This window comes from Oncorhynchus masou, chromosome 3 (assembly GCF_036934945.1).
Source record: "Oncorhynchus masou masou isolate Uvic2021 chromosome 3, UVic_Omas_1.1, whole genome shotgun sequence".
Classification (NCBI taxonomy): Eukaryota; Metazoa; Chordata; class Actinopteri; order Salmoniformes; family Salmonidae; genus Oncorhynchus; species Oncorhynchus masou.
Genome location: NC_088214.1, coordinates 16,295,479 through 16,356,426, shown reverse-complemented (window position 1 = coordinate 16,356,426; position 60,948 = coordinate 16,295,479). Strand labels below are relative to the sequence as shown.

General features: G+C 44.5%; 1 protein-coding gene and 1 non-coding gene across 2 annotated transcripts; one reads left to right on the top strand and one right to left on the bottom strand.

Annotated features, from left to right (window-relative positions):
- Positions 1-15,398: 15,398 nt before the first annotated feature.
- LOC135511108 (SH2 domain-containing protein 1A-like) lies at positions 15,399-18,527 on the bottom strand. The gene is made up of 4 exons (XM_064932649.1): positions 18,208-18,527; positions 17,422-17,482; positions 15,842-15,986; positions 15,399-15,760 (listed from the first exon to the last, which is right to left on the bottom strand). Exons 1-4 carry the CDS (start codon positions 18,411-18,413, stop codon positions 15,738-15,740), a joined length of 435 nt encoding a protein of 144 aa, XP_064788721.1. The 5' UTR covers positions 18,414-18,527; the 3' UTR covers positions 15,399-15,737.
- A 7,022-nt stretch (positions 18,528-25,549) lies between these two features.
- trnaa-ugc (transfer RNA alanine (anticodon UGC)) lies at positions 25,550-25,624 on the top strand. Its single transcript has one exon. It is a non-coding gene; the product is annotated as a tRNA-Ala (tRNA).
- The last annotated feature ends 35,324 nt before the right edge of the window (positions 25,625-60,948 follow it).

Below are 60,948 nucleotides of genomic sequence, written 5' to 3'. Positions count from 1 at the left end.
GAGGTATAAGTTGACTATGCAAACAATTTGGGATTTCAACACATGAATGTTTCTTATAAAAAGAAGAAGTGATGCAGTCAGTCTCTCCCCAACTCTTAGCCAAGAGAGACTGGCAGGCATAGCATTTATATCAGCCCTCTGATTACAATTAAGAGCAAAACGTGCCGCTCTGTTCTGGGCCAGCTGCATTATAACTAGGTCTTTCCTTGCAGCACTGGACCACACGACTGGACAATAATCAAGGTTAGACAAAACTAGAGCTTTGCAGAACTTGCTTTTTGGAGTGTGCTGTCAAAAAAGCAGAGCATCTCTTTATTACGGCTAGACCGCTCCCCATCTTTGCAATTAGGTGCTGGCTTAAGGCTTAAAAGGATAAACATTCAACATTGGCCATCCTGTCAATCAAACATGACTTTTGCCGCTTTCAAATCAACTGGAATCTCAGAATTAGGAAATCTCAGACTTCAGTGACTTCAAGACAACTGGGAACTCGGAAAAAATACAATTTGAACGGTCATCCAACTTGTAATTCCAAGTCAGGCACTCTGGCCTCTTTCTAGAGCTCCGACCTGAAGATCACTGACATCATGATTCAACCTTGTTTTTCTCCGACTTCCTAGCTGTCTTGAAAGCACCATAAATCCAGAGAATGACAGACTTTGATGACAAAGTTTGATGACAAAATTTGCCCACGAAGGGCCGCCGCACCACCTTTGTTCAAGTGAGCAAAGCACAACAAGGTGAGTCCAAAAATGTATGGTACGCTGCTGCATAAATGATGTATTATGCCAGGGAGATAAGTATATTGTAGTTAATAAAGAAATATTAAGTGTATGTTATGTAGTAAGCCGTTTGCAGCCCATGTGCCTCACACTTTCCCCTCATAACTTAGCTTACTCTTCTGACCTGGTGGTGCACATGTAGCCTATAGCCTGTTTTAGAGAAATGCCATCATTGAATATTGTAAGAGCTTTCATTGTCTGCTTATATGTCCCCTTTATGTATTCTACAGTTCTGACTTGGTGTACAGGGAGAATACTGTAAGAACAGCCAATGTTCTGAATTCTGTCGCTGAATTCTGTCGCTATTTCAAAAGAGGTGAACAAATAATTATATTGACTACGTCCGTCCTAGCTCGCTCATTATTGTCTTAATCGAAATTACGAATTGCCTCTTATTTGTTCGTTGTCCCCTTATGCCATAGTTTGTACATCTCAATTGTCAGTAGAAACCACATTGGTTTAAATTAAGCAAGTCAGCATATCAGCATATCAGGTATGTTTTTTTAAAAGGCAGTAAATGAGGCTGAATGAACTGTTTCGCTTCCAGACAAAGCTCCGCTGATAGCCAGGTGTATCAGTGTGAAATGTAGGGGAAGGGTTGTAGAGAATCAAAGGACCATGAATATAATAAGAAACATTAGGTGCTGGCTTAAGGCCTGTAGCGATGTCAGGTTAGAATAAGAATAAGGTGGATGTCCAGGTTAAGAGGAGTTTAATGGAAGAAGATACATTCCACATTCACACACACATCGCACACACATCTGACCACTCATGGTTCAGATAACTGAGAATTAGGTCCAGTGTCATGACTGTCCTGTGAGGCTCCAAATAGATAAGGTTTGCAATTAATGACTTCAACCAGACCCCCTCTCACCCGCAGAGGGTGAGGAGGAAGGGAACTGGTGGAGGTTAACAACTCATGTCCTGTTGTAAAACAAGGACAGAATATTCAGCTCTCCCTCTCCAATGTTCACCAGAGGAATGTATTTTGTTTCAACAGACCTCTTCCAGCTGAAACTCTAACGCTCTCTAAAGTGAATTCTGGAACAATATTTCTAACATAGAATGTGGGGAATGCTCAGAGGTGATCTATAGAACACTAATGTCATTTAGTTTGTTATTTTGTGATGTCATTAAAAATGTTGAAATGAAATATGAACAATTATTAACGTGCTTTTGTGAGGGACATGATTTTAGGAACCATACGAGATAATTGTTTCACATAAACGTTGCACAGTGACAAGCTACGCCTCCTGAGTGAGGTCCGAGTGCGTGTCAGCCTCACGGAACCATCCTTTTGAACAAACTATATATATATATATATATATAAAATGATGGGTTAAGAACTAACATATTAGACCAGAGAGCTGTAGAGCTGCAGCTTTACGTTTAAAATCTCAACACGAGGTAGAGACTCGATAAACTCACCTCCCGGAAAATCACTGGTACGGCTGATTAGCTGTCCTAAGTAAAGTATCTTTGAAAGTGAATTTAAGTGGGACCATTCTACTATTCTATTCAAACCATTGTATTACGCTACTCTCAACACCCCACTGGGAACCATCGACACGGCTGGCTAGCCTATCTTCAAAAAAGCATCTTCCAGAGCGAATTGAAGGTGAATAAGCTCTGTAGTTCTGTTCGGGACTACATGACAAGTCACTGGATACCGGACAACTGCAGAGAACAACAGTATTTTTTTTTTATTTTTTAAAATTTTATTTCACCTTTATTTAACCAGGTAGGCTAGTTGAGAACAAGTTCTCATTTGCAACTGCGACCTGGCCAAGATAAAGCATAGCAGTGTGAACAGACAACACAGAGTTACACATGGAGTAAACAATTAACAAGTCGATAACACAGTAGAAAAAAAAGAGTCTATATACAATGTGTGCAAAAGGCATGAGGAGGTAGGTGAATAATTACAATTTTGCAGATTAACACTGGAGTGATAAATGATCAGATGGTCATGTACAGGTAGAGATATTGGTGTGCAAAAAATCTGAAAAGTAAATAAATATAAACAGTATGGGGATGAGGTAGGTAAAATTGGGTGGGCTATTTACCGATAGACTATGTACAGCTGCAGCGATCGGTTAGCTGCTCAGATAGCAGATGTTTGAAGTTGGTGAGGGAGATAAAAGTCTCCAACTTCAGTGATTTTTGCAATCCGTTCCAGTCAGCAGAGAACTGGAACGAAAGGCGGCCAAATGAGGTGTTGGCTTTAGGGATGATCAGTGAGATACACCTGCTGGAGCGCGTGCTACGGGTGGGTGTTGCCATCGTGACCAGTGAACTGAGATAAGACGGAGCTTTACCTAGCATGGACTTGTAGATGACCTGGAGCCAGTGGGTCTGGCGACGAATATGTAGAGAGGGCCAGCCGACTAGAGCATACAGGTCGCAGTGGTGGGTGGTATAAGGTGCTTTAGTAACAAAACGAATGGCACTGTGATAAACTGCATCCAGTTAGCTGACTAGAGTGTTGGAAGCTATTTTGTAGATGACATCGCCGAAGTCGAGGATCGGTAGGATAGTCAGTTTTACTTGGGTAAGTTTGGCGGCGTGAGTGAAGGAGGCTTTGTTGCGGAATAGAAAGCTGACTCCAGATTTGATTTTAGATTGGAGATGTTTGACATGAGACTGGAAGGAGAGTTTACAGTCTAGCCAGACACCAAGGTACTTATAGATGTCCACATATTCTAGGTCGGAACCATCCAGGGTGGTGATGCTAGTTGGGTGTGCGGTGCAGGCAGCGAACGGTTGAAAAGCATGCATTTGGTTTTACTAGCGTTTAAGAGCAGTTGGAGGCCATGGAAGGAGTGCTGTATGGCATTGAAGCTCGTTTGGAGGTTAGATAGCACAGTGTCCAAGGACGGGCCGGAAGTATACAGATTGGTGTCGTCTGCGTAGAGGTGGATTAGGGAATCGCCCGCAGCAAGAGCAACATCATTGATATATACAGAGAAAAGAGTCGGCCGAAGAATTGAACCCTGTGGCACCCCCATAGAGACTGCCAGAGGACCGGACAGCATGCCCTCCGATTTGATACACTGAACTCTGTCTGCAAAGTAGTTGGTGAACCAGGCAAGGCAGTCATCAGAAAAACCGAGGCTACTGAGTCTGCCGATAAGAATATGGTGATTGACTGAGTCGAAAGCCTTGGCAAGGTCGATGAAGACGGCTGCACAGTACTCTCTTTTATCGATGGCGGTTATGATATCGTTTAGGACCTTGAGCGTGGCTGAGGTGCACCCGTGACCAGCTCGGAAACCAGATTGCACAGCGGAGAAGGTACGGTGGGATTCGAGATGGTCAGTGACCTCTTTGTTGACTTGGCTTTCGAAGACCTTGGATTGGCAGGGCAGGATGGATATAGGTCTGTAACAGTTTGGGTCCAGGGTGTCTCCCCCTTTGAAGAGGGGGATGACTGCGGCAGCTTTCCAATCCTTGGGGATCTCAGACGATATGAAAGAGCGGTTGAACAGGCTGGTAATAGGGGTTGCGACAATGGTGGCGGATAGTTTCAGAAATTGAGGGTCCAGATTGTCAAGCCCAGCTGATTTGTACGGGTCCAGGTTTTGCAGCTCTTTCAGAAGTAGAAGACTTGTTGGAACCATTTTTGGACAATCAGAGCCTTACAAGCATGCAATGAAAAAGCCCAACCCCCTCTCCAAGGAGGCCCGGCTCCAAGAGAGATACACGGCAAGCGGGCGGCAGTTCGTTTGCAAAGTATAGGATTACTATAATTGAGAGTATTTTCTAAATGTACCAATGTTAATGTCTCTGTCCCTCTCTCGCCCTCTCCATGTCTTTTGTAACAAGCAGCAATATAGTTATCAGTCTGCTAGGGACCTGTTTTAAATGCATTATTTTAATTTAATATTGTACCTTTATTTTACTAGGCAAGTCATTTAAGAACAAATTCTTATTTTCAATGACGGCCTAGGAACAGTGGGTTAACTGCCTGTTCAGGGGCAGAACGACAGATTTGTACCTTGTCAGCTCGGGGATTCGAACTTGCAACCATTCGGTTACTAGTACAATGCTCTAACCACTTGGCAACCCTGCCGCCCCAAGTGTGTATGCATAACGGAAATGCTGGGAGTCAAGAAGCAAGGGCAGGGGGTGAGTTTAATAATACAATAAACATAGAATGATACAAAACGAGAGTAGCGTCTGGACATGAAACACTTAACTTATACTGCCTGGGGAATGAACCAAAGGGAGTGACAGATATAGGGGAGGTAATCAGTTAAGTGATGGAGTCCAGGTGAGTCTCATAATGAGGCACAGGTTTTTGCAGAAGCAAGGAGGTTACAGCTGTTCAGAATGATGATATGATACGAGGTTATGATTATTAAGTTGACTGTTTATAGATGTGATAGGTAAAGATAGGTAAAGAAGGTAAAGACCTTCAGAGTTTAATTCGGGAGAAGGTAACTCTTTAAAGGAACGTTCCCGTGGTGCCCCAGATCATAATTAGGTAATTGTTACATGATTAATTTAATCAGGTAACAATTAAACATATTTAGGTAATTAAATAAATAACCATATTCAGATTAAAGTCAAGTCACGACACCAGTGAAAGCTGACATTAACTATGGTTCTGAAAGGAAAGAGGAGAAAGAAAAGTTAGGCTATAACACTGCTATAATATGAATGACATTGCTGTATAAGCTAGCACAGGTAAGTATATAACAGCAAGGGCTATACACTACAGCAGACATAAGGCCTAGTCACATGGCAATAGCAGTGGTGTTCAATACTTACTTAAAAATACTGCTAATGTAATTTTTGGGGGTACTTTACCCCCATACTTTACTATTTATATTTTTCACAACTTTTACTTTTACTCCACTGATTTCCTAAATAAAATAATGTACTTTTTACCCCATACATTCTCCCTGCCATCCAAAAGTGCTCGTTCAATTTTTTATGCTTAGCAGGGCAGGAACAAGGTCCAATTCATGCACTTATCAAGATAACATCCCTGGTCATCCCTACTGGCTCTGATCTGGCAGACTCACTAAAGCAAATGCTTTGTTTGTTGGAGTGTGCCCCTGGCTATCCGTACATCTTAAAAACAAGGAAATGGTGCCGCCTGGTTTTCTTAATATAAGACATTTGAAATGATTTATACTTTTACTCTTGATATAGTATATTTTAGCAATTACATGTATTTTAGATACTTAAGTATATTTAAAACCAAACACTTTTAGACTTTTATTCAAATATGTTGACTTTCACTTTTACTTGAGTCATGTTCTTTAAGGGGTCTTTACTTTTACTCAAATATGACCATTGGGTACTTTTTCCACCACTGGGAAATAGACTAAACAGCCTTTTGGACTTCAACACATTAAACTCAGGCAAATGTGGTCAAATTAACATCAAAGTAATGCGGAAATGTATAGATAATATAATTATAATGAGCATACGTGATATATATAGAATAGAAAATAGCCTATCACCATAAATGAGCAATGCTAATAAATGACTAATCGCTAACAGTCATGCTAAATGGCTTATGCATTCCAATACAAATACAATCAGTAGTGCTAACGCTGGCGGGAGGGCAGGCTAGCTAACAAGCTCAACACACGGTAATTATACATAATACCCAACAAAACTTAGATCCAAATAATATGACACAGATCTCAAGGCACTTTGGTTCAGATGCCCGCACAATTAAACATCAGACATACAGGGATTCAGTCCACTGGAGGAAAAGTTCAGCAGGAGGGAAAAACTGTAGCAGTGCTCATCAGGATGGGGAAAGCACTTTTAAACCACACAGCGTGCTGGGGCCATAGACTAACTGAAACTGAAGTTCGAGGAATCAAGGCCAAGTATTTGGTGTGACCTTGACTAATAAGACACTAACAAAAGTTGGGGTCCTCTGAATGGGAGATTAAACTGCCAGACTAGATCTAACCAGAAGGGGAGGCTAGAATCAGCTGACTTGTAGTTGGCAGTTTTAACATAATGGTAAGGTGTTGGGACAGCTTTATGTAGGCCCTAACAGTTTATGGGCTCCGTTTATCACTGTTATAGTGCAATTCATGTATTGTTTGGTGTTGTGTAGTGGCTTTGCTGACATGCAACAATATTTTTTTGTTTGTTTATACGACTTATCAATTATGTAGTACAATAGAGAAATCATGCACAAAGTAGCCTACACAATCGCAAAGCACATGAAATATATTAATGTGCGCTCCGCACACAGCCTAGTTTCAGCTGAATATAATCTGCAGGCAGCAAGAGTGTGCAGCTCTCAAATGGTTTTAGCATGGAGCAGCTCCCAAAAGAATGACATCGGTAGCCGGTATGGTAGGAAAGACGATTCAACGCATGATATCTAACGGTAAATGCTAACGAAGGCAACAATAGGTATGCAAACCAGGTATTTAAAAAGTTTAGTCTGAGTGTTGGTTAGTAGGCCATTTGTGATGCGCAAGGACTGGCCCGGGTGTACAGAGGACCACCCATTGGGGAGCCAGGTCCTGACAGGCCCACCCAATCAGATTGATGTGGTTTAAGCATTGTTGTGGACTTATACCATCACATTTTTGTATTTTTTCTATTTATAAAAAAGTGATTTTGAGAGCAAACATCCGCAAAATCTATAAGAAAACCCGTTAAAAAAAAAACAGGAAAACAGGATTTTTCACACAGGTTGCCTTTCCTTTGAGGGGCTGGCCATTTTGATTTTTTTTTGCAAAATTAAAAAAGTATACCCACTTCTCCAAGAACCACTACACCACTGCATAGGGCAGATGGAAAGACAGAAATCACACACAGCATGAAGGTAAAGCAGTTTCCCAACCAGGGGTAAGCGTACCCCGAGGGTTCCAAAAATGCATAACAAAAATATTGGGAAAAATATATCTATTTTTAATTATATTTAATAACATTTTAATAGGCAGGAAACATTCACTGAGGTCACTAGTGTGAATTCTGTAGTTATTTTATATTTATAGGCCTACTTTTTGACTTTACTAGCCTCTGCCCACCCGCTCATCGGCTCAATGTTTGATCCTCTGCTTGCGCCAAGTGCAAGTTTTCCATTGCTTCGCAAACTACAGTGCCTGCTGCTGTTTTCCTCACATAAACTATGAATGATAAGACAGTAGCTGATGCACTGTACCATTGTCAAATACCATGGTGGGCCGTAGGATCTATGACATGGGCATGGATATTGTGAATCAATTGGTGAAAGAATTATAATAATTGGACAAACCAACTGATGTCAGTAGGGAAGCCCAGTTGATTGTGTTTGTTCGATACAGAGACATTTCGGAAATGAATGAGCACATTTTGTTCTGCAAGAAGCGAACGGGGGGACTAATCCTGTGTTCATGTGTGCATGGATCGTGCTGCATCAATGCCTGGGAGAGTGAAATGATTACTTGCCCACATAAAGAAGATAAATCCCACTTTATCATTCACAGAGAGACATTGGCCAGCAAGATAATGAGTCCTGAGTTACATCATGTTTTGAATGACGCAGTGAAAATGATTAACTTCATCATGTCCAGGCCTTTGAATCACTGACTGTTTGAAAGGCTGTGGGTAGACAGTGGGACTGAGCACCAGCAGCTGCTGCTTCACACCGACATCCAGAGAGAAAGTAAGTGAAGAAAGGGATTTTCTGTCTGAGCACTCACACCCCCTTGTGGTTGTATTCGAGAACAGACTGAGGAGCACGCCTTGCCTATCGTGCTGATGTGTGCAGCAAACTGAACAACCTGAATCTAACTCTGCAAGGTAAAGACACACATTCTAAACATGTACGACAAAGTGTGTGGATTTATGAAGAAGATCAAACTCTGGGAGAGGAAATGTGAAGATGGGGAAGGAAGTTGTTTCCAGCAGCTTGACACCTAACGTTTTACAGTGCTCCGATGGTGCAAATAGTAATCAAATCGAATCAAAATCAAATCAAAGTTTATTTGTCACGTGTGCCAAGTACACCTTATAGTGAAATGCTTACTTACAAGCCCTAACCAACAGAGCATTTTTTAAGTAAAAATTGGTATTAGATAAACAATAGATGAGAAAATAAATAAAATGTTAAAAAATGAAAATGAAAATAACAGTAGCGAGGCTATATACAGGTGGTACCGGTACAGAGGCAATGTACATGTAAGTATAGTTAAAGTGACATTGCGTAGATGACAAGCAGAAAGTAGCAGCAGCGTAAAATAGTGTTTGGCGAAGGGGGGTGTCTTAGACCATTTTTAGGGCCTTCCTCTGACACCGCCTGGTGTAGAGGTCCTGGATGGCAGGCAGCTTAGCCCCAGTGATGTACTGGGCCGTACGCAATACCCTCTGTAGTGCCTTGCGGTCGGAGGCTAAGCACTTGCCGTACCAGGCAGTGATGCAACCAGTCAGGATGCTCTCAAAGTTGCAGCTGTAGAACCTTTTGAGGATCTAAGGACCCATGCCAAATCTTTTCAGTCTCCTGAGAGGGAATAGGTTTTGTCATCTCCTCTTCACGACCGTCTTGGTGTGTTTGGACCATTCTAGTGTGTTGGTGATGTGGACACCAAGGAACTTGAGGCTCTCAACCTGCTCCACTACATCCACATCGATGAGAATGGGGGCGTGCTCGGTCCTCCTTTTCCTTTGGTCCACAATCATCTCCTTTGTCTTGATTAGGTTGAGGGATAGGTTGTTATTCTAGCATCACCCGGCCAGGTCTGACCTTCCTAAAGGCTGTTTCATCGTTGTTGGTGATCAGGCCTACCACTGTCGTGTCGTCTGCAAACTTAATGATGGTGTAGGAGTCGTGCCTGGCCATGCAGTCGTGGGTGAACAGGGAGTACAGGAGGGGACTGAGCACGTACCCCTGAGGGGCTCCCGTCAGGCAGTCCAGGATGAAGTTGCAGAGGTAGGTGTTTATTCCCAGGATCCTTAGCTTAGTGATGAGCTTTGAGGGCACTATGGTGTTGAACGCTGAGCTATAGTCAATGAATAGCATTCTCACATAGGCGTTCCTTTTGTCCAGGTGGGAAAGGACAGTGTTGAGTGCAATAGAGATTGCATTATCTGTGGATCTGTTTGAGTGGTATGCAAATTGGAGTGGGTCTAGGGTTTCTGGGGTAATGGTGTTAATGTGAGCCATGACCAGCCTTTCAAAGCACTTCATGGCTACGGACATGAGTGCCATGGGTCTGTAGTAATTTAGGCAGGTTACCTTAGTGATCTTGGGCACAGGGACTATGGTGGTCTGCTTGAAGCATGTTGGCATTACAGACTCAATCAGGGACATGTTGAAAATGTCAGTGAAGACACGTGCCAGTTGGTCAGCACATGCCGGAGCACACGTCCTGGTAATCCATCTGGCCCAGCGGCCTTGTGAATGTTGACCTGTTTTAATGTCTTACTCACGACGGCTACGGAGAGCGTTATCACAGTCGCCCGGAACACCTGATGCTCTCATGCATGCCTCAATGTTGCTTACCTCAAAGCGAGCAGTGAAGTGATTTAGCTCATCTGATAGGCTCGTGTCACTGGGCAGCTTGCGGCTGTCTTTTGTAGTCTGTAATAGTTTGCAAGCCCTGCCACATCCGACGAGTGTCGGAGCCGGTGTAGTACGATTCAATCTTTGTCCTGTATTGGTGTTTTGCCTGTTTGAATGTTTGTCGAAGGACATAGCAGGATTTCTTATACGCTTGCAGGTTAGAGTCTTGAACCTTGAAAGAGGCACCTTTAGCTCAGTGTGAATGTTGCCTATAATCCATGGCTTCTGGTTGGGGTATGTACGTACAGTCACTGTGGGGATGACGTCTTCGATGCACTTATTGATAAAGCCAGTGACTAATGGGGGTACTCCTCAATGCCATCGGAAGAATACCGGAACATATTCCAGTCTGTGCTAGCAAAACTGTCCTGTCGTTTAGCATCTGCTTCATCTAACCACTTTTTTATAGGCCGGGTCACGAGTCCTCCCTGCTTTAATTTTCGCTTGTAAGCAGGAATCAGGAGGATAGAATTATGGTCAGATTTGCCAAATGGAGGGCGAGGGAGAGCTTTGTACGCGTCTCTGTGTGTGGAGTAAAGGTGATTTAGAATTGTTTTCCCTCTGGTTGCGTATTTAACATGCTGATAGAAATTAGGTAAAACTGATTTAAGTTTCCCTGCTTTAAAGTCCCCGGCCACTAGGTGAGCGGTTTCCTGTTTGCTTATTTTCTTATACAGCTGACTCAGTGCGATCTTAGTGCCATTAGTCTGTGGTGGTAAATAAACAGCCATGAAATTCTTTTATGAAAACTCTCTTGGCAAATAGTGTGGTCTCCAGTGTATCATGATACTTCAGGCGAGCAAAATCTAGAGACATCCTTAGATTTTGTGCACCAGCTGTTGTTCACAAATATACATAGACCCCCCCTCCTTGTCTTACCGGAGTGTGCTGTTCTGTCTAGCCGGTGCAGCGTATATCCCGCCAGCTGAATGTTTTCCATGTCGTCATTCAGCCACAATTCAGTGAAACATAAGATGTTAGTTTTTGATGTCGTAATCGTACCTTGTCTAATTTATTGTGCAATGATTATACGTTGGCAGTAATATTGATGGTAAAGGCATATTTCCCACTCGCCGTCGGCGGATCCTTATGCGGCACCCCGCCCTGTGTCCTCTATACCTGTGTCTCTTTCTGTTTTGGATTTTGTCGGGTGTAGATTTTGTCCTGTGCGTCCAGCTTGTTGAAGAAAAAACTCTGTCTAATCCGAGGTGAGTGATCATTGTCCTGATATACAGAAGCTCTTTTTTTGCTGTAAGATATGGTGGCAGAAACATTATATAATAATTAAGTTACAAATAACCCAAGAAAAAACACATAATTGCACAATTGGTTTGGCGCCCGTAAAACAGCTGGCATTTCTTCAGGCTCCATGATATTTACATTTATCACATTTATCCAAACTCAACAGTGAGTTCAACTCCTACTTCCCTGCCATTGAAAACAAGTCTGCCAAACTTGACTGGGTGCGTAAACAACATTTTTGCAAATGTACACCTAATCTAGGAATCACACCGGTCGCACGCACATGAGGGGGAGCTTCAGGCAGGTCAACGTGTTTTAGTGGTACAGTACCCAAAGAAGGCTGGGAACCACTGTGTTAAAGGATAAGCAGTCAATTCACTCTGACGTAATAAACCAGTAGGTCCCAATCATAAGAATAAAAAAAACACAACCATTAAGATTTTCCCAATCGAAATGTACAACTATTACCTCCTATTGCAAATCGCATTTCATGTTTAGCACACAAAGTAACCTGTGATCTAAAGTTGGAACTGACAGCATTTGAAGACATGAAACAAACAGACAATCATAATATCAGCCCAAAATATAAAATTCCCAGTTTATGCTACAAAACCAGCTTTATAAGAGGTTTAAAAAAAAAGGTTATATTTGACTCAACGTTCCATGATGTACACGAAGGCATTGTGGCAGAATAGATGGATGCAGTTCAATGCATGATTAATATTTCTTGGTAGTTCCAAAAATATTGCTACCAGGTAGTAAATCACAGCTGGCCTGGTACATTGTTTGTTGCCTCCATTCGGGATGCACTGTTTCAGTTTCAGTTTCAATGACTCAATATTCTGGACAAAAACGGATGAATGTAACTAATGCTGGCAATGTCGATACAATGAAACTAGAAGGTCAATGATTACACGTCAGTCATAATGTGGCTAATAGGCTAGTGTATATATTTATGTAGTAAGCTAAAAACATGGAGCCTAAAATTAGCTAGATAGCTGCTAGGAGGATGTCATGTCATGTCATTGGAGGAGTGGGTGAGTGACTGATGTTTTCCCCTCATATCGTTTTTCAGTGGCTATACACAGCTAGAGATGCAGGTGTCATTTGGTTAGCTAGCAAGAACTTGAACAACTGTTATCCAGTTAACATATCTCTTGCGTTCGCAAATTCACTCTGGCTATCTACTCCGATTTCAGAGCGTGTGCAACGGAGCAGAACAACTGAGGAATTTACAAACGCTCAACACCCGCTGAATATGACCGGTGTCAGTAAAGTTATGCAAAAAATGTAATAGTTAGTGAAGAATGCTCTAGATAACATGTAAACAGCCTAATCAGCTCTGCTACGGCAAGTAAAATGGTCAGAGATACGTGTTCTCTCATTTGTATCTGAAAGTAGCTAGCTAGCAAGCTAGACAACTTTAGCCAGTTAGCTTGGGTGCTTCATTGGGACAAGCATGCATTTTCAGGCAAGTTGCAAAAGGATGAAGAGGCTACAATTTCACATCATTTATCAGTGAGATTTTGATGGCCAACTACCTGAAAAAAGTTTCAAAGGGTTTATCTAATGTTCCTTCGCTACATTTTAGCTCATCTTGCTCTGGCTAGCATTAGTTGTTGAACTTGTTGTTGGTGATGTACATAACTGAGGGCGGAAGAGCCTACCTTTTCATGGTTGTTTGATGAATAGGACTGTAAAGTTCCCAAATGTAAGAGGACTCTCATGATGTTTACATATTTGCAGAAATCGATTCAGGTGTATTTTGTGGCTTTTGGCGAATGCGTTCTATTGATCTAAAGTTGTGCTGTTGCAACTGCCTCTATTCACACAGTAAGGTTCAAAGTAAAAGATTGCAGGCCTGTGTGGCAATGGCTTGTTTGTATAAAGGCTTACTGTAGCTCTGACTGGCTATAGCGCACAGGTCTGTATAGACTCCGGTCCTGGACAAGACATGTTGTTTTTATTCTGTTTTATTTCCTGCAGTGTCTATTAATTGTCCAAACGCACAGCCGCTTTCCCATTCTATATTGCTATATAATTTTCACAAATGTCAGTATACGTAATTCCCAAACGTTCTAAGAATTTATGAAAACATGAAAATGACCCTAAGTGGTTGCTTGTCAGATTTTTTTTTTCTGTGTCATATTCTTCTTGGGGTGTACGTGAACAGATGTCATGTTGCTAAAATGCTGTCTGTTCTGCATTAAATGCAACAATGTTTCACAAACATAAGTTATTTTCAAATAGATTGCTAACAATAGCAAGTGCACTGCAATAAAAAACACAGTTCCACTCACCAGATGATGATCATTTGAAAGTTAACTTCTTGTTGAAAGTTAATCTTGAAAAGGGAGAAGCTAGCAATTAGCAACATCATCCTCTTTGATAACACCTGCAGCAGCTGCCGCTAACTAGCCGACAACAAAAGCTAGCTAGCTAGACCATGGGAAAACTACGGCTCGCTATTGCGCAGTGATCTGTTGGCCTTCAAGAAGGCAGAAGTTTCCATACGTTTTTCTAAAAATGGTCCCACCCATTAAGTCAAAATGTGATTGGTTGATTCCACTGTCACTCTACCAAATTTTGCCCTAATACAGTTGAATGGCAGAAGCCTTTATCTAGCTTCCAATTGGATCTTTTTTTTCTCTTCATTGTTAACCCTTTCCTTTCCCCCAAAAAACTGAAGAGATTAAATCAGAACATATTTGAAAATAATAATATAATGATAATTATTATTATAATCATTATTTTATAAATCCTTAGCCCTTCTCTGAAGGTGTAGAAGACCCATTGTTCCTCACTGTGTTTGGGTTAGTAATAATTTGTAGAGTGGTTCTATTTTCCTCATGTCTAAAGAATCCATACGTTGTTCTGAAATATGAACACAGAAATACTGGACATTTTTTTCTCTTATTATGGTGGTCATTTGACCCCCAAAAAACAATGATGGCCTTCAATTGGACTTGCATTTTTCTGGTCTCGGTCTAGACTTGGTCTCGGACCCCCTCTCGTCTTGGTCTTGACTCTGACTTGATTTTCTCCAGTCCTGGTCTTGAATCGGTCTCTTTTTAGATGGTCTTGAATACAACACTGAATTGTACAATAGAGTAGCCTCCTCTACAGGAGGCTCTGCTGCTGTCTAGCTGTCTGGTCCCCCAGTGGCTGTCCTAATAACCACATGGCAAATGATGTGAACATTAGCCTACAACAAATGATGTGGACACAAAAAAGTGACAGGTGAGGGGAAAGATTAAATATTTTATAGACCCCCTTAACATTTGAAATGTGGACCTGTAAGGGTTGTTTGGTTGTGACCTGCTTTGGCAATTACATGAATGTAAAGGTCAGGGGTTATGACTGTGACAACGGGTCAGCTATCGTACTGGTAGAAGTTGCCCACAGATCTAGGCACAGATCTAGGATCAGTTTACCCTATCCCAATCCATTAGCTTTACCATTTACCAACAATGTAAAGACCTAACTCAGATCTGATCAGTATCTAGGGGCAAATTCAAACTAGTCAGGTGGCCAAATGCCAAAATGACAGTGACTCCACCTTGTAGACAAAATAACAACAGCAAATTACACTGCTCTATTTACATTTTAGTAAATCTAAGCCATAGTGATTTACTGGAGCAATTGGGGTTGCCTTGCTTTGCTCAAGGGCATATCGACAGATTTTTCACCTAATCGGCTTGAACCAGCCACCTTTTAGTCACTGGCCCAACACTTTTAACCACTCGGCTACCTGCTGACTTATGTGTATGTGAGTACGTGTGTATCTTTGTATACAGTGATATGTACATGATTTTGTATAGTCAAATACAAACAAGGAATGGATTAAGAAAGGAATATGCCTTTAATACCAAAACAAATACAAACACACACACACACACACACACACACACACACACACACACACACACACACACACACACACACACACACACACACACACACACACACACACACACACACACACACACACACACACACACACACACACGTCAAAGCATTCCTCCATGGGAAACCACATGCCTAGTTGTGGAACAACAGATATAAACAGGTGCACTTTTGTAAACCACAAAAGCATTGTCTCCTAAAGGTTCAATTGAATAAACATGTGCGCACAAACACACAAACAACACACACACACACACACACGTACAAGTCGTCCCACTTCACATTTCCATATAGGCCGTCTCTGTTGAAAAAAATAAAAGCATTACAACTATATTACAAGCACTGTGTGAGTGATGTGTGTGTGTGTGTGTTGATGTCCTACCGCTCCGCAGCCTCTCGTCTCTCAGCTGTGTTTTGTCCAGGGGGTGTGTGAGCGGAGGTATGCTGTCAGCACCGACCCCCTCTCTGCAGCTCTTTATCAGCTCCTCCAGAGTCCCGAAACACTGCAGCATCTGCCCAGGAGATAACTATATACACACACACACACACACACACACACACACACACACACACACACACACACACACACACACACACACACACACACACACACACACTGTTATGTTAGCAGTATTGTGTTGTATTTTAAGCTGCTACTTCATTGTCTACTTATTGATTGTTAATAAAGTGCAGTTATTCTCTCATACTGTGCCTTCAGAAAGTATTCACACCCATTTACTTTTTCCACATTTTGTTGTGTTACAGTCTGAATTTAAAATTGATTCAATTTAGATTTTGTGTCAATAAGTATTCAAGTTATGTTATGGCAAGCCTAAATAAGTTAAGGACTAAAAATGTACTTAACCAGTCACATAATAAGTTGCATGCACTCACTCTGTGTCCAATAAAATTGCTTAACATGATTTTTGAATGAATTACCTCATCCCTGTACCACACACACACAATTATCTCTAAGGTCCCTCAGTCAAGAAGTGAATTTCAAATACAGATACAACCACAAAGAACAGGGAGGTTTTCAAATGCCTCGTAAAGAAGGGCACCTATTGGTAGATGGGTCAAAATATAAAAAATATTGAATACCTTTGAGCATAGTGAAGTTATTATTACACTTCAAATCAAATCAAAGTTTATTTGTCACATGCACCGAATACAACAGGTGTAGACTTTACAGTGAAATGCTTACTTACAGGCTCTAACCAACAGTACAAAAAAGGTATTAGGTGAACAATAGGTAAGTAAAGAAATAAAACAACAGCAAAAATACAGTGAAAAATAACAGTAGCAAGGCTATATACAGTAGCGAGGCTACATACAGGCACTGGATGGTGTGTCAATACGCCCAGTCACTACAAAGATACAGGCGTCCTTCCTAACTCAGTTGTCGGAGAGGAAGGAAACCGCTCAGGGATTTCCCCATGAGGCCAATGGTGACTTTAAAACAGTTACAGATTTTAATTGCTGTGTTAATTGTTGTGAGCCACAACATTGTAGTTATTCCACTTAAATGACGGTGAAAAGAAGGGAGCCTGTGCAGCATACAAATATTCCCAAACATGCATCATGTTTGCAATAAGGCACTAAAGTAAACCTTCAAAAAAATGTGGCAAAGAAATCAACTTTATGTTCTGAATACAAAGCGTTAAAACTTTATGTCCTGAGTAGAATCTATTTAATCCCTTTTGAATTCAGGCTGTAGCACAATGTGGAATTAGTCAAGTGGTAGGCACTGTATTTATTCAGCTCATTACAATGACCACAAGGCCTTGCATGGTGGGCATTACATGGGAGGTATTAGTCACTTCTGTGTGTACATGTGTGAGCAGTGAGTGAGTTACTGCAGTGAGCAGTAATAGTTCAAGTTTCAAGTTTTTTTTTCATGTGTAATGAATACTTTGGAAATCATATACCCTTGTGTTCTCACGATAATACAGAGCAACTCACCTGAAGTGTCCATCCTTCAGAGGAGTGGTGTATTCTGTAAGTGTGGATGTACGGTGTCTTTCTGAACCAGAGAGAGGAAGGATTTACACTCAGAATCAGGATATTCACAACCTTATGTTAATATAAACCCAAGGTAAAACAAACTGGCGACATTGAAACACACGTTGAAAAAACGATCCGCTCATTCTGAAAGTGCTCTTAGTTCTAATGACATATTTCTACTCATCTCAGTACAACACAACCTGTTTTGTCTCTAAACTTCTATGAGTACTTTTCAGCAAATTAATAGACCATTTCAATGTTCTGTTCAATTATTGTTATTTTTTCATGTTACAGCAATTGATAATGGTCCTAACAAACAATCTAGTTGAACTGAAATAATAATAAACCTTTGTAGCCGAGTGACAGCCTAAAATTTAAATACACAAAATGTAGTATTTATATTTAAGAAAATGCTCGCTTGAGCGCTCTAAAAGCGTTGTATAATAGCCTATGACAACTCCATTTCTACATCCATATGATAGGATATTCAATATGACATTGAATAAAACGGTCTTTGATCAATCATATAATTTGTAGGCCTGAACCTCAATTAAAATACAATTCAAAGTTGCCAAATTGTGGATTTTGTCATGTCAGAAATGACTACAACCTATTCTATAGTATCTAAAATTGCATGATGAATATGAACAGAAAGATTACATAAAGCTGTTTAAATCGGTAAAATTATTTCAAAAACTCACTCCATAAAAGAGTATAGGCCAGAGAGTGAGTTTATCAACTCACCTCACGCAGAGGCAATACATTCCCTGCAGACTCTCACTGTCCCGCAGGAGAAAGCTCCCCTCTCTACCATGCCTCTCCAGCAACCTTTCCGTTTTCCCCTTACCGATTTTACCGTAGTAGATAGACCGGACCAGCGCGCTCTCACTATCCGGCTCCATGAGCGTGAAACTTTGGAGATGAGCACCACTGTCACCCTTGCGTGCCATGGAGCCCTGATGAGAGAGTGCGCAGAAAGACAGACTGTGGGAAAGGACGCGAGGCAGGAACCGGCAGCGTCTTGGTGTTTCACACCTTTTTTTAAATCGTGTCAACTGCAAAAAAATGGCACCTAGTATTTTTTTCTCAGCTTCAAGTCAAAACAAGGGCCTTTTGTCTGTGTGATTCAGACAGACAACAACATTCTCTGACAGACGGAAGTGTGTGTGCATGTGGTTCTCTCTATCTTGATCTTTTGTCCATTGTCTTACATGGAGATATAACATGAGAAGTACTAAATTGAAAATTAGGCCTACAGAATTATAATTAATTAAATGTGAGCATGTGACACTTTGTGGTGTTTCCTTATGAAATTGTTTTAGATCTCACTCAAGCAAAACGGTTTAGGATTCAATTGTGCATTAAATAAAGGCTAGACAAATCAATAATTATAGGCTATAGGGTACTTGGTGTTTGTATAACATATCAATAAATTAAACTATGAGTAAGAGACAGGCTGCATCCCAGCTAGCACATTTGGTTCCTTTGAAGTTGTGGGAACTAAGTTGTTGGTTTTGCATTTTCTGGGAACAAAGCCACACTTTTCCTTACCTGTAAAACTGAACATTTTTAAATTGTTAAACATTTCACCTGTTTTGGGAACATTCATTTTTAGGTTGCAGTGAGGATGTTTTACTATGGTCCCCTGAAAGTTTTTCTGGTAGGTTTTATTCACTTTCTGAGAAAGGGAAATTATAGGTTATTTGGAGGTTGAATAAGTTCCTTAAAACTTTCACTGAATTTTTCAATAATACTTTTTATAACACAGCTAGCTTAGGTTAACTGTTCTTACATCCAAGCACAAATAGAAATTCATTTGCTTAGGTATTAATCATGCAAACATGTTTATTTTTCACTCATTAAGATCAGGTGTGGCCAATTAGTTGGCGCGACCAACACGCCTGAACACACTTAACAAGATAGAGGATTGAAAGAGTTTTGTTGACGATGAGAACGGAATGTACAGTGGGACAAAAAAGTATTTAGTCAGCCACCAATTGTGCAAGTTCTCCCACTTAAAAAGAGAAGTGTAGTTGAAGTGTACATGTAATTTTCACCATAGGTACACTTCAACTATGACAGACAAAATGAGAAGAAAAAAATATCCAGAAAATCACATTGTAGGATTTTTAATGAATTTATTTACAAATTATGGTGGAAAATGAGTTCTTTGAACGTTACTAATGTTTTCTTGATGTTCTGTGAACATGACTTTAAATTAAACAACGAGAAAACCTGCAGAAAATGTTATGCTGAAGTAATGAAATTCGCACAGAAGAACGATGTTTCTTAAAATTCTCTGAACATTCTGGGAACATGATTAAATAGAACCATGAGGAAACCTGGTGGAAAATTAATGGTGAAGTTTTTATATTCCCAAATGAGAATGTTGTTTCTAAATCATTCTCTGAACTATTTCAGAACATTCCCAATGTCAAACCAGAAATGTAACCATGTTTTAACTTTTAGGAAACATTCTGTTAAAGTAATGAAATAGCAAGAAAATAACGCTATTTTGTCAAGTTCCTTAAATGTGCAGAGAATGTTCTAAAGCCAAGCAACTATCCTGCACCATTCCGCTCAACTCAAACGGTGGCGCACAGAATGCAAAAATATTCTTAGAAATATTTAACCTCCACACATTAACAAGTCCAATAGCTCAAATGAATGATAAACACCTTGTTCATCTACCCAGCGTGTCAGATTTCTAAAATGTTTTACGGCGAAAACATAGCACATATTTATGTCAAACCACCACAAAGACACAGACGATATACAGCCATTTTGTCGAACAAAAGATGCAATCACAAACGCAGGATTAAAAGAAAAATAATTCACTAACCTTGTGAAAATCTTCATCAGATGACAGTAATAGGACATGTTACACAGTACATTTATGTTTTTTTCAATAATATGCAATTTATATCCATAAATCTCCGTTTACATTGACGCCATGTTCAGAAAATGCTCAAAAATGTCCGGAGAAATTATAGATAGCTCCACCAGATAACAGAAATACACATCATAAACTTTGACTAAATACACAAATATACATGTTCTACATGTTCTACATATAGTTAGAAAGATACACTGCTTCTTAATGCAACCGCTGTGTCACATTTATTTTTAACGTTACAGAATTAGTTCACTATGCAATAATCTGACGTAAGCAATATTTCTCCGCTATGTTGGAGTCAACAGAAATACAGAATTACAACATAAATATTCCCTTACCTTTGATTGTCTTCGATCAGAATGTAGTGGAAGGAGTCATCCTTACCCAATACATCGTTTTGTTTCAGTTCGTGTGTCCTTATAGTAGCATCTGCTACCACTTTCAGCTGAAATGCATCCAAAATTACTTCTGGTCCCGAACAGTTGCGCATCAAAACGTCAAAATTACATATTTTATGTCGACTAAACTGGTCAAACTAAGTGCAGAATCAAGCTTTAGGATGTTATAAACGTACAAAACAATTGGCGATTCAACCGGACAATCGTACTTCTTCTTGGGCAAGCTGGAACAGAGGAAGATCTGTGTCCAATTCGCACCCTAACGCACATGTATTTTCTCATGACACCCACTCTTTTGCCTCCCAAAGGGTCAAAGCTCGCGGGATTTACACAATTGGAAGACATAGAAAGTGTTTCCAGATCCATAGCTGGTTGGGAATGGTGGGGGCGATGACGTCAAAGTTGCCCCAACTTTCAGGTTTCCAAAACTAGTTTGGGAGATTGCCTGCCCTGTGAGTTCTGCTATACTTATAGACATAATTCAAATTGTTTTAGAAGCTTTAGAGTGTTTTCTATCCAATAATTATTATTATATGCATATATTACCAATTTTGGACAGATTTTTTTTCAGTTTACTATGGGCACGCAAATCATCCAAAGGGGGCAGTATTAATCCTAGCCTTAAGTATTTATTAAAAAGGCGGTTCATGCTCGAAAACCCTCCAATGTGGCTGAATTAAAACAATTCTGCAAAGAAGAGTGGGACAAAATTCCTCCACAGCGATGTGAAAGACTCATTGCCTGTCACGCCTTGGTCTTAGTATTTTGTGTTTTAGTTTATTAGTTAGTCAGACCATGGTGTGACATGGGTTTATGTTGTATTGTAGTTTCATATTGGGGTTTGTAGTAGTTGGGATTGTAGCTGATTAGGGGTGTGTGTGTTTAATAGGTTTGGCTGCCTGAGGCGGTTCTCAATCAGAGTCAGGTGATTCTCGTTGTCGCTGATTGGGAACCGTATTTAGGTAGCCTGTTTTTCGCTTTGTATTTCGTGGGTGATTGTTCCTGTCTCTGTGTAGTGTGCACCAGTCAGGCTGTATTAGGTTTCGTTCTGTTTGTTGTTTTTGTATTTATTTAGTTATTCGTGTATAGTTCGTTCGTTTGTCTTCTCTAATAAACATGAGTAACTTACACGCTGCATTTCGGTCCGACTCTCCTTCAACAAAAGAAGAACACAGTTACAGAATCACCCACCACACTCGGACAGAGCAGCGTGTCAACAGGCAGGAGCAGCGCAAAGAGGAGCCGCGTTTTAAGGATTTCTGGACATGGGAGGAAATCCTTGACGGAAGAGGACCCTGGGCTAAACCAGAGGAGTGTAGCCGCCCAAAGGTGCAGCAGGCGAAGTTGAAACAGGAGCTACACGAGAGACAACAGAAGCAGCTTCAGTGGGAGAGGCTACACCATTTAGAGAATTGGACATGGGAGGAGGAACTGGATGGAGAAGGACCCTGGGATCAGCCTGGTGAATATCGCCGCCCCAAGGAGGAATTAGAAGCGGCTAAAGCGGAGAGGCGCAAGTATGAGGAGGCAGCACGGCAACGTGGATGGAAGCCCGAAAAGCAGCCCCAAATCTTTTTGGGGGGGGGGCTATCAGGGGGAGTGGCTGAGTCAGGAGACAGACCTGAGTCAACTCTCCCTGTTTATTGTGAAGAGCCAAGGAGGAGGTCAGAACCAGTGTTGGAGGTGAGCGAAGCAGAGACTGTGAAGGAGTTAATGGGGAAATTGGAGGAGAGGTTAATGAGGGAGTTGCTAGTTTGGTGCTTTAGATATAATATTCGGCCGACGGAGCGTGTCGGGGATTTAATGGCACCTGGGTCAGCACTCCATACTAGTCCTGAGGTGCGTGTTAGTCGGCTGGTGGAAAGTGTGCCAGCCTCACGCACTAAGCCTCCTAAGTACCTGCCTAGCCTTGCACGTCCTGTGCCAGTCCTGCATTCAGGCTCTCCAGTTCACCTTCACGGTCCAGTCCATCCTGTGCCACCTTCACACACCAGTCCTCCGGTAGTAGCTCCCCGCACCAGGCTTCCTGTGCCTGGCCTTTATCCAGTACCACCTCCACACCCCAGCCCTCCAGTAGCAGCTCCCCGCACTAGGCTTCCTGTGCGTGTTCTCGGCCAAATACCACCAGTGCCAGCACCACGCATCAGGCCTTCAGTGCGCCTCGCCTGTTCAGCGCAGCCAGCGCTTTCTCCCTCTCCTGCGCTGTCGGAGTCTCCCGTCTGCTCAGCGGTTCTAGAGCCTTCCTCCTCTACAGCGCTGCTGGAGTCTCCTGTCTGTTCAGCGCAGCCAGCGCTTTCTCCCTCTCCTGCGCTGTCGGAGTCTCCCGTCTGTTCAGCGGTTCTAGAGCCTTCCTCCTCTACAGCGCTGCCGGAGCCTCCTGTCTGTATAGAGCAGCCTGAGCTGCCAGTCTACATTGAGCAGCCAGAGCTGTCAGTTTGCATAGAGCAGCCTGAGCTGCCAGTCTGCAAAGAGCTGCCAGTCTGCATGGAGTTGCCAGTCTGCATGGAGCTGCCAGTCTGCATGAAGCAGCCAGAGCTGCTAGTCTGCATGGAGCAGCCAGAGCTGCCAGTCTGCAAAGAGCTGCCAGTCTGCATGGAGTTGCCAGTCTGCATGGAGTTGCCAGTCTGCATGGAGTTGCCAGTCTGCATGGAGTTGCCAGTCTGCATGGAGCTGCCAGTCTGCATGAAGCAGCCAGAGATGCTAGTCTGCATGGAGCAGCTAGAGCTGCCAGTCTGCAAGGAGCTGCCAGTCTCCATGAAGCCGCCAGAGCTGTCAGTCAGTATGGAGCAGCCAGAGCCGCCAGTCAGCATGGAGCAGCCAGAGCCGTCAGTCAGCATGAAGCAGCCAGATCTGCCAGTCAGCCAGACTCTTCCAGATCTGCCAGTCAGCCAGACTCTTCCAGATCTGCCAGTCAGCCAGACTCTTCCAGATCCGCCAGACAGCCAGACTCTTCCAGATCTGCCAGTCAGCTAGACTCTTCCAGTCAGCCAGACTCTTCCAGATCTGCCAGTCAACCAGACTCTTCCAGATCTGCCAGTCAGCCAGACTCTTCCAGATCTGCCAGTCAACCAGACTCTTCCAGATCTGCCAGACAACCAGACTCTTCCAGATCTGCCAGTCAGCCAGGATCTACCAGTCGGCCAGGATCTACCAGTCAGCCAGGATCCGCCAGTCAGCCAGGATCTGCCAGATCTGCTAGTCAGCCAGGATCCGCCAGTCGGCCAGGATCCGCCAGTCAGCCAGGATCCGCCAGTCGGCCAGGATCTGCCAGTCAGCCAGGATCCGCCAGTCAGCCAGGATCTGCCGGATTCAACTTCCTGGCTGGGCTTCATCTCAGTACTGGGCTTTTTCTCAGTACTGGGCTTTTTCTCAGTGCTGGGCTGCCTCTCAGTGCTGAGCTGCCCCTCAGTCCCGAGCTGCCCCTCAGTCCCGAGCTGCCCCTCAGTCCCGAGCTGCCCCTCAGTCACGAGCTGCTCCTCTGTTGTGTAGGGTTCTGGGTGAGGACTATTCGGCCATGGTCGGCGGTTAGGGTGGATTATCCATGGACACGAAGGGGAGGAACAATGACATTTATGAAGTGGGGTCCACGTCCGGAGCCGGAACGCCACCATGGACAGACGCCCACCCGGACCCTCCCTATGGTTTTGAGGTGCGTTCGGGAGTCCGCACCTTAGGGGGGGTTCTGTCACGCCTTGGTCTTAGTGTTTTGTGTTTTAGTTTATTAGTTAGTCAGACCAGGGTTTGACATGGGTTTATGTTGTATTGTAGTTTCATATTGGGGTTTGTAGTAGTTGAGATTGTAGCTGATTAGGGGTGTGTGTGTTTAATAGGTTTGGCTGCCTGAGGCGGTTCTCAATCAGAGTCAGGTGATTCTCGTTGTCGCTGATTGGGAACCGTATTTAGGTAGCCTGTTTTTCGCTTTGTATTTCGTGGGTGATTGTTCCTGTCTCTGTGTAGTGTGCACCAGTCAGGCTGTATTAGGTTTCGTTCTGTTTGTTGTTTTTGTATTTATTTAGTTATTCGTGTATAGTTTGTTCGTTTGTCTTCTCTAATAAACATGAGTAACTTACACGCTGCATTTCGGTCCGACTCTCCTTCAACAAAAGAAGAACGCCGTTACATTGCCAGTTATCACAAACGCTTGATTGCAGTTGGTTATTAGGTTTAGGGGGCAATTACTTGTTCACATAGGGCCTTGAAGGTTCCGATAGCTTTTCTCCCTTCATAAATAAAATCATCTCTTAAAAACTGCATGTTTGTTTACTTTGGTTATCTTTGTGTAATATTAAAATGTGTTTGATCTGAAACATTTAAGTGACAAATGTAAAAAAAAAATGAAATCAGGAAGGGGGCAAATACTTTTTCACAGCACTGTATATACTGTATTCTAAACAAAATAACGTCCTTGTTCATAACTTCTGTGCAGGGACATTCACATCGACATTCTCATTTAGATATGCAGTATTATATTTTAACTTCAATATAAAACTATTTCAGTTTGCTATTTCAAATTCTTGTTTATGCTTTTTTAGTAAACCCATTAAAGTTTTTTTTCCTTCAACACACACACACACACACACACACACACACACACACACACACACACACACACACACACACACACACACACACACACACACACACACACACACACACACACACACACACACACACACACACACACACACACACACACACACAACTTCATGGTGGGCCAGACAGCTGAGCCAATTGCTCAGTGCACAATGCGTGGGAGGGAGCAGTGGCCGACCGACCAAAGAGCGATAGATAGGGTCCTGTGTGGCTCAGTCGGTAGAGCATGGCGCTTGCAACGCCAGCGTCGTGGGTTCGATTCCCACTGGGGCCACCCATATGCAGAAGCCGATTGTGGTTTTGGACAAAAGCGTCTGCTAAATGGGATATATTATTATTATATTAGATAGGTGGTTTTGGAATGAGAAACAGATCCACTGCCATCAGTTCATCAGGTGATATGCGAAAGAGACAGGCCTACCGCAGATCAAGCGTCTGTTTGGGGGTTGGGGATGTGTCAAATTTAGAGGTCTTAGAGCCGAAAGTGGCTGTCTGGTAGGAGACACATCTAGGCCTGCTACACAAATCAGACTTGACTGGCTATTTATAAGGGAAGAGGAGTTTCCTTTTAGCAAAATAAGATTCATGATCTTATTTTACTTAATTCTCTCTCAACCTTTGTGTGTGAAAATATAACTATGCTACGATGGTCATCTTGAACCTCCCTTTCCTCCCCATTTACCCCCAGATATACTGTATATCCACTTCACCCAATACACACACACTAATCTCTCACTTCTCTCACCCCTCCCCCTCTTTCACTCTCTCTCTCTCTCTCTGGCGTCTGTGACTACACTGATGAATGATCAAAGAGATGCTACCAAATCAAATCATATTTATTTATAAAGCCCTTCTTACATCAGCTGATATATCAATGTGCTGTACAGAAATCCAGCCTAAAACCTCAAACAGCAAGCAATGCAGATGTAGAAGCACGGTGGCTAAGAAAAACTCCCTAGAAAGGCCAGAACCTAGGAAGAAACCTAGAGCGGAACCAGGCTATGAGGGGTGGCCAGTCCTCTTCTGGCTGTGCCGGGTGGAGATTATAACAGAACATGGCCAAGATGTTCAAATGTTCATAGATGACCAGCAGGGTCAAATAATAATAATCACAGTGGTTGTCAAGGGTGCAACAAGTCAGCCCCTCAGGAGAAAATGTCAGTTGGCTTTTCATATAGCCGATCATTAAGAGTATCTCCAAATCAAATCATATCAAATGTATTTATATAGCCCTTCTTACATCAACTGATATGTCAAAGTGCTGTACAGGAACCCAGCCTAAAACCCCAAACAGCAAGCAATGTAGGTGAAGCAGCATGGTGGCTAGAAAAAAGTCCCGAGAAAGGCCAGCACCTAGGAAGAAACCTAGAGAGGAACCAGGCTATGAGGGGTGACCAGTCCTCTTCTGGCTGTGCCGGGTGGAGATTATAACAGAACATGGCCAAGATGTTCAAATGTCCATAGATGACCAGCAGGGTCAAATAATAATAACCACAGTGGTTGTCAAGGGTGCAACAAGTCAGCCCCTCAGGAGTAAATGTCAGTTGGCTTTTCATAGCCGACCATTGAGAGTATCTCTACCGCTCCTGCTGTCTCTAGAGAGTTGAAAACAGCAGGTCTGGGACAGGTAGCACGTCCGGTGAACAGGTCAGGGTTCCATAGCCGCAGGCAGAACAGTTGAAAGTGGAGCAGCAGCACGGCCAGTTGGACTGGGAAGAGTCATCATGCCAGGTAGTCCTGAGGCATGGTCCTAGGGCTCAAGTTCTCCGAGATAGAGAAACAAAGATAGAAAGAGAGAAAGAGAGAATTAGAGAGAGCATACTTAAATTCACACAGGACAACGGATAAGACAGGAGAAATACTGCAGATATAACAGACTGACCCTAGCCCCCGACACATAAACTACTGCAGCATAAATACTGGAGGCAGAGACAGGAGGGGTCAGGAGACACTGTGGCCCCATCCGATGATACCCCCGGACAGTGTCAAACAGGCAGGATATAACCCCACCCACTTTGCCAAAGCACAGCCCCCACACCACTAGAGGGATATCTTCAACCACCAACTTACCATCCTGAGACAAGGCCGAGTATAGCCCACAAAGATCTCCGCCACGGCACAACCCAAGGGGGAGCGCCAACCCAGACAGGAAGACCACGTCAGCGACTCAACCCATTCAAGTGACGCACCCCTCTTAGGGACGGCATGGAAGAGCACCAGTAAGCCAGTGACTCAGCCCCTATAATAGGGTTAGAGGCAGAGAATCCCAGTGGAGACAGGGGAACTGGCAGAGACAGCAAGGGCGGTTCGTTGCTCCAGAGCCTTTCCGTTCACCTTCACACTCCTGGGCCAGACTACACTCAATCATACGATCTACTAAAGAGATGAGTCTTCAGTAAAGACTTAAAGGTTGAGAACGAGTCTGCGTCTCTCACATGGGTAGGCAGACCATTCCATAAAAATTGAGCTCTATAGGAGAAAGCCCTGCCTCCAGCTGTTTGCTTAGAAATTATAGGGACAATTAGGAGGCCTGCTCTTGTGACCATAGCATACATGTAGGTATGTACGGCAGGACCAATTCAGAAAGATAGGTAGGAGCAAGCCCATGTAATGCTTTGTAGGTTAGCAGTAAAACCTTGAAATCAGCCCTTGTCTTAACAGCAAGCCAGTGTAGAGAGGCTAGCACTGGAGAAATATGATCACATTTTGGGGTTCTAGTCAGGATTCTAGCAGCCGTATTTAGCACTAACTGAAGTTTATTTTGTGCTTTATCAGGGTAGCCAGAAAGTAAAGCATTGCAGTAGTCTAACCGAGAAGTAACAAAAGCATGGATTCATTTTTCTGCATAATTTTTGGACAGAAAGTTTCTGACTTTTACAATGTTACGTAGATGGAAAAAAGCTGTCCTTGAAACAGTCTTGATATGTTCGTCAAAAGAGAGATCAGGGTCCAGAGTAACGCTGAGGTCCTTCACAGTTTTATTTGAGACGACTGTACAACCATCAAGATTAATTGTCAGATTCAACAGAAGATATCTTTGTTTCTTGGGACCTAGAACAAGCATCTCTGTTTTGTCCGAGTTTAAAAGTAGAAAGTTTGCAGCCATCCACTTCCTTATGTCTGAAACACAGCCTTCACCATGTTTCATTGAAATGTACAGCTGTGTGTCATCCGCAGAGCAGTGAAAGTTAACATTATATTTCCGAATGACATCACTAAGAGGTAAAATATATAGTGAAAACAATAGTAGTCCTAAAACGGAACCTTGAGGAACACCAACATTTACATTTGATTTGTCAGTGGACACTCATATCTTTCCAACAGATAAGATCTAAACCAGGCCAGAACTTGTCCGTGTAGACCAATTTGGGGTTCCAATCTCTCCAAAAGAATGTGCTGATCGATGGTATCGATGGTATCAGAAGCAGCACTAAGGTCTAGGAGCATGAGGACAGATGCAGAACCTCGGTCTGACACCATTACAATGTCATTTACCACATTCACAAGTGCAGTCTCAGTGCTATGATGGGGTCTAAAACCAGACTGAAGCATTTCGTATACATTGTTTGTCTTCAGGAAGGTAGTGAGTTGCTGCACAACAGCTTTTTCTAACATCTTTGAGAGGAATGGGAGATTTGATATTGTCCGATAGTTTTTTACATTTTCTGGGTCAAGGTTTGGCTTTTTCAAGAGAGGCTTTATTACTGCCACTTTTAGTGAGTTTGGTACACTTCCGGTGGATAGAGAGACGTTTATTTTGTTCAACATAGGAGGGCCAAGCACAGGAAGCAGCTCTTTCAGTAGTTTAGTTGGAATAGGGTCCAGTATGCAGCTTGAAGGTTTAGAGGTCCTAATTATTTTCATCATTGTGTCAAGAGATATAGTTCTAAAACACTTGAGTCTCACCCTTGATCCTGGGTTCTGGCAGAGTTGTGCAGACTCAGGACACCTGAACTTTGGAGGAATACGCAGATTTAAAGAGGAGTCCGTGATTTGCTTTCTAATGATCATGATCTTTTCCTCAAAGAAGTTAATGAATGTATCCCTGCTGAAGTGAAAGCCATCGTCTCTTGGGTAATGCTGCTTTTTAGTTAGCTTTGCGACAGTATCAAAAATATATTTTGGGTTGTTCTTATTTTCCTCAATTAAGTTGGAAAAATAGGATGATCGAGCAGCAGTGAGGGCTCCTTGATACTACACGGTACTGTCTTTCCAAGCTAGTCGGAAGACTTCCAGTTTGCTGTGGCGCCATTTCCGTTCCAATTTTCTTAGTTCAGAGCTTGGGTATTTTCTGTATACCAGGGAGCTAGATTCTTATGACAAATGTTTTTGGTTTTTAGGGGTGCGACTGCATTTAGGGTATTGCGCAAGGTCAAATGGAGTTCCTCAGCCAGGTGGTTAACTGATTTTTGTACTCTGACGTCCTTGGGTAGGAGGAGGGAGTCTGGAAGAGCATCTAAGAATCTTTGGGTTGTCTGAGAATTTATAGTATGACTTTTGATGAACCTTGTTTGGGGCAATATCAGATTATTTGTTGCAATTGCAAACGTAATGAAGTGGTGGTCCGATAGTCCAGGATTATGAGTAAAACATTAAGATCCCCAACATTTATTCCACGGGACAAAACTAGGTCCAGAGTATGATTGTGGCAGTGACTAGGTCCGGAGACATTTTGGACAAAACCCAGTGAGTCGACGATGGCTCCAAAAGTCTTTTGGAGTGGGACTGTGTACTTTTCCGTGTGAATATTAAATTCAGCACACAGCACTACAAGTAGCACCAAAGAAACCATCTCTGGGAAACTCATCTGAGTGCTTGTCATCCTCACCAGGGTCTTGACCTTACTGCAGTTTGGCGTCGTAACCAATTTCAGTGGGCAAATTCTCACCTTCCATGGCCACTGGCATGCTGGAGAAGTGTGCTCTTCATGAATGAATCCCAGGTTTCAGCGGTACCGGGCAGATGGCAGATGTTGTCGTGTGGGCAAGCAGTTTTTGGGATGTTTGGGATGCTCTGAATCAACATGTACGATAGCGTGTTCCAGTTCCCGCCAATATCCAGCAGCTTTTCACAGCCATTGAAGAGGAGTGGGACAACATTCCACAGGCCAAATGGGGTCGCACTGCATGAGACAAATGGTGGTCACACCAGATGCTGATTGGTTTTATGATCCACGCCCCTACTTCTTTTTATGGTATCTGTGACCAACAGATGCATATCTGTATTCCCAGTTGTGAAATCCATGGACCAAGGCCGAATAAATGTATTTCAAATGATTGATTCCCTTATATGAACTGTAACCCAGTAAAATCGTTAAAATTGTTGCATGTATATTTTTGTTCAGTGTGTATAGCTGCATCCATATTCTCAAAGCTAACAAAATACCCACATAATCTATACAGTATACACCCATACAACAACAAGGCATATAAACAAGGCCCTTGGGGACATTATACTATACAATCAAATGCAAAATGTCCGATATGAGATGACAAAAACAACAGAGCTAGCAAGCTTGCAGTTGCTAGTTCACGGTAAAAATGTCAAATGGTATAAGAAAGAGAAACTACATTATTGCTGCCAAGTGCGTCCACAACACATGAAGAGTATTAAATATGTCCTCACATTTCTGAAGGACACACACGGGCCTTGGCTAAAACAATGAACGCTAACTAAACGTAATCACAAGAGATGGCTGGAACTTATCACTTGGATTGTGTACTTTTCTCTAGGTACTTCCTTTTCTTCAGAGCTGGAGATCGTCCAGCATGCTCTTAGGTGAACTTTAAGGATCCGTCAAATGAGCCAGAGGACGCTCGGAAGCTGGGGGTCCACCAACATAGCCACCATGTCTTCTTTGAGGTTGGCAGGGAAGGCATGCCACTTCAGGCGGGCTTGCAGGCTGGGTAAGTAGTGCCTGATGTAGCTGGACCAGAAGTGATCCATCAGGATCTGGCAGTGTCTCCATCGACGTCTGCTGATGAGCTCAGTCTCGAGGTACACCACTTGTGGCAGGGATCCGTCTGGCTGCCCCATCAACAGGAAGTTAAGGGTCACAGTGTCCAGGTCAGCAATACTGCAGGACAGGTAGCCCAAGGGATTTCAATAAGGACAGTCCTGAGCACTTCTTTGGTCACTGACTGGGCACCCACGGTAGTGTAGAGGGCAGTCTTAATGGAGCGAATATCTTTCTCCCAAACTCCTCCAAAGTACAGTGCTGCAGGTGGGTGAAGAGGAAGAAAACGTTCTGTTATGCAAGCTGCTCTTGCAGTTTGGGAGACAAGTCAGCGAAGACCTCGTGCAGCTCCTTCTCTCCTCCCCGGAAGTTTGTTCACTGTTCGGAGAACAGCTCAACAGCATCCCTCAGTGGGCGTTGAATCTTTTAACTTCTTCAGGCAAGGGGGCAGTATTTTCACGTCCGGATGAAAAGCGTGCCCAAAGTAAACTGCCTGCTACTTAGGCCCAGAAGCTAGGATATACATATAATTGGTAGATTTAGATAGAAAACAATCTACAGTTTCTAAAATTGTTTGAATAATGTCTGTGAGTATAACATAACTAATATGGCAGGCGAAAACCTGAGAAAAATCCATCCAGGAAAATAAAATTCACTCTCTTTTCAATGGGTTTTCTTATAGGGGTCTAGATTTCTGTGGCACATGCTTTTAGTTCCTATCGCTTCCACTGCATGTCAACAGTCTTTAGAAATTGGTTGATGTTTTTCCTTTGTGTAATGAAGAAGTAGGGCTGTTCAGAACGAGGGTCGGGTCTAGTGTACTGCTTGTCAGTGGAGCGCGACCTGAAAGCTCGCTCCACTTTGTTTTTATCCGCTATTGAACGCAGTTTATCCCGTCTTAAATTGTATCGATTATTTGCGTACAAAAATACCTAAAGTTGTATTAGGAAAGTTGTTTGAAATGTTTGGAACAAGTTTACAGGTAACTTATTAGATATTTTGTAGTCATGTTGCGCGAGTTGGAACCAATGTTTTTCTGGATCAAACGAGCCAAATCATTTTGGAGATATAATATAGAATATATCGAACAAAATTACCGTTTGTGATATTTAGATTTATGGGACATATTGGAGTACCAACAAAAGAAGATCTTCAAAGGCAAGGTATGAATTATATTGTTATTTCTGCATTTTGTGTCATGCCTGGCGGGTTGAAATATGAATGTCATGTGTTTGTTTGGTGGGGTGCTATCCTCAGATAATCGCATGGTTTGCTTTCGCCGTAAAGCCTTTTTGGCTGGATTAACAAGTGTAGCTTTAATTTGGTGTATTGCATGTGTGATTTCATGAAAGTTTAATATTTATAGTAATTTAATTTGAATTTGGTGCTCTGCCATATCACCGGATGTTGTCGAGGGATTCCGGAACGTCTAGCCTTTACAATTAATGGCCATCAGAAAATAATCTGCATCGATGTTGGTCAGGAGGCCCAAGTGCACAGCCCACATGGTGAGATACTTGAAAATGATCCCAATCTCTTTTTGACCTGGAAGGGCCCGAAGTTGTCCATGCCCGTGGAGTGGAAAGCTAGCTTTGAAAAGGCACAGTCATGGCTGGCAGGTCAGCCATCTCGGGGACAGCAGGTCTGGATTTCCATTGACGGCTCAACATAGTCTACCACCAACTCGGCTGAGCTCTCCGAACTCATCAAGCTCCAGAGACAATGTAAATGTGCGACTGCTGGACGGTACAGGCTTACCAGCTTTCAGGGGATGCAGCTTATTTGGAAAACTCTCTTGCTGCCCTGTGTAGTGCTTGCATAGTGACACCTCCTCAGGATGTCCGTTTGGCTTAGCTGGTCACTCATCTGGGCTTTGAAGGAAGAAAAGTGGTCCTTGGCTCCATCTGTTGGGCATCTTGTGATGCACGGTCTGTAAAGTTCTTGAATCTCAGCCACCCTGGTGCCTATGAAAACTTTGAATCTAGCAAGATTCTGACTGCAGCCTCATCAGCATGGCTGTAGAATCTGTGCACAGGGTGGTCTGGTTGCTCTCAATGTAAGCTCTTTCTCTAGCAGCTTGGCAAGCTGGGCTCCAATGACGGCTGCAAAGAGCTCTAGTCTTGGCATGTAATCTAGCCACTTAGGAGCAACTCTGGAACTGGCCATGAGGAAAGGCAGGTAGGTCTTGCCTTGACTATCTTCTGTTTTCAGTATGCAACGGAACTGTAGGCCTTCTCTGAAGAGTCGCAGAATACATGGGCCTCTCTGGTGACACTCGATTGGTCGACATCTGCAGTTACATAGCACCTAGACAGGGTGAAGTGTGGCAGGATCTGGTGCTTTACTTCCCAATTGTTGCAAGCCTGGAGTAGATCTTGAGGGAGAAGAGGGTTCAAATCAAATTAAACTTTATTTGTCATATATGCCGAATGCAACATGTGTAACATGTGCTTACTTACAAGAGTGTGCACCTTGCTTGTTTGATGGTTCGTCGGAGGGCATAGTGGAATGCCTTATAAGCGTCCGGATTAGTATCCCGCTCCTTGAAAGCGGCAGCTCGAGCCTTTACCTCGATGCGGATGTTGCCTGTAATCCATGACTTCTTTCTGGTTGGGATATGTACGTATGGTCACTGTGGGGACAACATCATTGATGTACTTGTTGATGAAGCCGGTAATTGAGGTGGTATACTCAATGCCATTGGATGAATCCCGGAACATTTTCCATTCTTTACTAGCAAAACAGTCCTGTAGCGTAGCATCCGCACCATCTGACCACTTCCGTACTGAGTGAGTCACTAGTACTTCCTGCTTTAGTTTTTGCTTGTAAGCAGGATTCAGAAGGACATAATTATGGTCAGATTTGCCAAATGAAGGGCGGTGGATAGCTTTGTATGCATATTTGTGTGTGGAGTAAAGATGGTCTAGAGTTTTTTTCCTCTGGTTGCACATGCTGGAAGAAATTAGGTCAAACGGATTTAAGTTTGCCTGCATTAAAGTCCCCAGCCACTAGGAGCGCCGCTTTTGCCTCAGCCTGTCCTTACGCCATTTGTTTGATGACTGGCCTTCATGAGGTGGACTGGAAGGACCGACTTGAGCCGTACAGCACGACCAGACGGTGGTTGAGTTGACTTTATTGGGGTGTAGCTGGCTGCAGTCGGTTCAAGGGATGGCTGGAGATCACTGACCATTTCCAAAAACCTTAACTCCTTCAAGCTTGACGGATTCTCTCTGTACTACTAGTTGAGACATACTCAGATTTTCGTTCTTGAAGGAGTTCCCACATATGCTGAGCACTTGTTGGCTGCTTTTCCTTCACTCTGTGGTCCAACTCATCCCAAACCATCTCAATTGGGTTGAGGTCGAGTCATTGTGGAGGCCTGGTCATCTGATGCAGCACTCCATCACTCTCCTTCTTGGTCAAATAGCCCTTACACAGCTTGGAGGTGTGTTGGGTCATTGTCCTGTTGAAAACAAATGAGAGTCCCACTAAAAGAGCAAACCAGATGGGATGGCTTATACCTGCAAAATACTGTGGTAGCCATGCTTGTTAAATGTGCCTTGAAATCTAAATAAATCACGACAGCATCACCAGCAAAGCACCCCCACACCTCCTCCTCCATGCTTCATGGTGGGAACCAGACATACGGAGATCATCTGTTCACCTACTCCGCATTTCACAAAGACACGGCGGTTGGAACCAAAAATCCAAAATTTGGACAGATTTCCATCAGTCTAATGCCCATTGCTCGGGTTTCTTAGCGCAATCAAGTCTATTCTTCTTATTTGTGTACTTTAGTAGTGGTTTCTTTGCAGCAATTCGACCATGATGGCCTGATTCATACACAGCTGTTAATTGAAATGCGTTCCAGGTGACTACCTCACACACTCACAATACAGTATTGTGAACCCTCCACAGACACCAGCAGAGGTACCTCAGTGAGGAACGTTCTAGATGAGTAATTTGTGAAGAGAGGTCTGGAGAAACCTGGGTTTGAGGACAAACCTTCTGGGACCAAAGTCACCTTCTCCACCCCTCTACTCTGCTCCTATACAGGTAGGCCTCTGAAACTCACATACACACACAAATGCACACACACACACACACACACACACACACACACACACACACACACACACACACACACACACACACACACACACACACACACACACACACACACACACACACACACACACACACACACACACACACACACACACACAAACAGTCAGGTTATTTTCTGATTGGCTGTTCTCTCTGTCTCTCTGAAGATTGGCAGGCCAGCCAGGAGAAAGCTCAGAAGAGATTGGTCGAAGAATTGCAGAGGCAGGTCAAATACCTATTTGACGGAAGCACCAACTGAGAGCCAAAAGACCAATCATAAAGATAGTTTACCTACACTTGGCTCCAGCATGGAACGACAACATGTCCTTTATTTCTTAGCCTGGATATCTCTCCTCCGAGTTTCCCCTCGTTCCTCTCCTCTCTGGGTTTCATCTGGCCTGTGGTGTTGGTGGTAGATGTTTGTGTGTATTAATATGGCTATAGAACTATGTAATTCACTCTTTGCGTGCACTGTTTTTACCACAGGGTTTGGTCCTGATATTAAATGATCTTACTTTTAGCAGCTTTGCTGTTTAATTTTACTCTATGAAGGTTTTGCAGAGTCCAACATAACAAATGCATGTTTACAACCAAACTCCATCACTCTCCTTCTTGGGCAAATAGCCCTTACACAGCCAGGAGTTGTGTTTTGTGTCTGAATGTTGCACCATGCTGCAGATTACTATTACATTTGAGAAGGGCGCTCCTCCGTCCCTGCTTTCACCTGAGGACATGACAGGCCTTTGCCAAGTTCAACTGGGGCCAGCCGTAAAATAACTTCCTCAGTGTCTTAGCTGCCTGCATCTCATGGGAAGCAGACTGTCTGCCTGAACAGCATGTAAACAAGACCAGATCAGAGTGTACCGTGCACCAGCTCTGGCATGACTGCCTTCATGTGGTATGTGTAATAACACATTCATAGTCATTCACATCACAAGGTGCTGGTGGAGAAACTCCAATAAATAGCAGCATGGCAGAATTGTAGCCCGACTCCAGACTCCATTGGCCTACTATCCAGGAGGCAAATCAAGCACCAACGTGCAGGTACTAGAGCTACAAGAGAGAAACAGAAACAACTCTTGCTGTGAAGAGTTCAAGTTTTTATTACAGGATGTGGTACTGAGACACTGTCTGAATGGCCATGCAATGTGTGTGAAAGTTGTTTCTGGCTCTGTATCTTCATTAATTGCGCACGCACACACACGCACACACACACACACACACACACACACACACACACACACACACACACACACACACACACACACACACACACACACACACACGCACGCACGCACGCACGCACGCACGCACACACACACACACACACACACTACTGTGGTAGTGTGGTTAAGGGGAGCTTTAGTGCCTACTCGGTAAAGTATTAGATCAGTTTCAGCTCAAACCAATGTTAACACCCGCTATCATGACTGTCTCTAGTTTAAACTCCAATAAGAGAATACAGCTGATCTAGGTGACGTTTAGTTAAACGGGAAAAAATGGAAGAAAAGCAATATAAAAGTAATGAGGATAAGGTGATTTATGCCATGATTGAAAATGTTTATTGACAGGGAATCAGAAAAACTCTTCACAAGATGTTTGGGCTAAAAGAAACCTTTCAACATGCTGGTGTAGAATGAACCAACCAACCCACACCAGGATTCCATACTATTCTCCCAACATTACTCACACTCTTAGCCAACCATACAAAAGACGAAGAGCAGTGATAATAGACTTACCCCAGTGACGGTATGGTTACCCCAGTGACGGTATGGTTACCCCAGTGACGATATGGTTACCCCAGTGATGGTATGGTTACCCCAGTAACGGTATGGTTACCCCAGTAACGGTATGGTTACACCAGTGACGGTATGGTTACACCAGTGACGGTATGGTTACCCCAGTAACGGTATGGTTACACCAGTGACGGTATGGTTACCCCAGTGACGGTATGGTTACCCCAGTAACGGTATGGTTACCCCAGTAACGGTATGGTTACACCAGTGACGGTATGGTTACACCAGTGATGGTATGGTTACCCCAGTAACGGTATGGTTACACCAGTGACGGTATGGTTACACCAGTGACGGTATGGTTACCCCAGTAATGGTATGGTTACACCAGTGATGGTATGGTTACCCCAGTAACGGTATGGTTACCCCAGTGACGGTATGGTTACACCAGTGACGGTATGGTTACACCAGTGACGGTATGGTTACCCCAGTAACGGTATGGTTACACCAGTGATGGTATGGTTACACCAGTGACAGTATGGTTACCCCAGTAACGGTATGGTTACACCAGTGACGGTATGGTTACCCCAGTGACGGTATGGTTACCCCAGTAACGGTATGGTTACCCCAGTGATGGTATGGTTACCCCAGTAACGGTATGGTTACCGCAGTAGCGGTATGGTTACACCAGTGACGGTATGGTTACCCCAGTGACGGTATGGTTACCCCAGTGACGGTATGGTTACACCAGTGACGGTATGGTTACCCCAGTGACTGTATGTTTACCCCAGTAACGGTATGGTTACCCCAGTAACGGTATGGTTACACCAGTGACGGTATGGTTACCCCAGTAACAGTATGGTTACCCCAGTGACGGTATGGTTACCCCAGTGATGGTATGGTTACACCCGTGATGGTAGGGTTTACACCATTGATGGTGTGGTTTCCCCAGTGACTGTATGGTTACACCCGTGATGGTATGGTTACCCCAGTGACGGTATGGTTACCCCAGTGACGGTATGGTTACCCCAGTGACGGTATGGTTACCCCAGTGACGGTATGGTTACACCCGTGACGGTATGGTTACACCCGTGACGGTAGGGTTTACACCAGTGATGGTATGGTTACCCCAGTGACTGTATGGTTACACCCGTGACGGTATGGTTACCCCAGTGACAGCATGGTTTACACCATTGATCCCCATTACCCCATGGTTACACCAGTGATCTCCTTTACCCCATGGTTACACCAGTGTTCCCCATTACCCCATAGTTACACCAGTGATCCTCTTTACCCCATGGTTACACCAGTGTTTCCCATTACCCCATGGTTACACCAGTGATCCCCATTACCCCATGGTTACACCAGTGATCCTCATTACCCCATGGTTACAACAGTGATCCCCATTACCCCATGGTTACACCAGTGTTCCCCATTACCCCATGGTTACACCAGTGATTTCCATTACCCCATGGTTACACCAGTGATCCCCATTACCCCATGGATACACCAGTGATCTCCATTACCCCATGGTTACACCAGTGATCCCCATTACCCCATGGTTACACCAGTGATCTCCTTTACCCCCATGGTTACACCAGTGTTCCCCATTACCCCATAGTTACACCAGTGATCCTCTTTACCCCATGGTTACACCAGTGTTCCCCATTACCCCATGGTTACACCAGTGATCCTCATTACCCCATGGTTACACCAGTGATCCCCATTACCCCATGGTTACACCAGTGATCCCCATTACCCCATGGTTACACCAGTGTTCCCCATTACCCCATGGTTACACCAGTGATCCCCATTACCCCATGGTTACACCAGTGATTTCCATTACCCCATGGTTACACCAGTGATCCCCATTACCCCATGGTTACACCAGTGATTTCCATTACCCCATGGTTACACCAGTGATCCCCATTACCCCATGGATACACCAGTGATCTCATTACCCCATGGTTACACCAGTGATCCCCATTACCCCATGGTTACACCAGTGATCTCCTTTACCCCATGGTTACACCAGTGTTCCCCATTACCCCATAGTTACACCAGTGATCCTCTTTACCCCATGGTTTCACCAGTGTTCCCCATTACCCCATGGTTACACCAGTGATCCTCATTACCCCATGGTTACACCAGTGATCCCCATTACCCCATGGTTACACCAGTGATCCCCATTACCCCATGGTTACACCAGTGTTCCCCATTACCCCATGGTTACACCAGTGATCCCCATTACCCCATGGTTACACCAGTGATTTCCATTACCCCATGGTTACACCAGTGATCCTCATTACCCCATGGTTACAACAGTGATCCCTATTACCCCATGGTTACACCAGTGATCCTCATTACCCCATGGTTACAACAGTGATCCTCATTACCCCATGGATATACCAGTGAACCCCATGGATACACCAGTAAGACACTTCAGTGACAGATAAGATAGACATGCACTGTACATCATTCAAGGTAGTGGAGGGTATTTTCATGATCAGAGAGAAGCCTTCTTATTTAGAGCTTAAGTACTTTGGTCATTATTACATGTTTGAAAAAGAGGACACCTGGGGTGAGTTTGAGGTCCCACAGGGGGACCAGCACAATGACTAAATGGCTAAAATGTAAAAGTGCATTTGTTATGTTAGACTCTGCAAAACCTTCATAGAGTAAAATTAAACAGCAAAGAGCTGCTAAAAGTAAGATCATTTAATATCAGGACCAAACCCTGTGGTAAAAACAGTGTATGTAAAGAGTGAATGACATAGTTCTATAGCCATAATAATACACACAAACATCTACCACCAACACCACAGGCCAGATGAAACCCAGAGAGGAGAGGAACGAGGGGAAACTCGGAGGAGAGATATCCAGGCTAGGAAATAGAGGACATGTTGTCGTTCCATGCTGGAGGCAAGTGTAGGTAAACTAATAACTACCGTGGAATATGCGTCAACAGTAACCTTGGGAAAATCCTCTGCATTATCATTAACAGCAGACTCGTACACTTCCTCAATGAAAACAATGTACTGAGCAAATGTCAAAATGGCTTTTTACCAAATTACCGTACAACAGACCATGTATTCACCCTGCACACCCTAATTGACAACCAAACAAACCAAAACAAAGGCAAAGTCTTCTCATGCTTTGCTTGATTTCAAAAAAGCCTTCGACTCAATTTGGCATGAGGGTCTGCTATACAAACTGATGGAAAGTGGTGTTGGGGGTAAAACATACGACATCATAAAATCCATGTACACAAACAACAAGTGTGCGGTTAAAATTGGCAAAAAAACACACAAATTTCTTCACACAGGGTTGTGGGGTTAGACAGGGATGCAGCTTAAGCCCCACCCTCTTCAACATATATATCAACGAATTGGCGCGGGCACTAGAAAAGTCTGCAGCACCCGGCCTCACCCTACTAGAATCCGAAGTCAAATGTCTGCTGTTTGCTGGTGATCTGGTACTTCTGTCACCAACCAAGGAGGGCCTACAGCAGCACCTAGATCTTGTGCACAGATTCTGTCAGACCTGGGCCCTGACAGTAAATCTCAGTAAGACCAAAATAATGGTGTTCCAAAAAAGGTCCAGTCACCAGGACCACAAATACAAATTCCATCTAGACACTGTTGCCCTAGAGCACACAAAAAACTATACATACCTTGGCCTAAACATCAGCGCCACAGGTAACTTCCACAAAGCTGTGAACGATCTGAGAGACAAGGCAAGAAGGGCATTCTATGCCATCAAAAGGAACATAAATTTCAACATACCAATTAGGATTTGGCTAAAAATACTAGAATCAGTCATAGAGCTCATTGCCCTTTATGGTTGTGAGGTCTGGGGTCCGCTCACCAACCAAGACTTCACAAAATGGGACAAACACCAAATTGAGACTCTGCACGCAGAATTCTGCAAAAATATCCTCTGTGTACAACGTAGAACACCAAATAATGCATGCAGAGCAGAATTAGGCCGATACCCACTAATTATCAAAATCCAGAAAAGAGCCGTTAAATTCTATAACCACCTAAAAGGAAACGATTCCCAAACCTTCCACAACAAAGCCATCACCTACAGAGAGATGAACCTGGAGAAGAGTCCCCTAAGCAAGCTGGTCCTGGGGCTCTGTTCACAAACACAAACACAGCCTACAGAGCCCCAGGACAGCAGCACAATTAGACCCAACCAAATCATGAGAAAACAAAAAGATAATTACTTGACACATTGGAAAGAATTAACAAAAAAACAGAGCAAACTAGAATGCTATTTGGCCCTACACAGAGAGTACACAGCGGCAGAATACCTGACCACTGTGACTGACCCAAAATTAAGGAAAGCTTTGACTATGTACACACTCAGCGAGCATAGCCTTGCTATTGAGAAAGGCCGCCGTAGGCAGACATGGCTCTCAAGAGAAGACAGGCTATGTGCTCACTGCCCACAAAATGAGGTGGAAACTGAGCTGCACGTCCTAACCTCCTGCCCAATGTATGGCCATATTAGAGAGACATATTTCCCTCAGATTACACAGATCCACAAAGAATTTGAAAACAAATCCAATTTTGAAAAACTCCCATATCTACTGGGTGAAATTCCACAGTGTGCCATCAGAGCAGCAAGATTTGTGACCTGTTGCCACGAGAAAAGGGCAACCAGTGAAGAACACACACCATGGTAAATACAACCCATATCTATGCTTATTTATTTTATCTTGTGTCCTTTACCATTTGTACATTGTTAAAACACTGTATATATATATAATATGACATTTGTAATGTCTTTATTGTTTTGAAACTTCTGTATGTGTGATGTTTACTGTTCATTTTTATTGTTTATTTCACTTTATATATTCATTTTACATTTACATTTAAGTCATTTAGCAGACGCTCTTATCCAGAGCGACTTACAAATTGGTGAATTCACCTTCTGACATCCAGTGGAACAGCCACTTTACAATAGTGCATCTAAATCATTAAGGGGGGGGGTGAGAAGGATTACTTTATCCTATCCTAGGTATTCCTTGAAGAGGTGGGGTTTCAGGTGTCTCCGGAAGGTGGTGATTGACTTCGCTGTCCTGGCGTCGTGAGGGAGTTTGTTCCACCATTGGGGGGCCAGAGCAGCGAACAGTTTTGACTGGGCTGAGCGGGAACTGTACTTCCTCAGTGGTAGGGAGGCGAGCAGGCCAGAGGTGGATGAACGCAGAGCCCTTGTTTGGGTGTAGGGCCTGATCAGAGCCTGGAGGTACTGCGGTGCCGTTCCCCTCACAGCTCCGTAGGCAAGCACCATGGTCTTGTAGCGGATGCGAGCTTCAACTGGAAGCCAGTGGAGAGAGCGGAGGAGCGGGGTGACGTGAGAGAACTTGGGAAGGTTGAACACCAGACGGGCTGCGGCGTTCTGGATGAGTTGTAGGGGTTTAATGGCACAGGCAGGGAGCCCAGCCAACAGCGAGTTGCAGTAATCCAGAAGGGAGATGACAAGTGCCTGGATTAGGACCTGCGCCGCTTCCTGTGTGAGGCAGGGTCGTACTCTGCGGATGTTGTAGAGCATGAACCTACAGGAACGGGCCACCGCCATGATGTTGGTTGAGAACGACAGGGTGTTGTCCAGGATCATGCCAAGGTTCTTAGCGCTCTGGGAGGAGCGCTATATATTCACTTTATATATTATCTACCTTACTTGCTTTGGCAATGTTAACACATGTTTCCCATGCCAATTAAGCCCTTGAATTGAATTGAATTGAAATTGAGAGAGAGAGAGTAAGAGAGAGAGAGAGAGAGAGAGAAACAGGTCCAGACTAACCTGCTCCAGTACTATTTTTGTTAGCCTCTGTAGTTCTGTACTTTGGTTCAGCTCATCCTCCATGCTTGCCAGCAGCTCCTGGAGGTTCCCTTTGTAGTTCAGACCCACTCCACTGCTGTCCCTGCCCACAACCCCACTCAGGATCCCACTCAAGCACCTCAGGGCTTCCTTAGCTGCCCATGTAACAGTATAACTTTAGACCGTCCCCTCGCCCATACCCGGGCGCGAACCAGGGACCCTCTGCACACATCAACAACAGTCACCCACGAAGCATCGTTACCTATCGCTCCACAAAAGCCATGGCCCTTGCAGAGCAAGGGGAACTACTACTTCAAGGTCTCAGAGCAAGTGATGTCACCGATTGAAACGCTATTTAGCGCGCACACCGCTAACTAGCTAGCCATTTCACATCCGTTACACCTAATGCTCTGCCTGCTCAAATCAAATCAAATCAAATGTATTTATATAGCCCTTCATACATCAGATGAAATCTCAAAGTGCTGTACAGAAACCCAGCCTAAAACCCCAAACAGCAAGCAATGCAGGTGTAGAAGCACGGTGGTTAGGAAAAACTCCCTAGAAAGGCCAAAACCTAGGAAGAAACCTAGAGAGGAACCAGGCTATGTGGGGTGGCCAGTCCTCTTCTGGCTGTGCCGGGTAGAGATTATAACAGAACATGGCCAAGATGTTCAAATGTTCATAAATGACCAGCATGGTCGAATAATAATAAGGCAGAACAGTTGAAACTGGAGCAGCAGCACGGCCGGGTGGACTGGGGACAGCAAGGAGTCATCATGTCAGGTAGTCCTGGGGCATGGTCCTAGGGCTCAGGTCCTCCGAGAGAGAGAAAGAGAGAGAGAAGGAGAGAATTAGAGAACGCACACTTAGATTCACACAGGACACTGAATTGGACAGGAGAAGTACTCCAGATATAACAAACTGACCCCAGCCCCCCGACACATAAACTACTGCAGCATAAATACTGGAGGCCTGTGCACCTGTGCTTTCCCTCTGTTTCTGCATTTTGGTGTGGGTAAACACAGTCCACTCCACTGGTTGCATGTGAGTGTAAGACATGATCATCATTTAATGTCCTGGAAAAAGTGCAACTACCCTTCATAACCAATGTCTCCGTCTCATCAAATGTAACATAGTAATGAAATATAAAGTGTTTTTTAAGTAACCTGGGCTGTGGAACGTGAGCTCGCCTACGATTCCCAGAGTGCACCTGTGCTTTCCCTCTGCTGTTGTTACACAGTTGCAACATCCACTAACCCACCGAAGTTGTCCCCGTACTCGAAGTTGTCCCCGTACTGATCTAAGGTCAGTCTACCTGAAGTTGTCCCCGTACTGATCTAAGGTCAGTCTACCTGAAGTTGTCCCCGTACTGATCTAAGGTCAGTCTACCTGAAGTTGTCCCCCATGTAAGGTGTGTAGTGTACCCGCTGTAGGTGGAGGATCCAGAGACAGGCCCTGGAGCAGACTGCAGCCTGTACCGCTCCCTCTTGAGTAGACGCCTCCTGTGGGGTTAGGTCCTTCTGTACACGTACCGTCACACACGCAAAGAACCGCCGGCCATCTGAAAAAGGTAGGACAGATGAAGGGACCTTACACTTTTGCATACTCTTGTTTTAATTTACTTAATGCTCACTTCTTTCTTTGTGTTCGTTCAACAGTGCTCACTGTTGTCTTATTCTTAAACATATATTTTTCTGGGTACCGTGGTATCCATGGAGTCCATAGTAACTGGGGTGTCCATGGTTGACACTGGGACAACCTGACTTTCGGGGGTCTGCAAGCTCGGTATCATGGGAGCTGGTGGGATGTGACGTCATAATCAGGCATGTCCAGAGGTGGGGTCTGGGCCTCGAAAAGCTCTTTAAGGGCACTTACGTAGTTTGTTCCCACCACTTCCTTACTGCCGAGGACCCCGGACAGCCGCTGGAGGGCCACTTTATCTGCCTGCTGCCGCAACGAGGTCTTTTTTCTGGAACCCTCTGGAGTCAACCAGACAAACCGTCCTTTTTTTAACATTATACAATACCTACAGTACATATCTATATACATGACATACACACAGTATATTTACATGCAATACACCAGAAAACAGAACATTGTAAATTATCCATTTGGCTTACGAAATGTGACGTTATCTGGGGCATAGAAGGTGATTTGTCCAGTGAATCGGAGGGCGCAGTGGTAGCTCCTCCTCTATGCATCAGATTGGAGGGCCTCCTCTGGGGGTGGGACATCCCGCATATGAAAGTGCTCCAGGACCACATCCTTATAGGGTGAAGCTGAGGTACAAAAGAAGAAAAGAGTTTCCATGACAACAAGCATTTTGATGGACGTGGGACAAAACATTAAAGATAGATGTACATTACTGTACAGTGGTGGGCTCTTTAACCTGATTCTGGTAGATCCAACAGGAGAAATAGTTTCTTGTAGGCAAACTCAACAGCCTCTGTCTTCCCAGAATGCCCCTCTCCAGAGGTGACAACAGTTTTGAGGACCACAGTGACACTACCAAAGAACATGGAGCCTGAAGACAGAGTCACATGGTCGAGAGGAAACAGTCAGACACCAATAGGACAATTAGTTGTCTTAGGACAATTAGTTGTTTGAGAAACATGCTAATATGATGACATTATCTTATAACAGATACAATACTATAAATTGGATGGGCTGAGGAATACAGTACCTGTGCATGAGAGGCTAGGTGGTTTGTCCGTCTGGCTACTGGATGCCTCTGCCTCCTCTATGTCATTGGCTAGCTCACTCAGATTAGCGCCGTCATTGGCTAGCTGGTTCAGGTGCTATAGGGCCAGTTTAGCCACTTCCTGGAGCGCGGTCTTCGAATTCCGCACACCTGAGTACCTTCAAACATCAGACCTCTCACCTTCACACGACCCCTGTAACCTGGACATGCCCAATTTGAGAAAAGCTAAATGGTCAGTCTTTGGAGAGACACAGCTGCATGCATCTACAACGTTTTCACATAATAATAATAATGGAGTATTTATTTCCAATTAATGAGTTTTGATAGAGCCGTTTAATTATATTATAAAGATAACACACATGATATAATAAAACAACCCAGCATAAGATATCTGCTTATAACAGCACATATTTGGATAAAAGCCAAGAGTTTCTCCTGACTATGGCTAGGGTAAAGGTTCTGACCTACCGAGGGCTTCCTTTATCTCTGAGAAGACGGGTGGAGGCCAGCCCTGCCTCTTGGCCTTTTCATACAGATGTTTCTTATATTTGAGGCCTTCAGTAGTGAACTCAGGATCTGGAAAACACACAACACACAGCTGCATCGGTAGGACAGGATCCCTCAGTAACTCTCTCTTCAGTCAGTCAGTCAGTCAGTCAGACTCTCTCTCTGAGTGGTGTTGGATCCATCTCTCTCTCTATGTTCCTCTCCCTCTCTCACCGTGTGTGTGTGTATTCCTCTCCAGTGTGTCCACTCTGTCGTTGAATAAGTCCACTTTTTTCCTGCACCATTCTCAGTCTCTCCCACTGTAGTCCCAGGCTCACCTGCAGGTCCTTGTTCCCCTCCAGAAACACTCTCACACATTGCAACTCCTCCACTTTGAGGTACACACACACAAACACACACATTTGAAGTGTCTTACAGTGAGGTTGTGTGTGTGTGTGTGTGTGTGTGTGTGTGTGTGTGTGTGTGTGTGTGTGTGTGTGTGTGTGTGTGTGTGTGTGTGTGTGTGTGTGTGTGTGTGTGTGTGTGTGTGTGTGTGAGGGGACTTACAGTGTGTGTGTGTGTGTGTGTGTGTGTGTGTGTGTGTGTGTGTGTGTGTGTGTGTGTGTGTGTGTGTGTTGTGTGTGTGTGTGTGTCTTACAGTAATGGCTGTCTCTATGTCCTCTCCATAGCGTTGGGTCAGACACTCCATCTTTTCCTTTAGCACCTGTTGTTCCAGACTCAGAAACTCCTGGATCTTCTGCATGTCCTTGAATTTCTTGCCCTCCTCTGCCGCAATGCCCTCCGCATTGCCCTCTGCATTGCCCTCCGCATTGCCCTCTGCATTGCCCTCCGCATTGCCCTCTGCATTGCCCTCCGCATTGCCCTCTGCATTGCCCTCTGCATTGCCCTCTGCATTGCCCTCCGCATTGCCCTCCGCATTGCCCTCCGCATTGCCCTCCGCATTGCCCTCCGCATTGCCCTCCAACCTATTTTTTCCAAACTGGTTCACAATAAAACTGAAGTCTGTATTCTGGAGCTGGGGAAAAGATAGTGAAAAGATAGTGAATAGTTGACAAGATTGCTAATGTGAAAAGTTGAGTGTTGATTTACCAGCACAAACACAAATCCTTCTTCTCCACCCGGAAGTCATCCGAGTGCATTACCTTGTTCCTTGCGTTGGTCACCTGCGCACACACACAAGCAAGAACACACAGGTAAGTATGCACATGTGTAAGTGTGTGTGTGTGTGTGCATGCATGCATGTGAGAATGTTTACCGGTGTGAAAAGATGGGGTTTGGCAAATTGGCGAAAGTGGAGGCAATGGGACTTTAGGTTGAGGAATGCAGAGATGTCAAACTCCTCCACTCTGGTGTGCTTTCCGTTTCCACCGTTCATGTGGAGCTATACAAACACACAAAACACACAGACACACACACTACAATAACGTACCAACTACTAACAGCAGGATCATTACAATATGTAAAACACATGATATGTACAGCCAGACCATTACTCATTGCTTTACCTTGGCCACCTCACATTTCCTTGTAGGCCACAGGTACGGGTTGGTATGATTCCAGTACACCTCTCCGCCTTTATGGTTAGCCAAGATCGCAACTCTCCATTGCTCACACACTTCTTCTTTACACTCTGTATGAACATACATTAACAGTTTTGTTATTTATTTAGGGTTGTAATCATTCTAAAGGACATTTTACCAGGAAGGGTGCATTATTGTTAGGTTTGGAAGTGTCAGGTTTTTGACATGTCTTCTGTGAGGTCAAAGTGACAGCAAGTAACAAGCGTGCAGTGAGATCCAGGCTACAGTGAGACAATGGTTATTACTATTCTTTGATATCATATTACATTGTAACTCCGTCAGATATAATTTTTAATCACCTGGTTAGACATTGTGTTCTCCATAGGTCCATTTAATTTAATGTTTACATTTTTTCGGAGTTCACGGTGGTAAATGTCGATTTTGTTTTCCAGGAAACCTCCAAGTCGCATTTTAAGACAATTCCGACCCATGGTCGTTTTAATCCAGTTTTTATACCCGTCATCCTGAAACCGTCTGAGCGAATCCACAGTGAAACAAATGTCGTGGATAATAATGAAACTTTCTAGTTTCCAATTCTCCAGTACAATTAGATACGATCAGTGATACGATGAGTGTCCCTCAGGCGCCAACAGCCTGTGGACTGCTACTGCAGCACTGTCAGGAACTGTTCTGTAAGCGCATGCGCCCGTATTCAACCAAGGTCTGTGCTATGCGGGATCCTTGGGACCTACATACCACATTGTCGTTGACGTTTAAAATGTTTAACGTTAGGGAAAAAGCAGGGGCGCAACTTTGATTTTAGAAGTGGCGGGTACATAACTTGGTGGGAGTCTGTGGAGTCCTCCCATTTTGGGGGGCATCTAAAGCACATTTTCTGCATCTCTACACAATCAAATATGACCCATGGCACTTCTAACGTGTGTATTTAGAACAACAAAAAGTCAGCAAAAATGCCCACAGACATCAAGTTAGGTTATCGATTATTAAATATGTTAAGTTATTGATAAGACTGAACTAGATCAAAAATAATTCAATAATACATGTTGTGTTGCACCTTTAACCAATACCATAACAAATGAACAACTCTTACAAATAAAGTACAAAGGCTTAACTTGTGATTGTCTTTATTAAGACATCCTATATCAAACTTCAGCCAGAACACCCAGCCAGCCTGCTTGCATGCCCACCACCCACCAGTCTAGTCAATAACTGGCAAGTGTCTTCACCGACATTTTCAAGCTGTACCTGGCTGAGTCTGTATTACCTATATGTTTCAAGCAGACCACCATAGTCCCTGTGCCCAAGAACACCATGGTAACCTGCCTAAATGACTACTGACTCTGTAGCCATGAAGTGCTTTGAAAGGCTGGTCATGGCTCACATCAACACCATTATCCTAGAAACCATAGACCCACTCCAATTTGCATATCGCCCAAACAGATCCACAGATGATGCTATCTCTATTGCACTCAACACTGCCCTTTCCCACCTGGACAAAAGGAACACCTATGTGAGAATGCTGTTCATTGACTACAGCTCAGCGTTCAACACCATAGTTCACTTAAAGCTCATCACCAAGTTAAGGACCCTGGGACTAAACACCTCCCTCTTCAACTAGATCCTGGAGTTCCTGATGGGCCGCACCCAGGTGGTAAAGGTAGACAACAGCACATCTGCCACACTGATTCTCAACACAGGAGTCCCTCAGGGGTGCATGCTTAGTCACCTCCTGTACTCCCTGTTCACCCATGACTGCATGGCCAAGACTCCAACACCATCATTAAGTTTGCCGACGACACAACGGTGGTAGGCCTGATCACAGACAATGATGAGACAGCCTACAGGGAGAAGGTCAGAGACCTGTCAGTGTGGTGCCAGGACAACAATCTCTCCCTCAACGTGATCAAGACAAAGGAGATGATTGTGAACTACAGGAAAAGGAGGGCTGAGCACGTTTCACGGTAATACCTGTTGTATTCAGCGCATGTGACAAATACACTTCCATTCCATATTTGGCTGGGTGATTTTCGCCCCCTAAACAGAGCTTTAACATGGGGCATCTGACCCTAAAACAGGGTTTTGCAACCCTCTCCACCGGCCCCCCCCAGAAGTTTCACATTTTTGTTTTAATCCTAAACTGCCACACCTGATTTAATTAGTCAAAGGCTTGATGATTAGTTAACTAATTGAACCATGTGTGTCAGTTAAGGGTTGAAACAAACCTGTGAAACATCTGGAGGGGCCGAGGAGAGGTTTCGGAAACCCTGCCCTAAAGGAACCACAAGAGCGAGATCTCCCTTGGGGGATTTCTTGACAGACTTATCAAGGCTAGGATCATTAAACTACTTCCTCGGTTCAGAAAACACAACCTGTGCTTCTCTACCACAAATCCCTCACGCCTAAACAGGACATGCATTTGACCTACATTTGACATACACTATCCTACCTCTGCTCGTCAGAGTAGCAAATGGTAGGAGGGGGTATTGACCTGAAATAAGCTTGAAGCCAGGAAATCAACCCTAAGGAAATCACACTACATACAACAACCCCAAGAGAATAAGGGCCTCAGCAAGGCTAGTGTCGTTCAACTTGTCAGGCAGCATGACTACCTTGCTAGAAAATGTCTAACCAGTACTGAATGCAGTTCCAATATACTGACCCATTTTAGCTGGCTCGTGGCTTTCATTTTAATGAGGGCTTAAATACAAAGTGGTGCTATAAAACTTTCAAAACCTCAGACTGATTGACTGTAATTTAAGCCTCTGTCTTAAAGGTAATAATAAATCAAAATTGCCCTTTACTTATATCTCTGTATGTTTTGCATCTTATTAGAGTGGAAAAATATCTGGTGACACATTCCAGAAGGCATTCCTCGAGTGGACATCGAGGCGGTTTGAGATAGACTAGCTTTGTGGAAGTGATCTCCTCCATAGTCCTGCCTGCTCACAGGAGATGCATACTATATCAGTGGATGGGAATTGCAAGAAATACATTTACATTTACATTTACATTTACATTTAAGTCATTTGGCAGACGCTCTTATCCAGAGCGACTTACAAATTGGTGAATTCACCTTCTGACATCCAGTGGAACCACTTCCATCAAGCCTCAGGGTTTGTACTACCTTCTTATGTGTTGATGTTTTGTTCAGGGTATAATTATACCTTCTTAAAGTGCACGCTGGACTTCTTTTTGTTATGAAGTATATTTTTTGTGGTGTTATATTGCAGTTGGTCTTCTTTTTGGAAGAACATTTATTGTCAACAAGGTCATTTTCCATAAAGAAAAATTGTGGGAGAGTGATTTGTCTTTTTGCTTTATCTAAACCCCTCCGAAAAACACACACACACACACACACACACACACACACACACACACACACACACACACACACACACACACACACACACACACACACACACACACACACACACACACACACACACACACACACACTGTTGTTGATGCCAGGCAAAGGAGTGTGTGTCAGAGTGGACAGATGCCAAAGAGACGTCGGGAAAATCATCCTGCTGAAGTAGATGAGGAGGGCCTTGAGATAGCAGTTTCCCCACACGGTGTGCTCCTCAAGGCCCTCAACATGTGCAGAGGCGAGATATATGCCTAAGCAATGTACAGTACAAAAGTATTCAGATTCCTTAACTTTTTCCACATTTTGTTACATTACAGCCTTATTCTAAAATGGATTACATTATTTTATTTTCCTACAATCAATCTACACACATTACCCCATAATGACAAACCAAAAACATGTTTGTTGACATTTTTGCCAAGCTTCAAGCATACCCAAGAAGACTCAAGGCTGTAATCGCTACCAAAGGTGCTTCAACAAAGTATTGAGTCAAGGGTCTGAATACTTATGTAAATGTCATATTTCAGTTTTTAATTTCTAATTAGTACATTTGTAAACACTTCTTAACCTGTTTTTGCTTTGTCATTATGGGGTAAATACTTTACAAATCCACTGTTCTTGTATAAGGAGCTGTCTTCTGCACGGTGGCTCTTTCTGCTGCGATGTTGCATGCAAATACTGGCCATATTTGCATAAAATTGTGCAGGCGTGCGCAGTGTTGGAGGGGCTTCAAAAAAGGCACTCTCCCCTCTCCGTTATGCATGTGAAGGCACATTAATGGTCTTGTAAGGTCATTTTTTACATTATTAAAAAAAATGTGTTTGTTTATTATGACATTACAGCTCTAATCGGGAGGCCGCAATCAGCCTGGTGCCGGCAACACAACCGGATAGGAAGTCGAGCAGGTGAATAGTTTTATATCCAGAGCTGCTGTCACGACAAAGTATATGTCAAAGGCTGGTAAGTGTATTATGATAACATACAGTAACTAATACTTAAGAAGGTTAACGATTGCAACATACTTCCCTTAATAATGTTGAACTATTAAGTGGTCCTTGTATTTGAGGTCCAGCACACTTCAATTAATAAGATAAACCTAATTGCTCCTCTCTTGGACTATCACCTTGGCACGATGGATAGGCTTGTGTACTCCAATGACCCTGAGAGCTAAAAAAAAAGGTTGACCTGTATCTGCTTTTTCATTCTTGTTGAACTTTTCTTGCATGTCTGCAATCCTGGCTCAGCTTTTTATTATTTTATTAGTTATCTTTATATAGGAAAACATCAAGATGACTGTATACATTAAAGTAAAATATTTTTGTGTGATTCACTTGACAAATTAGAACCTTCCACTATGTTACTCCTTAATTTAATTATATTTTTCAGAATGTCAAAAGACTGAAGGAGGAGACCGGCCTCCTGGACATCAATGATGCTGACCTTAAGGAGTGGGTTGCTGAGGTGCAGCAGGGGCCTGAAAGTATGTTAGATTCTGAACAAATGGAGCAAAAACTGAAACAGACAACCAGAAAAAAGCTCCAACCACGTTTATTCAACCCACAAGCATATACTTATACATTCCCGATGAGGCGGAGTCAACGCCTTGCATGAATAAGACAAACAATCATTCTAAACTCAGCAAAAAAAGAAACGTCCCTTTTTTCAGGACCCTGTCTTTCAAATACAATTTGAAAAAATCCAAATAACTTCACAGATCTTCATTGTAAAGGGTTTAAACACTGTTTCCTGTGCTTGTTCAATGGACCATAAACAATGAATGAACATGCACCTGTGGAACGGTCGTTAGGACACTAACAGCTTGCAGACGGTAGGCAATTAAGGTCACAGTTATAAAAACCTAGGACACTGAAAAGGCCTTACTACTGACTCTGGAAAAACACCAAAAGAAAGATGCCCAGAGTCCCTGCTCATCTGCATGAACGTGCCTTAGGCATGCTGCAAGGAGGCATGAGGACTGCAGATGTGGCCAGGGTCCCTGCTCATCTGCATGAACATGCCTTAGGCATGCTGCAAGGAGGCATGAGGACTGCAGATGTGGCCAGAGTCCGTGCTCATCTGCATGAACATGCCTTAGGCATGCTGCAAGGAGGTATGAGGACTGCAGATGTGGCCAGGGTCCCTGCTCATCTGCATGAACATGCCTTAGGCATGCTGCAAGGAGGTATGAGGACTGCAGATGTGGCCAGGGTCCCTGCTCATCTGCATGAACATGCCTTAGGCATGCTGCAAGGAGGTATGAGGACTGCAGATGTGGCAAGAGTCCCTGCTCATCTGCATGAACATGCCTTAGGCATGCTGCAAGGAGGCATGAGGACTGCAGATGTGGCCAGGGTCCCTGCTCATCTGCATGAACATGCCTTAGGCATGCTGCAAGGAGGCATGAGGACTGCAGATGTGGCAAGAGTCCCTGCTCATCTGCATGAACATGCCTTAGGCATGCTGCAAGGAGGCATGAGGACTGCAGATGTGGCCAGGGTCCCTGCTCATCTGCGTGAACATGCCTTAGGCATGCTGCAAGGAGGCATGAGGACTGCAGATGTGGCCAGGGTCCCTGCTCATCTGCGTGAACATGCCTTAGGCATGCTGCAAGGAGGCATGAGGACTGCAGATGTGGCCAGGGTCCCTGCTCATCTGCGTGAACATGCCTTAGGCATGCTGCAAGGAGGCATGAGGACTGCAGATGTGGCCAGGGTCCCTGCTCATCTGCATGAACATGCCTTAGGCATGCTGCAAGGAGGAATGAGGACTGCAGATGTGGCCAGGGTCCCTGCTCATCTGCATGAACATGCCTTAGGCATGCTGTAAGGAGGCATGAGGACTGCAGATGTGGCCAGGGCAATAAATTGTAATGTCCATACTGTGAGACGCCTAAGACAGCGCTACAGGGAGACAGGACGGACAGCTGATCGTCCTCGCAGTGGCAGACCATGTGTAACAACACCTGCACAAGATTGGTACATCCGAACATCACACCTGCGGGACAGGTACAGGATGGCAACAACAACTGCCCGAGTTACATCAGCAATGCATAATCCCTCCATCAGTGTTCACACTGTCCGCAATAGGCTGAGAGAGGCTGGACTGAGGGCTTGTAGGCCTGTTGTAAGGCATGTCCTCACAGACATTACCAGCAACAACATCGTCTATGGGCACAAACCCACTGTCGCTGGACCAGACAGGACTGGCAAAAAGTGCTCTTCACTAATGAGTCACGGTTTTGTCTCACCAGGGGTGATGGTCGGATTTGCGTTTATCGTCGAAGGAATGAGCGTTACACCGAGGCCTGTACTTTGGAGCGCGATCGATTTGGAGGTGGAGGGTCCGTCATGGTCTGGCTGTTACTGACTGTTACTTTTGATTTTGAGCCCACCTTTGTTCAGGGACACATTATTCACATTTCTGTGGAACTTGTTCAGTTTCAGTTGTTGAATCTTATGTTCATACAAATTTACACATGTTAAGTTTGCTGAAAACAAACGCAGTTGACAGTGAGAGGACGTTTCTTTTTTTGCTGAGTTTATGTTGTTAGGCAGAAACACACTATGGTCCTCTCACTGATATTGTCATGGCCTGCCTAAGTCTAGGACCCTCATGGGCGTGGAAGTGTGTGTGTGTGTGTATGGGATAGGACTGTAGTCAGATGGTCTTTGGGGTGGACCCCTATGGCCCTATGGCTCCCCTCCCAGCAGTGTCTTCTCTCTTCAACTGTTGGCCTTATCTTGAGTTGAGTTCCACATCCCTCATTGTCCTAGTTCCACAGAAACTGGCCTGCCTCATCAGGAACTGAAACTCGATTGCTACACTTTGCCTCCTTCCTTAGAAATATTCATATTCAGCAACAACATGCTTGAACAGAATAGGAACTTTCTGCACTTCCCCTTGTCTCACTCAGTAACTTTCCATACACCAAGTTCCTATTAAACCTTATTGACCCCTAACATGTCCATTTCTTATACATGTTAGTTAATCAGTACATTATAATATGATGACAGGAATAAGTGTATTTCGAGCCAGAATCCAACAGGTAGAAAAGTTCATGTTTCTCTGTCTTTCAACTTCATAATTGCATTGATGTCATTGGAGTCATGTTTGTAACTTGCCCTGTGTTTGACAGCCACACTTCAGGATAGTCAGACAAGGCAAACAGGAAAGACAGGGAAAACAGGGGAAAATTGGAAAAATGGGGCAGACAGGGCTTTACCTCAGTGTGAAACAGAGGAAACACTACCTATACTGTTTGATAGGTAAGGCCCAATGACAAAATGACCTCAAACACATTATTAATCAGTGTGGAGTGTAGAGTCAGACCACAGTGTGTTAGTGAGAGTCAGTGTGGAGTCAGACCACAGTGTGTTAGTGAGAGTCAGTGTGGAGTCAGACCACAGTGTGTTAGTGAGAGTCAGTGTAGAGTCTGATTTGTGAAAGAAAATTCATTAGTCATACACATCAGACCATGTTTATAATCAAATGTAGGCATGACCTATGTTATTCATTGATTTAATGTAAAACATTTAACTAAACTGAGAAATTACATGACAATAAACAGCAGAGTATCTTGTGAGTCACAGCTCTGCATACCTTGTATAATGTTATTGTCACATTTTCAAAATCGAACCCAGAAGCAGACCAGGACAAGGAGAGTAGGAAGAAGGTGAGTATTTATTTACAAGTGAATATGAATGGGTAGATATATCCAGGTGGCGTAGTGGGCAGCAGTGGTGAGTTGATGGGAGTAAATAGGTGGATCCAATGGGGTAGCGGAATTCTCCGACGACCAGGCGGGAATGGGGTAAATGATCCGGGTGAGTAACTGAAGACAGAACAAACGGAGGTAAGTTTAAGGCAAGCAATACGTAAAAAACAACAAAACAAATTCTATCTAACTTGAGGCTGATACTATGGCACGACATACTGTTCATGGCTAACGATCCGGCAGGGAATGGATGTCAGGTCCGGGCTTATGAAGATGAGAGATGATGATCAGGACCAGGTGTGCAGATAGCTGATGGGATACAGGTGCGGGTAATCAGAACTCCCAACTGGCTACATTGCCCGGCAACCAGACAGGGTGCGTTCCAGGAAAGCCGGAAAAAAACACTCCAGGACAGAACACAGGCAAAAAAAAACAGACTCAGGAAATGGGATTCGTGACAGTACCCCCCCTCCGACGAACGCCACCGGGCGGACTACCCGGAGCGCCAGGGTGGAGGCGGTAAAAGTCACGAAGCAGGTCATCGTCAAGGATCTGACGCAGAGGAATCCAACTCCTCTCCTCAGGACCATATCCTTCCCAATCCACTAAATACTGGAACCCCCGACCCCGCCGTCTGGAGTCCATGATGCGGTGCACCGTGTAGACAGGACCACCTCCGATCATCCGAGGAGGAGGAGGACGAGGAGGAGGGGGCAACAGAGGACTGAGGAGAACCGGCTTGAGGCAGGAGACATGAAAGGTGGGATGTACTCTTAGTGTAGCAGGCAACTTGAGTCGGACCACAACAGGATTAATGATCTTCTCCACTACAAACGGACCAATGAACTTCGGTGACAGTTTCCTCAACTCAGTCCGTAGAGGAAGATCCCGTGTAGCCAACCAAAGCCTATCTCCGACGGTATAAGCGGGGGCAGGAATACGGCGATTCGCCTTGATCTGATACCGGTCAGAAACCTTAAGGAGGGCCTTCCTGGCCCGATGCCAGGTGCGGTGGCAACGACGAATATGGGTCTGGACAGAAGGAACCGAGAGATCCCGCTCCTGAGAAGGAAACAAGGGAGGTTGGTAACCGTACAGGCACTGGAAGGGAGACATCCCAGTGGCAGATGAAGGGAGAGTATTATGAGCATACTCGACCCAGGGTAATTGAGAGGACCAAGAGGTGGGATCAGAGGAAACAAGACAGCGCAGCGTGGACTCCATCTTCTGGTTGGCTCTCTCCGCCTGACCATTAGATTGGGGGTGAATCCAGATGTGAGACTGACTGTAGCACCAATGGCCAAACAAAAGGATTTCCAGACAGCAGAGGTAAACTGAGGACCACGGTCAGAAACAATGTCACAGGGCAACCCGTGGACCCTGAACACCTCCCTAACCAGGATCTCGGACATCTCAGTGGCAGAAGGCAGCTTGGAGAGGTGAACAAAGTGGGCAAACTTGCTGAATCTATCCACAATGGTCAGAATAACCGTGTTACCAACAGAAGAGGGCAACCCCGTGACAAAATCCAGGGCCAGATGCGACCAAGGTCGCCGGGGAATAGGTAGGGGGTGAAGAAGCCCAGAGCTGGCCCGATTGGTGCTCTTATTCTGCGCACAAACAGGACAAGCGGCAACAAACCTCCAGTATCTTCTCCCATGGCAGGCCACCAAAATCGTCTGCGCAGTAGCGCCATAGTCCGAGCAACACCAGGGTGACAAGCTATCTTGCTGGTGTGGGACCACTGAAGGACAGCAGAACGAACCGACTCAGGCACGAACAACCGACCGGGTGGACCGTTACCGGGCCCCGGCTGTGTCCGAAGAGCCGCCATCACCTCCTCCTCAATCCTCCATGTAACGGCTCCCACGACAACGTTCTGGGGAAGAATCGTCTCAGTCTTGGCCCCACTCTCCTCCGTCTTGGAGAACATCCGGGACAGGGCGTCCGCCTTCCCGTTCTTCGACCCAGGTCGGAACGTCAGGGAAAAATTGAAGCGTCCAAAAAACAAAGCCCACCGGGCCTGACGGGAGTTGAGACGTTTAGCCGATTGCACATAAGCCAGATTCTTGTGGTCAGTCCAGACCACAAACGGTTGCTCCGCTCCCTCCAACCAGTGACGCCACTCCTCCAAGGCAAGCTTCACAGCGAGAAGCTCTCGGTTACCCACATCGTAGTTTCTTTCAGCTGGAGAAAGACGACAAGAGTAGAAGGCGCAGGGATGGAGTTTACCGTCAGTGGAGCTACGCTGGGACAGGATGGCGCCCACCCCCACATCAGACGCATCCACCTCCACAACGAACTGACGGGAAGTGTCAGGTTGAGAGAGAATCGGGGCGTTGGTGAATCGGCTCTTCAAATCTAAAAATGCTCGGTCTGCCTCAGGAGACCAACAGAACTTTCTGGTGCAAGACGTCAGTACAGTTAAAGGGGGGGCCACCCGGCTGTAATCACGGATAAACCTCCGATAAAAATTCGCAAACCCCAGGAATCTCTGGAGCTGCAATCTCGTACCGGGCTGGATCCAATCCCGAACCACCCGAACCTTCTCTTGGTCCATCTTGATCTCTCCCCTGGAGATGATGTACCCGAGATAGGACGTCGTGTGGGCGTGAAAATCACACTTCTCAGCCTTCACGAACAGACGGTTCTCCAATAACCGCTGCAGGACCTGCTTGACATGCTGAACGTGGCTAGAAAGCTCCTTCGAGAAGATGAGGATATCATCCAGGTAAACGAACACAAAAATACCAATCATATCTCTCAGAACGTCATTCACCATACTTTGGAACACAGCAGGAGTGTTGGTCAGTCCAAACGGCATCACCTGGTACTCGAAATGTCCCATCGGAGTATTGAACCCAGTCAACCACTCGTCCCCCTCTTTGATCCGAACCAAATGATAAGCATTACGTAAATCAAGCTTCGTAAAAACCGTAGCACCCTGTAAAGAATCGAAAGCCGAGCTCATCAAGGGCAGGGGATACTTGTTCTTGACCGTAATATCATTCAAACCCCGATAATCAATACACGGTCGAAGAGAGCCATCCTTCTTGCTCACCCAAAAAAAATCCTGCTCCCAGAGGTGATGACGAGGGCCGAATGAGACCTGCAGCTAGACTCCTTGATGTAGGTCTCCAAGGCCTCACGTTCAGGTCGAGAGATACTGTATAACCGTCCCTTGGGAAAGGCAGCTCCAGGAAACAGATTCATCGCACAGTCATAAGGTCGGTGGGGAGGAAGGGACAGAGCCTTCTGTTTACTGAATACTTCACCAAACTCGTGATATGTTTCTGGAACCAGGAACAAATCAGGAGGAGCAGAGTCACTGACCTGACTGGAAACGGCAGGAGAACAGGCAGTCCTAAGGCAGTTAGCATGACAATCAATGCTCCAACTAGTTACCTTACCCGTCACCCAATCAAACGAGGGATTGTGTTCCTTCAGTCAGGGGTAACCAAGAACCAGAGGAACATGGGGCGAGGACAGACTGAAGAAGGAGATAAACTCTGAATGATTCCCCGACAACAACATCTTAACCGGTTCAGTCCTCATAGTGATCCGTGCCAGACTACTGCCGTTCAGAGTGGTTGCTTCAATGGCTTCCGGCAATTGCTCCTTGGAAAGCCCCAGCTGTTCCACCAAGTCGGCATCAATAAAGCTGCCATCGGCACCTGAATCGATAAAAGCGTTCATCTCTAAGCTCTGATCCTTATTCATAAGGGTCGCAGGAAAACGGGGTCTGACAGGATCTTTGAGAGGTTGAAACTGGCTCGCTAAAATTCCTCCCAAAACTAGCGAGCCGGGCAGTTTAACGGGCGCTGTGGACAAGCGGAGATGTAATGTCCCGAGCTACCACAGTAGAAACAGCTGTTGGTCTCACGTCTACGTTGGCGCTCCTCCTTAGTTAGCCCGTGTCGCCCCACTTGCATTGGTTCAGGATCTGGTGGCAAGACCCCTCCACTAATCCCGTGTGGGGAATAACGATCAAGACGTTCTGGTTCACTTCCTGAACCGAATGGTAACCGAGTTGCTGATTGATTGGATGGGCCCCACTGCTTCTCCCTCCTTCTGGACAGCGGAGTCAATCACCACCTTCCGACACCTGACCTCTTCAAGGAATCTAGGATTAATCTACCCCCCCTTAATGATTTAGATGCACTATTGTAAAGTGGCTGTTCCACTGGATCAAAGTGACCAAGCTGATAAAGGTCACTTAAATGTAAATGTAAATGTTCTCTGGATTCTATTATCTACCTGAATAGATAAAGTGACCAAGCTGTCAAGGTCACTAGGCTCTGGATAGGATATCAGCTCGTCCTTGAGTTGCTCCGACAACCCCTGGTAAAAAGCCGCTTGTAGTGACTCCTCATTCCAACCACTCTCCACAGACAATGTCCTGAACTCGATCATAAAGTCTGCCACACTGCGAGCTTCTTGGCGAAGAGTGAACAAACGTTTAGCTGCGTCCTTACCTCGGACTGGATGGTCAAAAGCTCTCATCTCTCCCATGAACTCCAGGTATGAAGCCATGCAGGTCTCCTGTTGTTCCCAAACGGCTGAAGCCCATTCCAGAGCTCTTCCACGCAGCAGTTCAATAACAAAGGCTATCCTAGCCTTGTCAGTGGCGTAAGAATGGGGCTGCAGATCAAACACTAACCCACACTGCATAAGAAACGAACGGCATCTTCCCAAATCCCCTTCATATTTATCAGGCGTCGGTACCTTGGGTTCACGGAAGGAAACCACACCAGACACGGCAGGTGAGATGGGTGAAACAGGTGGTGAATGAATCGCCGGCAAACTGAGCTGATCCTGGATTTGTGTCAAGCTAGCAGAAGTTCTGGATGGAACCCGCTATCTCCTGTAGCGCCGTCTTGTGTTGTCCCAATGTCTTCCCCTGCTGGGTAATGGCATGGCAAACGGAGTCCAGGTCCGCTGGGTTCATCCTTGGCCAGATCGTTCTGTCACGTTCTTTCAAAATCGAACCTAGAAGCAGACCAGGACAAGGAGAGTAGGAAGAAGGTGAGTATTTATTTACAAGTGAATATGAATGGGTAGATATATCCAGGTGGCGTAGCGGGCAGCGGTGGTGAGTTGATGGGAGTAAATAGGTGGATCCAATGGGGTAGCGGAA

Excerpts from the sequence above, each read along its gene's own strand:
- LOC135511108 (XM_064932649.1), bottom strand. The coding sequence starts at position 18,413 with ATGGCACGCAAGGGTGACAGTGGTGCTCATCTCCAAAGTTTCACGCTC. Across the intron at positions 15,987-17,421 it reads CTGAAGGATGGACACTTCAG|TTATCTCCTGGGCAGATGCT; the intron begins GTGAGTTGCTCT and ends GTGTGTATATAG. Across the intron at positions 15,761-15,841 it reads AGACGAGAGGCTGCGGAGCG|AGACGGCCTATATGGAAATG; the intron begins GTAGGACATCAA and ends TTTTTTCAACAG.